Source organism: Ichthyophthirius multifiliis, assembly GCF_000220395.1.
Source record: "Ichthyophthirius multifiliis unplaced genomic scaffold scaff_1120509250870, whole genome shotgun sequence".
Lineage (NCBI taxonomy): Eukaryota > Ciliophora > Oligohymenophorea > Hymenostomatida > Ichthyophthirius > Ichthyophthirius multifiliis.
In genome coordinates this window covers 10,443-82,531 of record NW_004086420.1, presented here as the reverse complement: position 1 = coordinate 82,531, position 72,089 = coordinate 10,443, and the positions used below count along the sequence as shown (strand labels likewise).

The following is a 72,089-nucleotide window of genomic DNA, read 5'->3' as shown; positions in this document are numbered from 1 at the left end:
TAGTTTTTCTTTTATTTTAATTTTACTTTTTATTTACTTAAAATTAATTTTTGTTTTTGTTTGTTTGTATAAATTAATTGAATTTCTTTATCCTTTATTTTTTTTTTTTTTTTTTTATTTAATATATTTATTTATTAGTAATTTTTTTTTTTTCTTCTTTTTATATTTTATTTTAATTTTTTTTGAATATTTTAATTAAAAATGATATTTAAATAAATATTATTTTATTTTTTTACTATTTATATAATATATATATTTATAATATAATTTTTTTATTTTATTTAATATTTATTTTTGATATATATATTTCATATATATATATATATATATAGTTTATAAATCTATTTATTAATTTTTTTTTCATTAAGAAATATTTTCTAATAAATAACTTCTTATAAACTTATTAATTGATCTTACATTTGAATCACTTTTCCCATATTATTCTTCCATTTAATTAATAAGTTTTATAAGGAAATCTATATTAAGTTAATTAATTTATTTAAATTTACTATTTTCTTCACTTAATTTCTATATTATTTCCTTTAATTTTTCAGTATTATTTTCATTATTATTGATTAAAAAATTATTTTTATTTTTTTAAAAAGCTCCATTTTTTTTAAAAAATAATCCATTTTTATCTCTAAGTTCTACAATTTATTAAAGTACATTTTTTTCTTCATTTAATTTTTAGTTTTAATTTTCCAAAAACTCCTTTTCTTTACACAAACTACTATTTTAATTTTTTAAATTTTCGACTATTTTTTAAAGTTCAAAGCAATTATTTAATAATTCATCATTTTTTGACAAAACAGATATATTTTCTTTCTAAATTTAATCCATTTTTACTTTATTAAATGAATTAATTATTTTTTTATTTTCGAAATTCCTTATATGTCTTTTTAATTAAGAAATCTCCTTTTCTTTATCTAAAAAATCACAATTTAAGGTATTTATCATTTCTTTAAATTTATTACTATTTTCTTTATTTTAAGTTAAAAAATGTATTTATTTTCTCAAATTTTCTTAATTTAAAATATATTTTTAAATTTCATTTTCGTATTCTTCAACGATATTTTCTACAAGAAACTCCTTTGAAAAAATTTACAGTTTTTTTTTCAAATTTTCAATTATTTATTATTTTTGCTCGTTTTCTATTATATGTTTCTATGTATTTTCATATAATTAATTAGTTAAATCTTTTATTTTATCTTAATATGTATTATTGAGACTTATTTTAGCATTTTCGAATTCATTTTCATCTTAGATTTTCCTTTTTTCACCCAAAAGAATAGTACTTTCTTCTTTTTTAAGTGTTTTTTTTGGATTTATTTAAGAAATATATTAAATAGAAGAATTTTTTTATTATTTTAATGGAAATTTGTTACATAAAAAGCTTTTTTTTTCATAAAATTTTTCAAAATGTTAACAAAAAATATTTATTTTTTCCAATTTTTCTAAATTTTCTAAATTCAAATTTGACAAATCCAAAGCGAATAAATTTTTGTGATTTTCGTTTATTTTTTCAATAAAAGTGGATAATTTCTAACTTTTATTTAATTTTTTTTTTAATATCTAATCCTCTTAAACACTTAATAAATTCCATTCACAATATTTATTCCCAAAACTATTTATTACTCTACACAAATAAGATTCTCCATGCATTTTTTACACATAATTTAGAGAATTTAATATCTCTATTCCTCCAAAAGAGCATTCTTCGATTTTTTATACTTCCTTTCGGGTTATTAAATCAACTATTTTTTCTTAATATGGTCCTTCTTGATTTTTAGGAGAAAACTAAGCACATTATATACTTAAATTTTGTATATTTTCTAGATTTTTTTCTATAATATTGTTACAAAATTTGAAAATATTTACTTAAGTTTATAAATAAAATAGATTTAAATTAAATCCATTTAAAAACCAATCATTATATAATTTTTATATTTACTAAAAATAATTTTATTAATTTATTATATTATCAAATTTATATTATTTTTTTTAATTTTCCTTTAAATGAATATTAATATAGTTAAAACCTTATTCATCTACAGCTTTTTATAAATGTGAAGAATTTTATTAATTCGGAAGTATTAATATAGTTTCAGAATTCGAAATTTTCACATTTATCGTGCCTCCTAAATTATCTATATCTTGTAAAATTTCGTTTATATTTTTTTATGTATATGATTATTATTAACTCATTTTTTTAAATGTATATATATATAAATGTATTTATTTATTTTTTTAAAAAAATTACATATTGAATTTAATTTATTTAAAATATATATATTTTTTTTTTAAAATAAATAAAAATAAATATTGAGTTTAGTTTTTGTTTAAAAAAAAAGCTTTTAAATATAATAATATAATTAATGATTTTAACTAAATAAGGTCAAAATATCAATTAAAAAATATTCATTCATACATTATTTATTATAATTTTATTTTTTTTATTATAAATATTCTATATTAGGTTTTATAATATCTAACTAATAAAACTTATTTAAAATTTAAGTTATTTAGATGCACTTTTAGTTATCTAATAATATCCATAAGTCAAAAAAGATATCCTGATAATAAATGAATTTATTATATATAAAAATTTTTTTTAATTAATTTTAAAAACTTTTCTCCTCACCCTCCCCACTCTTCCCACCTTTTGTTGTTCAATAATTTCTTTTTTTATAATTATTTTCCACTAAAAATCTGAATTCCTTCCTTTTTTTGTTTTGCAATGAGTAAATAAATATTCATATAAAGCTTGAGCCCTTTTATGAAAATCAAAATGCACATATTCTATTCCTTTAAATACCATTTAAATTAATTTTGAATTTTTCTGACAATATTTAGTCTTCTTTTTTCACTAACAGCATCAAATTTATTACCAAAACCTTATTTTAATAATTAAATATTTTTTTACATACTTCGGTGTTTAATTCTTGACCTCGAATTATTTTAAGTTTAAAACCCTTTTTATTTAAAAAATAAAGAAACATTTCCTCTAATAGATAAATAACTTATTATTTAATTTTTATATTCAAGTAATAATTGGCTACAAATCCATTTAAATTTATACCTATATGTAAGAATCTTATACCAAAATATTTAAAAGAATATTTTTATATTAATATTATTATATAAGTTTTTTCTTTTATTATTATTATTTTTAATAATATAATTATATTAATTATAAAATAAATAAAGATTTTTTTATTTATTTCAGACAATAAATAAATACTATTTTTTTATATATTAAAAAGTGTTTTATAAAAACTATAATCTTTTTGAATTCTAAAAATTTAAACATATTTTTTTTTAAAAATAATATAAAGAAAATTCTAAGTATTTTTTTATTTTTTTAAGATCAATAAATTAAATAACAATATAAAAAAAAAAACATTATTAAAAAAATGTTATAAAAAAGCATATTTGATATAATTTCATAAAACAAAGATATAATAATAAAAAAAGAATAAGAGGCTTTTTAAAAAAAACATAAAATATATTAAAACAACTAATTAAAATAAACTTTTTATAAAAAAAATAAAGTAATTAACTAAAATGAGTAAAAATAAAAAAATACATTAAAAATTAAATAATTTTTTCTTTTTTTAAAAAAAAAAAAACTAAAAAAAAATAAGATTAAATGAATAATCTTTAAACATTTCAAATAATTATTTAAATAAATAAATAGATGATAATTTAGACTTTTTATTATAAAATAAATTAAATTCTACTCAAATAGTTTAAAAAAAAGATTTTTTGAATAAATCCTTTACTTCTCCCCCTAAAAATAATAAAAGTAATGAGAAAATTTAAAAATAAAGAAATTAAACAAACGAAAAAAATTCATAAAAATTCGAAAATTGTAATTGTATTAAATTTAAAGAAATAAAAAAAACATTAATAAAAAATATTAACTAAAGTCTATTTAATTCTACATAAAAAACTCATAATGATATACCTATAAAGGAAATAAAAATTTCAATTTAAAATTTTGTTAATACATAGCCAGAAAATAATTATTTTTAAAGCTTTTTAATTTATCTATTTAATATTATAATAGATTACGATAAATAAATTGAAAAAATTAGACAAGATATAACTTTTGATAAAGATTTTACTATAGAATAAGCTTTATATATATTAGGTATTTAAAAAAATGATATAATTATAAATTTCGAGAAATTCAAGTTTATTTTTGATTAATTAAATATAGTAAATACTTAGGATAATTTAAAACTTTTATATAATTATTTAAATTAATAGGATTAATAAATATTTATAACGTATAATTATATATATATATATATATATATATATATATATATATATATAAATATAAATATATATATAAATTTACAATAAAAAAAGTAAAGAAAATTTTATAAAAATTTTTATTCCAAAAAACAAAGAATATGAGAATATTTTAATTGAAAAATAAAAAAATTAAATTAAATAAAACTATGAAAAAGTATAAAAACTTACAGTCTTTTTATTTTAGAAAATGCTTTTTTTCGAAACAAAAATAGATAATTTAAAACTAGATTTTTTCTTTGAAAAAAAGAAAAGGAATCTTTAAAATTCTTAGTTCTTGTAAATTTTTGGAAAAACGAAATTATTTCTATGTCCTTTAGATTTTAGTTTGGCTTTTCCTCACTTTCAAATGCAAGATATTTAAAATATTTTTAAAAGATTTGATAAAAAAAATTTAAATAAAATTACAATTAATTAGTTTATATAAGAAATAACACCTTTTTAATATTAATGAATATTTATAAAAAAAAAATATAAAATATATATATAAACATTAAATCATATAAAATAACATATTTATTAATATATATATATATATATATATATATAAATTTCTTTTATATTTTTTTTATTCGAAAATATAAATTAAGTATTTTTTTTATTTTATTTTTTTTAAAAAAATTAAAAATATATTCATTTTTTTTAATAAAATTTAAACATATAATAAAAAAATTATATATATGTAATAAAATATCGATTAATTAATTAGCATAAGACCTCTTTCATCAGTTAAACCATAACAATAAAAAAGGATAAATTATCGTTTAAGTTCTTCATAAACATAACGTTTAAATTTAATAGGTTAGTAATAGAGACCCTAAACAAGTAACATAGATTCAAACTTATTACAAAATATTTATTATTCAAGTGTTGTTAAATAAAATGATGATTAATTAAAAGGCTCTTTTGGTTCTTTTAAACCTTTTAGATTAGAAAGTGCATCAACATCATACCAAACGAAATTTTTGAGTCGACCAATGACCCATTTAATTAATTTAAATTAAGAAAACCAATAAAATAATAACATTGAAAAAAGATCATTTTTTATAGATTTGAAATTTGATAGCAATAATAGTAGTTGTTTTTAAAATTAATAAAATATAATTATAAATAGTAATAATATTTAATTTAACGAGAATTAATCTATAAATGATAGACTTGTGTTAGTTTCTTAATAAAAATAATATTCTTTTGTTGATTTTTGGAATATAAATAAAAAAAAGGAAGGGAGATTTTATCAAAACACAAATGAAGATGAGGAAGAAACAAGAAACGAAGAAGATGAAAATGAAGAAATTTCAAAATAATTTATTAAAACTATTCCTGATTATGATTAACTTTAAGAATATAAGACAGTTCATTTATTTTTAAAATAAAAAACTTAGTAATGGGGTAAAAAAAAAAAAAAATAGAAAGAAATTTTTCAGAAGGCAGGACATTTTTGTAAAAACGCAGTTTTAATAAAACCTAAAGAAATTAACAAAAAATAAGTATATTTATAAAAAATTTCTTCTTAAATAAGAAAATTTAATAAATATGATGGCGAAGAAGACCGTTTTTATTAAAAATATATAAGTTTATTAAATGAATATGAAAAAAATTAAAAAAAAAACGAAGATTAGGATATAGAATTAAGAAAAAAAAATATTTCAGAAAAAAGTAAGTTAAAAGCTAAAAAATTAGATGTAGGTTAATAAAATTAAAAAGTTGATATAAAAGATTATGTGAATGAAATTTATACTAAATTATAAAATGTAAAAGAAATTAAAATTACTGATTTAGATGGAAATGTTAATAATGACTAAAAAATTGGTTTATTACATAAATAGGAAGAAACAATAAAAAATATATACAATATAATAAATTAAATGAATAATGTTTTAATATAATATAATTCTGATAAAGATAATTACATTTAATCAAAATAAGAAATCCATGATTATTTAAAAGTGAATGATACTAAATTAACTTTACAGGAATTAAATTTAGTAGTGAAAGAATACAGTAAAGAAAATCGAAAGGATATTGATTTTTAAAAACTAGACGATATTCTTTCCAAGCTTAAATTTTTTTCGGGATTCAATCAATAAACTCGAAAATAATTAATGAGATTTGGAGTTTTATAAAAAAAGAAAAAAGACGTAACCGTTTTCAAATAAGGAGATTACGGAGATTAAATGTACTTAATTATTTTCGGAAGTTGCAGTGTAAGAATCAAATATATAATAGAAGAGGGCAAGGAAACATCTAGAGTTGTTAATACTTTATATGACGGATTTTAATTTGGTGAATTAGCTATGATGAAGACTAGTAGTAAGAAAAGTTATGAAAATAAAATAGTAGAAGAAAATTTAAAGGAGAAAGATTTAAAGTCTATTAAATAAAAAATTTTAAAAAATGAAGAAATGACCAAATTGGAAAAATAGTATATTAAAAAAGGAAAATTTAAGTGTAGAAGTTAAATAGAAAATATATACGAAAAAATCTAATAAGAATAAAATAATGAAAATTAAGAAATTGTAGACGAATAAGATGAAGAAAACCAAACTAAAAAATAATAAAACTAAATACTAGAAAGAACTAAAAGAGCAGCTACAATATAAACTATAGAAGATACATATTTACTTTCAATATCTAAAAATGATTTTTAATAAGTTTTAATGACACTTATTTAAGATGAATTAGATAATAAAATAAGACTTTTAAGTTAAATGCATTTATTTGAGGTGAAAATATAAAATATATAAATATATAGATATATATATATATATATTTATATATATAATTTTATATATATCTCAATTAAATTATTTATTTTTAGATGTTTTAGCCTTTTGCACTTATTCCATTAGCAAATTTATTAAAAATTTAAAAATATACTTTAAATGATATTATAATAGAATAAGATAGTTCTATTGATAAATTTTTTATTGTTTGTAAAGGAAGGTTGAAGTCAGTTAGAATATAAAAAGTTCATAGAGATAAGAGAAATTAATGTTAGTAAAAATATTTTGTATTTAATAATAATTTTAGAGCAATAAAAAATAAAAAAACATCTAAATTTAAAATTTAAACTTAATTATAATAAAAATAAAATAAAAATAATTTAATCAGAAAAATAAATTCTTCCGGAATTAAAAGAAGATTTAGAATAAACCTTAAGAAAAAATTTATATTAAGCTAAAAGTGCATTTAATTTCCATGAAATAAAAGGAAAAATGAAAACTAGATATATTATTAATATTTTATAGAATATAACAGTTTTACATAAGGTAATTATTTTGGAGGAAGAGCTCTAACAGGAAAAATAAATGATTTTTAATAATAAGAAGCTAAACTTACTGTCGTATAATTTTTTAATATAATTTTATAAATATGTATATATATATATATATATATATATATATATATATATATATTAATATTAGATTGCTGATTGTAATGATGTAGAATTATATACTTTAGATAAAAATTAACTATAATTTTTGCCTTAGTTTTTCAAAGTTTTTTTAAATTAATAAAATAATTACTTTTTAATATATTTTTTTAGGATCTGTTTTTATAAGAACTTTCTATTTGTAAAGAATTTGATGAAATTGACAAGGAAATAGAAATTGAAAAAATTAAAATATGGGAAGTATTTAAAGAAAAAATATTCTATTAATAATATTAATAATGATATATTAATATAATATAATACAAAATACACTATATATAAAAAATTAAAAATGACATATGCATATAAATTTATGTATCCATGTTTATTATTATCTATATTTACTTAAATATATAATTTTTTTATAAAAGATATAAAAAAATTTATTTTAAAAAAAACTAATATTTTTTCCTTTTACAATTATATATAAAAATAATTCTTTTTTTATACTTCCCTTTAAATATATTATTAATTTTTTCCAAGAAAACCTTTTAAAATTATTATTTTAATCCATATTCACAAGCAAATGTTTCTAAATACGATATTATTTAATCTATAAAATAATAAAATTTTTAAACTATTTTGTTTTTAAATTATATTTTCCAATATCTCTATTCATTCCTAAAATACTTCTTAATATTGAATCAACGCCAATTAGCAATTAGAATATATCAAAATTATCCTTTAAAACTTTAAAATAATCATTTTATTATTTATATAACTAGTTAATACAATAGATGTGGCATGTCTAAATTAATAATAAATCTTATCTATAATTTAAATAATCATGTGTATATTTAGTTAATATACATTTAAAAACGAAATCGTAAAAAGTACATAATTAAGTCAAGAATCACGGAAAATCACAAATTTTAAGAAATTTTTCAATTTTTTAAAAGTTGATTTTATTTGTATATTTATATATAATTACTGAATTTCATATATATTAAAAAATAATAAAATTTTGAAATATAAGAATACTAATAATGCCTATTAATAGATAATAAAATTGATATTAAAGAAAAATAATATTCATAATATTAGATTAATAATCTTTTAAAATATTATATATACCACTAAATAAAAAGGCAATTAATTACATTTAAAATAAAGGAAATATTAATAACTTGTTTCGGGACTACAACATTAATATTCTTATAGGAATCATAAATACTGTTACTAAAGTTATATATATCTCTTATAATTAATCAGACAAATATTCCTTCAGCAAAAAAATTAGACTAAAATAATCTCATCCTAAAACAACTTTTTTCATCATATTATCTTAGTTATTTGAAAAACTCATATATTAATAAGAATCATATCATTCTAAAAGCATAAAAAGAGATATTATATGATTTATAAAATTAGTATTTTAAATTAAAACTTCATTTGAATGTTTGAATGGATTTTAAATCAATGTAATTTAAATATTTAATATTATTATTGATTAGAGATATTCTAAAGATTTTTAATAGCTTATGCTATAAATTTTAAATGAATTTGATATTTATTAAAATAAAGATACATATATTTATTAATCATTTATATAAATAAAAATGTTTATAAATATTGACAATATTGTTTAAAAATCATATATTTATATTATAATAAAATATAGGCAATATTGTTTAAAAATAAAATATTTATATTAAAATAAATGATATATCTTTATACATTTATTTTAAAATAAAATAAAACTAATAATAAAATATTTAATATTTTTTTTTAAAATAAAAATTATATATGAAAAATTGATATTATTAAAAATAAACTTTAATAATCATATAAACGAAATTTAAATAATATATATATATATATATATATATATATATATATATATATATATATATTTACTTAGAAAGTTTTTAATTTAATTAACTATTTTTTTATAAATATTCTTATTTAATTTAAATATGTATCGTTAAAATTATCAATTATAATATTCATCATATAATTAATTATATAAAAATTATTAATAAAAAATATTTTTTAATAAATATATAAATTTTATAAAAATTGTATTATATTATAATTCAAATTGATATATTTTCATTAAAATATAATTGTTTTCAAAATAAATATAAAATGGATTTATAAAATTATGATATAATTACAACTTCATAAAATGGATATATAATTTAAAATAAAGAAAATTACAAATATTTTATGTATAAAGTAATAATATTTTTATATAAATAAACTAATATATTTTTAAAACAAAAAAAGAAAGTTAATGTATATCTTTATCCTTAAGAAATAAAAAATCTTTTTTAAATAAGAAAAAATTATTTAAAAAACGTAATAAATTTGCCCTAAATAATTAATTATTCATACGAATAATTTAAAAATTAAGGCTTAATATAAATCATATATTAATAATCAAAATTAGCATTCGACATGGAAATAGAAGAAAGAAAAAAAAAAAAAGACTATTGGACTTTATAAGAACTTCTTAACACTTTAGAAAGTGTAGTATAAGGTTTAGATTTATTACATTCGGTAAATTTAATTCATGGAAATATTAAACTAAGTTCTGTGGCATGTAATTGTGATGGTTAGGTTGTACTTTTAGATTAATTTTGTACTTCAGATTATTTATTTGAATCTTAATCTAGAATTTTAGATGATTATAATTCTTTTCCTTCTCCTGAATTTCTTTAAAATAATATTTAAGGATAAAAAAATGACATTTTTAGTTTAGGAATAGTTTTTTTAGAAGCCTGTACATTAAAAAAAAGCATTAATTTATATTAATTAAAAGATTAAAAAAGAAGTTTGAATATTTAAAAATTAGAAAAAAGATTTTCATAAATTAATAAATTATATAGTAAAGAATTATCTTACTTATTAAAATAAATGATTAATTTGTGTGAAAATGATAGACCTGATACTAAAAAAATAAAAGTGTATATCGAAAATATAAAAAAAGAATTAGAAAATTTAAATAATGTTTAATAAAATAAAAAAGTTAGTTTAAATTATTCAGTTTAAAATAAAAATAATAATAATTATTTATAAGGTTTAAAAAATATTGAAAAAAGTAAAAATAATACGCCTAATAATCTAAATTTAAAAAATAATAACTTTAATGAAACTTTTATGGAAAAAGATAGCGTTTTTTAAATTGTAGAAGATGAAGAAAGTATAAATAAGAAATAAATAAAAGAAGTTAAAATAAATAATAGAGTTTCAAAAGCTTATCTAGAAAAATAAAATAAAGATAAAATAAAAGATGTACAAAATGAAAATATAAATATATATAATTATTTGACTAAAGAATATGAATAAATTATAGAAAATGATTAAAGGTCATATGAATAAACAAGTATAAGTCTATTTAATACATATTAAATTTAAAAAAATATAATTTAATAAACAGAAAAATATAAAAAAAATAAGATATATTTTAAAGTGAAAAAAATTAAAATTAAAATAATAATAGTAATAATAATGATAATAATAATAATAATAATAATTTTATTAAGATAAAAAATATAAAAGGATTAAATAAATCATTAGAATTAAATAATGGATTTTAAAATTTAAAAAATAATTATGTTTTTTAAGAAAATAATTATTAAAATTAAAATGAATAGTAGAAATATATTTAAATTAAATAAGAATATATATTTCTTGAAAAATAAAAGTTATTATTTTTAGATTAGTAATAATAATTCAATTAAAAAGAAGAAATTGAAAATTTATTTTGTACTAATTAATTTTAATTTTCAAAAGACACATTTTAAACTATTAATAGTTTAGAGAAATCTCCTTAAAATAAAAATAATTATGATTGTAGTATATAAATTCATGATTTTAGTAAATATTATAATATTTCATGTGATTCTCCTTTAAATAAAAATTATTTAATGAAATTAAAAAATGAAATAAACGAATGTAACTATATTTAAATTAATCAAAATTAATAATAATAATAATAATAATAATAATAATAATAATAATAATAATAATAATAATAATCAAAAGAAACTTAAGATTTTTAAAAAAAAATAATAACAAATAGGATGAATGGTTATATTCAAACAAACCCATTTCTCAAATAATTTATAATTGAATTTTTTCTATTATGTATTTAATTTTATATATTTATACTAATTATTATTTGTAATATAAATTATGACTCTATTTTATATATATAATAATTTTTTATATATATATATTTAATTTTAAATTAAGATTAGAATTTTTTTTATTTATAAATAATTCATATTTATTTTGTTATAATTAATAAAAAATATTAAAAAAATGTAATTAAATGCAAATGTTATTCCAATGTCTATCCCTTGTCAAAATAAATATTAAAGTAATGTTTAATAAACACAATAATTTGGTTAAGGATAATTTTATGGATAAGGATAATAATTTTACTAGTAAAATTCTAATTAAGGGCCATAGATATATCCTAACTAATAAATTTAATAACCATCAGAAGTTTAAAATAACTATAATTAATCTCAATAAGTAAATTAATTACTAAATAATTTATAAATAACAAATTAAACGTAAACTATAATTAAAAAATATAATAAAATAATTTTTTAATTTTTAGACATATGAAGCATATAGATGAAATTAAAAAAAGATTTAAAATTTTTCCATGTGATTAATTTTATAAGTAAGAATTTTAAAAAAATTGGACTTTTTTTAATGTAGATTTATTTACATCTTCTAATATTTAAATATTAATTAGAATGTAAAAATAATAAAATATATATATTTTTAAAAAATTAAAAATTAATAGAGAATTACCTGCGAATTTCCCTTAAGAATCTCCTTAAATTTTTATGAGAAATAAAATTTTATAATAAAACGTTAATTAAAGAACTTGGGAGCTTTTATATAAATCATTTTTTATATGGGATTAATCAAAATAATTAATTGATTTAGTTCTTTAAATTATAAATGTATTTTAAAAAAGTCCGCCTTAATAAGAGTAAATTTAATAAAAATTAAATATAATTCATAATTAAAAATTATATTTACTTTTAATTTTAAAAATAAAAAAAAGTTAAAATCTAATAAAAAATAATAAATTTATAGAAGCTATATAAGAATAAGTTATTTTATAAAATTTATAAAAATTATAACCACATCAAATTTTTGTTGGGAAAAAGTATTTTATTAATAAAAAAAATTATATATATCATTATATATTTAATATATATATTTTTAAAATTTATATATTTTATATATATATTTATGTTTCTTTTTATTTATTATTTATCACAGTTAAAATGAAATTCAAACATTAATTACTAATAGTAGTAATTTACAATAATATATAGATAAATTACCAGATATATAATTATTAAGATCTAATATAGTTGAATTATCTGAATATAATTACATTTAATCTTAAATATTAGAATAATAATTTAATAACCTTATTGTTAAAAAAATTTAATTGTAAGAATAAAAATAAACATATGATTAATTATTTTAATAATTTAATGTTTTATTAACCAAATCAAATTCTTTAAAAGAAGTAAATAATAATATATAAAAATAAATTATTTATTTTACTTTATTTCGTTTTTGAACAAAAAATAAAAATATAGAGATTTAGTCAAATAAATATTTTATTAAGTATAGAAGAAAGAATAAGAGAATTGGGTGAAATTAATATTAATGGAATTTCTTAAGATGAATTTTAAAAATACAAATAAGCAAGGCTTGAATACCATTTGTTAAGCTTAAAAAAATAAAAACTACAATAAAGTTAATAATAGTGAATTTAATTTTTTCATATATTTATTTATTTAAAATTATTTCCATAATTAATATAAATTTGGATTTTTATTATATTAGTTTTATTATTTATATATAATTTTAGATATATATATATATATTTAAATTTAGATTATTTCTAATAAATATGTTTTATAAAAAATAAAATATATGAAAAATATAAAAAAAATATTATTTATAATAATGATTAATAAATATAATATATTATAAGAAACAATGTTACGTAATATAAAAATTATATTAAAATAAGATTGAAAAACATTATAAATAGACAAAAATAATAAATTAAAAAATTATTATTTAGATTATTAATAATATAGTTAGTAACATAAATATTTAAAAAAATAAAATATTATGAAATAAAATATAAAAGTATAAAAATATATTAATTTTCTAAAAATAAAATATATTATAAATATATATATTTATATATAATAAATATATATATATATATTATTTTTTAAATAATTTTTACTTTAATTTTATAATTTTTCATTATAAATAAAAATGCTAAATTATAAATATTTTTTTTTTTTTTTCTTGATTTATTTTTATGTTTTTAAATTATTTATGTCTTTTATTTAAAATATAACATATTTACCCTGTTTAATTTAATAAAAAAAATTTTAAATTTAATATATATATTTTTTTTAAAATATATATTGGGAATAAAAATGTGATCAAAAAATTTATTGTAATAAATTAATATTTTGAATATATATATTTAAATCCTATTTATGTATTATATTTAATTTTTTATATATATTTTAATTATTAATAAAATATATTTATATTTATTATATTTTATAATAATTTCATTAATTTAATTTTTTTTTCTCTTGTTAACTATTTTTAATTATTTTAGTTATTTTTTAATTTTTATACTTGTATTATAGGTCGTTAATCTAATATATTTTATGTTAATTACTATTATTTATACCAAAATTATATATCTAAAATTTACTAGATTATAATTATTTTAATTATTAATCTAAAATTTTATCTTTATTTATTCCATTTCTTCCTTTATTTATATAAAAAAATACTATTTATTTATAAATATAATTTATATTTTAACTAATTAATCATTTATTAAAATTTTATTTTAATTTTTTTTTGAATATAATTATTTTATAAATTTTATTGTTAAATACATTTGTTTAAAAGTAATTAAATTTAATTTTAATATGTAATTTCAGCCTTAACTTTTTTAAAATATTTAGTTTTATAATTTTAATATTATTTAATCACTTTTTATTTAATTTTTATTTTCTAATTAACTAATAACTTTTTTTATATTTATTTATCATTTAGTTTAGAATAAATTAATTAAAATAAATACTAAAAAAAAATATTATCTTTATATTAATATATATATATATTAATTAACCCAAATTATACAGGAGATACATATAGTAATGTTTTTTTTTTTTTCGAAAGTGTTTATTTTTGAGATTATTTATTAAAATATTTAAATCTCGCATTGTTTAATGAAAAAATTTTGTTATTAGATTGATTAATTTTTAAACTTATTAATTTATTAGAATTATATTTGCAAATAAAAGTGTTTTTTAATTTTTATTATTCAAATTTTGTTTATAATTCAATTTTATAAGTTTAATTTTAACTATTGTGCATTTATAATAAATATTGTCGAGTATATAATTTAAAAAATTTTATGAAAATATTAAAGATAAAAATTATCTAAAAACAATATTATTAATATTATAGTAAAAAAATAAAAATACTAATTATTATAAAAAGATATAATAAGTAATATTTATTCATAAATATAAAATAAAAAAATTAAGTAAATATTTTTGAATTTTATAAATTAAAAAAAAAAAAAAAATTTGTGATTTTTTTTTTAACATATTATAATTTATTATTATTTCATAATGCAATAGGAACTAAGATAAGTCTATATTTTTATAAAAATAAGAAAAAATTATAATAAAAAATATTATACATTATTAATAATTAATTTGAAAAAAAAACAATAAAAAAAGTATTAAATTTGAAATATAAATAAAATATATATATATATATATATATATATATATATATTATATATATATATATATATTATTTTTTTTTTTCTTTTTATATATATAAAATTATATCTAATTATATTTACTTTAATATTAATTCCTTTTTAAATTTATATTTCTTACATATTATTACATTATTTTTTTTTTATTACAATAATAATATAAAATACTAATATATAATATTTTAATATCATTCATATATATTTAAAAATGCATTTTCGCCATGAGTTATTGTTATAAGAATATTTTTGAAATGCTGAATATCACATATATTTTATTCATTTAATCTTATAACTGATTTTTCATGTGAATATAATACATCAAATACATCTAATTTTTAATCATCCCAAATAACATAATGTGTTTTATCAATTTTTTTTTTATTGCTATTTTTATAAATTATGTCTTAATAAATATTCATATGTCCATTAATAATATTCAATAAAATCATTTTTTCCTAACAAAAAATAATAATTTAATTAGATTATTAAAAAACAAGTAAAGAATCAATAATATAAGGTACTGAATATTTTTTAATCAATTTTAGAGAATTATTAACTAAAAGTATTTAATTAAAACGTTATAAAATAATTAATGTTTAATTAGTTAATTTATATATTTCTTAAATATTTTAAAATTTATTATTTTTAGGAAGTCTTAATGGATTTTTTAATATTTAATTTCCTTGTCTAGTTATTTTATATTTTTTTTAATAATAATTAGTGTTTTTTTTATGTTCATTATAATAAAAAAGAATTTTTTATTTAAAAAATTTCAAATTAAAATTATGAGATTCGTTTTATTCGCAAAAAATTTAAATATTGTTTTTTTTTTTTTATAAAATACTTTTTTTTCTACAAACAAAAAATGGAAAAAAAATTTAAGTTTTTTCAATATTTTTATATTCAAATTAATTAAAATAATCCTATTTCTTTTATATTTTTGTTTGATATTCATTTAATTTTTTTATTCCATATTCGATTTATTATAAAGGAATCTTAATAAAATAATTTTAAATCATTTCTTATTTATATATAAAACTTAAAAAATCTTTAATTGATTAATCTATATTATTAATCTATATACACTTTTGTAATTAGAATTCTATTTTGGTAAATTTAAAAAATATTTTTTCTAATTTCCTTTAAGAAGTTTTGCATTTTTTTATTATTTTGATTATACAATTCGATTAATAATTTTTTTTAAGTTTTTTAATTCCTAAAGATTTTATTAAAACTAGTATAAACTTTAAGTTAGATACGCTTTTTGAGCTTTTGCAAAAGCTTTAAGCTTTTTAAGAGAAAAAATAGTATGAGAAACATGCCCAGTGTTATTATTTTTACATTTAATACATAAAAAATGGCTTTCTTCGCAACAAAATTTTTAAGTACATATATAGAGTAGAGATTTTTTATGTATTTTACATTTATAGACACTCATAAAAATATATATTTATTATTTTAATATATTAATTTTATTAATTTATTTATTTATTTTTAAACAAAAAAAAAATAATATTAATTAAATTAAATAAATATAAGAAAAAATAAAAAAACAATAAAATTTAATTTAATTAATAAAATAAAAAAATGAAACCTCTAAGTATTAACTTTTAAGTATCTTATAAAATTAAAAAAGACTATATGCAAATAGTTAAAATAACAAGTATTTTGGGAATATTTTTCTCAATACCTTTATGTATAGTTCCATACATTTTTAAAAATGATTTAATGAATTTACATTTTCTATATTTATTAATACTTTGCGGATTTGGAAATTTTTTGTATTTCATTTTTTCATTTTTATGGTACAAATCCCCCGAAATATTAGATAAATAAAATTAAATACAATAAGAAGAATAACATGATGAAGATATAACAGTTTATTATAATTATTTAGGAGATTAGACTTTTGGATGGGGTTGTTTATAAATTTTAATTAATTTTTTAGGAATAGTGTAGTTTTGGATGTTTAATATAAATGAAAAAAAATTAAATTTAATGGAAAATTAAAGAGTCTTTAATTTATAATAATATGAAATTATAATGTTTTTAAGTGTTTTTATTTTATCTATTTTAAGTATTTTAATATTTTTTAATGTATTTGCTTCATTTTATTGCTCAGTTTCTTAAAAAACTATAATAAATACAGCTCATATTTATAACGTAAATTATATAAAGAATTATATATAAATAAATATAAATATATATAAATAAATATATATATATATATATAATATTATAATAATAAATATATATATTTATAATTTATAATATTTTTAATATAAAATTGATATATAAAATATTTATTTTATATATCTAAAATATAATTTATTTATATATTAATAAAAATTCATATAATTTCTTATTCTTATATTTTATCTTTTTTTTAAAAAAAAGATTATCTTTGCTTTTATATGTATTTTATGTGGATATTTTACCTATATAATAACGAGTAAAAATTCATTTTATTCAAATACATTTAGTTATTAATTTTTAATCTCATTTTTTTGGATTTTTATTGGTTTATTTGTACTTAGTTTAGTCATTTTCTTTATACTTTATTTCTCTAAAAAAATGCATGTAAACCTATTCGCTTTTGGTACTTTTCTTTTGCTTTTAATTATAATTCTTACTGGTTTTTCCCATTCTTTTTATCGTAGAACACACTCTGTAACCCTTAATGTAGGTTAATATTTCCCTGAAGTATATAAGATTCACAAAGATATACTATAAAATACATGTAAATGTTAAAAATATCTATCTAAAGAAACAGAAGAATGCAAAAAAGATATTAATATTCACAAATTTGAATGGGAATCTAAATTTATTTCTTTTTAAAACACTAATGATAAACCAAATTAATGCTTAAACAATGAATGTTTGATGTGCTTTATATTACAAGAATCGATAAGCCTTACTTATATTTCTTTTGGTTTAATTTTTATTACCGGAATAGCTTTTTTAATAGTCTTTTTGGCTTTTTCTTTATCTAATAAGGTTTTATAATTTGAATCTAAGAAAAAAATAACAAATATAGAAATTATGATTTTAGCTACACTTATAATAATAGGAGTTGCAGGTTTAATATGTGGTTTTTGTTTAAAAAAGTAATATTTAAATAGTGAATAAAATTAAAAGACTTTAATTTTAAATAAATAAATTTTATAATAAGTAGAAAATATATAATAATAGGATAAATAATATTGTTTTTTACTCAATAATTTAATAAATGAATTTACTTCCTTTAATTTTTAACCTAAAAATATTCAAAATTTAATCAGAGTTAGTTTTTTAGCACCAAGTGGTTCTTTTTTTTTAGAAAACGAAAATTCTTAGGAACTTTTCATAGTTAAAAATAATGAAATAAAGTCTAAAATTTTCCCTTTTTTAAACAAAAATAATAATTTTTAAAAAATTCCTTTTTTTTCCATTTCTGGAAAAGCCTAAAATGTTAATTAATTTTTGAATTAAAAATTATACTATTGTGGTGTAAATCCTAAAAATTAACCGCATTTTTTAATTTAGCATTATGAATTATAATAATAATAATAATAGAATACTGCTGGTAAATTCATAATTACAGAAAAAAAAGCTAATAATAATGAAAAAATAGAAAAATATTGTAATTATTAATTCGGAGACACTACTAATTTCAAGGGAAATTTTTCTTTAATCACAACTCCCAAAAAAAATCAATAACAAAACTCAAATATATAAGAAATATAAGGAAGAATACTTTATTTTAACTCTTAAAAAAAATAAGATGAACCTATTTGTAATTAGAAAATTTCTTTATTTGTAAAAAACGAAATTGGATAAAAGACAGAATTACTTAGTACTTTTTCTGATGAAAAGAAGGGATATTTTTCATTAAAAATACCTCTTTTTAATTATGAATATGAAGCCGAAATGATAATTTAGGGAAAAAATAAAGAAGAAACTTAGATTCCTTTAAATTTAGGAAATTCTTAAAATAAAAAAATATCATTAGGAAATCTATATTTAGTTTCCATTTTCGGAAAAACCGAAATTCCATTAGATAACTAATGTTAATAAAAAAAATAAACTATATAAAAAAATTCTAAGAAACATTTTAAATTCAGACAATTTTTTTAATAAAAACCTATTTATTGTCCTTTTGATTTATTATGGAATAACTCTAAACAAGAAATACTTCCTCTTAAAAATAATTTATAATAATAATAAAAATTTTTACTTTAAAATATTTCTTAAATACCTTTCAGAAGTATAAAAATATAACTTGTCGATTTTTTAGAAAATAAGCCTTTTATCAAAAAATAAATTGTGAAATTATATAAATCAAAAATTTCATGTGATATAGATAGTAAGTAAAATAATGAAAATTATATTTTGATATAAACTAAATAAGGAGAAGCTATTTTTTTCAATTAATCTCTAGGAGATTATACATTAGTAATAAACGAAATTGATGGTTTTTATCCCTATTGTTAATAATTTAATGTTTCTTATGATGAAAAATATTCTATTTATAAATTTAATGTTAATTTAGTTAAAGAAGACAAAAGTTAGTTTGCTATTGTTTTGGAGCATTTTAATTAAAAAAATGATGGGCCTAAATTTTCATTAGGAACAAGTTTTATTTTAAGTGATAAAAAAGAATGCTTAATAAGTCATTTTTATAAATAATGTGAATAATATTAACTTATAGAAAGATAAAAGATTTAAGGTATTTTTATAGAAAATGGAAAATTAGTTGAAAAATTAAAACATATTTTCTTTGTTTCAAAGATTCCTAAAAATTCATAAGAAATAGAAGCTATAGAGAATTTAAAATATAAAAAAAATGGAGGATAAGTTAATAATAATGATTTTATTAAAGAAAATATAATAATCAAGGTCTATGGAAACGGAAATAAAAAATAATATAAAGAAATATTTACACCTAATTTAGAATAAGAAGATTTAGAAGAAAAAGTTAATTTGGTTTGGAACATATTCTGCTTTAATGGAGAAAATAATAGCTTTAAAGAATTAAATGAATATTATTATAATAAAGAAGATTAAAGATAAGCCATTCCTCATGTAAGTTTATGTGAATGAAAATATATATTATTTTATTATAAACATTTATTTTTACATTTATATGTTTTTAATGAAAAATAAATTTTATATATTTTAAAAATAATAAATTAAAATTTATAAATATATATAGATATATATATATATATATATAATTTATAATTTATAATTTATAATTTATAATTTATAATTTATAATTTATAATTTATAATTTATAATTTATAATTTTTTTTTTATTTTTTATAAATTTAATTCTTTTTATTTTTTTTAATATTATAATATTTTTGATATTTTTTATAATTATATTATATAATTATTAATTCAGATAGAATATTTTATTATTATATTTATTCGTATATATAATAGTATAATTTTATTACAAATTTTATACTTAATATATATTATAAATATATTTAATTTTTTTTTTCATATATATTTATTTTACTAATTTTTTTATAATTAGTCATTCATTGGCTTGTATTTTTATAATCATATACACTATTAATTTTTTTTAAAAAATTATTATTTAAATTAATTAATACAAAACAATATATTTAATTTTATATAGTAAATGAAATAAAAAAAAGAAACTATAACAGAGGATTATAAATAAATTATTTCATCTTCTTCAAGTATTGAAGGAGAATAAATAATTTACAAATCTAAAGCTCGTTTGCATTAAATAAATTAAGAAATTTATTCATAATATTTAAAAAAAATTATTTATCCTAATGTAAAAAAATAGACTCTAATCTACGTTTTTTAAATATATATATATATAATATTTTAGGAATTAAATTTACCAATACTAGGTCCCTTAATACACCATAAAGTAAAATAAAATTAAAAAAAATAAAAATAAAAAAAAATTGAAAAAAAGAATAATTTTAGTGCAGATTATAACATTTAAACACTATAATAAAAAAATAATTAATATATACCTAATTTTAATTAAAATATATCTCCTATTTACTAATAATATTATTAATAACAACAAAATAAATATCCTAATTCACCTTATTTAAACAATATGTAAAATTAATTAAAAATGCATAGGTATAATAACTCATATCAATTTTAATAATAAAATAATATTAATAATTTTTAATATTAATAAATAAAATAAAGTGCAATAAATCCTTAATTGTAAAAAATGTAAAATTTATTACAAAATTAATAATCATAATAATTTTAAATCTAATAATAATAATCGTAATTATAAAAATAATAAAAAATATAATAATATCAGTAATAATTTTTGAATCCATAATAAAAATAATTATATTATAGTAATCATAATAATAAACATAATTATAATCTTAAAATTAATAATAAAATTAATAATAATAGTAATAAAATTAAAAAAAATAGTAATAGTAATAATAATAGTAATAGCAATATTAATAATAGTAATATTAATAGCAACATTAATAATAGTAATATTAATAATAATAATAATAATAATAATATTAATAATAATAATAATAATAGTAATAGAATTAACCATTTTTGAAATAAAATTAAAATACAAATGTTTCTTTACCTTAAATATAAAATGATTAAATAATAAGTCCTAATTAAATAATTATAAAAAATACTAAAATAAAATAAAATGAAAATTTTTAAATTGATAACAGTCCAATAGTTTCTAATGAATAATAATAAATAGATTTAAAAAAAAAAAGCAAATTTATTAATCCTTAATTGCAAAACGATAACCTAAATTAAGATTAAGACTAAGATAATGAAAACGAGCAGAATCAATCACGAAATAACAATTTGAGAAAAAAATCTTACAAATAAAAAACACAAATTAAATAAAAACATAAAAAAAATATACATAACTCTTCATCTTCTTCAAACTCTTAATAATCTTTTAAATCTTCCTCTTAAGATGAAGAAAAGAATTAAAAGTAAATACGGTTAACAAATATAAGAAAACAAACAAAAAAAATGACCTAATCAAAATAATAATAATAATAAGAATAAGAGAAAGAATAAGAAAAAGAAAAAGAATAAGATTAAGAAGTTATTTAATAAACAAAAAAAACAACAGTATTAATAAAGCCGCCAGATTAAAGAAAAAAAACAAAAATTCGTTAATTAACAAGAAAAATAAGTAATTAATCTGAAGAATCGGATGATTTAGATGAATATAAACCTAAATAGGAAAAAAAAAAAACCTATATAAATGAAAATTATAACTAAAACATGCAAGCATAGAGAAATAGAAGTAGAAAATAAACTAGAAATTAAAACAATACCATTATTAATGAAAACGACTCTTAAATAAGAAATAGAAGCAAAAAATAAACAAAAGTATAAAATAATAATACTATAATAGTTTAAAAAGTTAAATAAGATGATGATGTTGACGATAATATTGATGAAGAACTTGAACTAAATTAAAAAAGAAATAATAAATAAAAAACTATGATAGCTTAAAAAAATTAAAAGAAAACTACATTTTATAATAATTCTTAATTAGAAGAATAAAATGAACCAAACAATATATAAAATTAATAAAGAAAAAATATAGGTTAAAAAAAATCAAAGTTTTATGAATGAATAATAATGAAAATAATGTATTTTAATGTATATTAATGCTATATATTTGTATTGTATTGTATTGTATTGTTTTATTTTTTTTTATTTTTACTAAAATTTCTAATAATTTAATATAATTTTTTTTTTATTGAATTTATTAATAGAAATTTCTTATTTACATATATTTATTTTTTATATTTTATCTAATATAATTAAACATTTAATCATTTTAAATTGTAAATTTTATAACATATATAGCAATTATTTCTTATTAATTATTATTATCTTTATGTATTTTATAATCATAAACTTTTTTGATCATCATTTAATTCTAAAAATATTAAAATAGTCTTAAAGTTTATTAATATTTTTTATTAAATTCTAATTAATTAAAATAATAAAATAGTATTTTTAATTGATTCTATTAAAAAAAAATATAATTATATTTTATTTACGAAAACTTTCCTTTTAGCGGGAAATATTTTGAATTTATTATTCCTTGTAGTTAATTTTTTGAAATAAAAAGACTCATATTTTTAATATTATAAAAGATAAAGAAATTAATTTTTTTTTTTTTTTTCTAAAAAAACGATTAATACATGAAATAATCATCCTTAAACATATTTTTATCCCAAAGTCAGAAAAAAACTTCCAAAAGTATAATCGAAAATTTACCAGTTCAAAAACTAATTTAAGAAAACAGAATTAAAACTGCTTCAAAGCCCAAAAAAGAAAAAGAAAATATAAAAAATCATACCAAAACCACAGAAAAAGAAGAATAAGGAAATTAAATTTCCAAAAAGAAGATTATTAAAGAAGATATTCCTGAAAATAGTCCCGAGAAAAGTTCAAAATAAGTACAAGAAGAATCTTAAAACCCAAAAAAAGGATAAAAAAAATTAAAAACAAAAAGGCAATTATAATAAGAATAAGCATAAAAAATATTAAAAAAACGAACTTTAATTTAACAAAAAAAATACTTAAATTCTTCAGAATCTTCCTCTTAGGAAAGTGAAGAAGAAAAATAATTAGAATCCGAATCTGAATTCCAAGAAATTAAAGGAGAAGTTAAATACATAGATGACCGAAAAGACTTTCAAACACAAAATTTAAGAATAGATACTTTATTTTAAAAAATTTAATAGGATTAATCTTAAAACAATAATATTCCAAAAAAAGTTAACAAAGAAAATGGAAAACTAACTGAAGAAAAATTAAAAGCTTTTTTTATTTCAACTTAACCATCAAATAATATTACTAATAGTAACTAAGAATAGTTGATTTCAGAAAACGGAGATAATGAAAGCATTAATTCAGCTTTGGAAGCACTTATGAAAATCGAAGAAAGACAACAAAACAATTTTTAAATGGATATCGAAAAAAATATAGAAAATGACGAATACTTATAGAACAAATAGAAAGAACAAGAGGAAATTTTAAAATAAAAACAAGAATAAGAAATTTTACTTTAAAAATAAAAATAAGAATAAGAAATTTAATACTTAAAATAAAAATAAGAGTAAGAAATTTTATTATAGTAAAAAGCATAAGAATAATATTTTATTTAATAATAATAACAATAATATGAAAATCTAAAACAATAATAAAATAATTAAAAAATCTTCCAAGAAGATGAATAGATTAAGCCCGATTTTATCTAAAACGCCAATTTTTTTATTCATTCGCCTTATAATTCAATAAAAAGTGAACTTCTTGAAAAAATAATTACATTAAATAAAGGAAAAATATATACAGCTTTAAATCAAAATGCTACTTATATATTAATAGGTGACCAAAATCAAAGGCCTATAATGATTGAAAGATCTAAATAATTATAAATAAAACCTCTAACAGAACAAGATTTTAAAATTTTATTTGAAAAAGTCCTCCAAAAACCATTCTCTTAAATCCAATAAGAAACCGAAAATTTCATTTAAAAATAAAAAGAAGTTCCAAAAGTCTCTTAATAATAGCCATTTTCTCAACCCCAACCTTAAAAAACAGTATAATAAATACCTCAAAAATAATCCTTTTAAAGCCTATAAAATACTACCTAAAACTAAAACACATAAAAAAAAAATACTGAAAAACACCTCTGGACACACAAATACTCACCCTAATATCTCGATAGTTGTGTAGGAAATTTCCAACAAATAAAAAAGATTGAACTATGGTTACAAAACTGGCATTCAGTCGTTATAAAAAAAGAAACTAAAGGCCAATCTAAAAACTGGAAAGAAAATACAAGTGCAAAAGCCTGTTTAATATCCGGACCTCCGGGTATTGGTAAGACTTCAACAGTACGACTTTTGGCCAAAAAATACGAATATCAAATAATAGAATGGAATGCATCAGATGTCAGAAGTAAAAATTAACTAGAATAATTAGTAAAGCCCTTAAGTTCTAATTGCGTATTAGGATAATCCAATAGAAATAATAAAGCGATTATTTTAATGGACGAGATTGATGGAATGTCCTCTGGAGATATAGGAGGAAGCTAATAATTACTCAAAATAATAAAAGAAACTTAAATTCCTATTTTTTGTGTATGTAATGATAGATATAATTAAAAATTAAAATCTATTGCTAACTACTGTTATGATATTAGATTTTTCAAACCGCAAAAACAATAAGTAGCAGCACTTTTAAGTAAAATTTGTGTTTAGGAAAAAATTAAAGCAGATAATCTTGGGCTTGAACTTTTGGCCGAAAACGCTAATTGTGATATTAGATAGGCTATTAATTATTTATAAATGGAATCTTAAAATAAAAATAATAATATTTTTTCAATTAAAAGCTTAAAATTAGCTTCTAAAGATGATATGGTTTCTCTTAATATTTTCGAGGTATTTTTAATTTTTAAATTATATTATATTTATTAAAAATATTATAAAATAGGCTTGTAAATTATTATGTACTCGTTAAAATTTTCAACATATGAACAATAAATAATTAATGGATATGTTTTACTTAGATTATTAAATAATGCCTTTATTAGTCCATGAGAACTATATATCAGCTACAGCATAAAAATCTAACTTTTCAATAGAAGAGCTGGAACAATTAACAAGAGCTACAGAAGTATTTGGATAGGCAGATATAATTTAAAGTTCCATCCTAAAAAATCAAAACTGGTCTCTTTTACAAAATTTGGGATTTTTATCATGTATTTATGTTCCTAATTGCTTTTGTGAAAGACCAAACTAAAATGTATAAATGACTTAACTTTATGGAAAAATGTCATCAATGAAAAAAACATATAGATAAATTAAAGAAATTCGAAATTGTATAGGTTAATATATTTCTGGAAATAGATATAGTGTTTAATTTTAATATTCAGGTGCTCTTTTTGAAATTATTATGAAAGTTTTGGAAAAGGATGGAAAAAACGGAATTAATTAAATTTTATAAATTCTAGAAAATTATAACCTTTCATTAGATTTCTTAAAAGAAAATTTAGTCGATGTATAATTTGGTAAATTTGCAGAAGAAAGAATGAAAAAAATTCCAGCAGCTGTAAAAACTGGATTAAGTAAAAGTTTCAAAAAAAAATATAAAGAAAATTAGAAAGATAGTGATGTAAATGATAAAAATAAATAAAATTATGTCGAAGAGTAGGAAGATATTTATGATTTAGGATAAAATGAAAATGAAAATCTTTTAGAAATAAATATTCTTTGATTATTATTATATATATATATATATATATATATACATATGTATATTTATGCTGTTAATTTTCTTGAATAATTAATATTAAATTATTATAAAAAAATAAAATATATAAATATATATATATATATATATATATATATTTATTTATATAAATATAAATATTAATCATATTAAATTAAAAAATAAAAGATATTATTACGATATTTATAAAATATAAAAATAACTTTTAATTTTAATTAAATAAAAATGATCTTAGTTAGAAATTCCAAATTTTTTAAAAGCACCATTATTTAATCTTAAAAGCAAAAAATTTCAACTATAAAAATTCCTGAAAATTTAAAATATGATAGGCCTTATTGTATGAAAATCAAAATATAATAAAATAAAACAAAAATTAAATAAAAAATAAAGAGGAAACAACTTTAGAAAACGGAATAAGAATATGTAGTGAAAGTTGGCCATCACCAATATGCACGTAAATAATAAAATATATTAATTATACTATAGAACAGTTTAAATAATAAATTAAAGAGTTGCAGCATTTATAAAATGTGGAAGTCGAAGTGAAACATTAGAAACATCAGGAAGTGCTCATTTTTTGGAACATTTGCATTTTAAAGTGATTAAAAAATAAAATGAAAAATTTCAATAAAAAATAAACTAAAATAAAAAAAGGGAACTTAAAAACGTTCTCGTATATAATTAGAATTAGAAATAGAAAATAAAGGAGGATAATTAAATGCATATACATCTCGAGAAAACACTTGTTATACAATGAATGTATTCAAAAACGATTTAGACTGGAGTTTAGAATTATTATCAGATATTTTATAAAATTCCAAATATGAAACCAGTGCTGTAGAAGACGAAAAAAATACAATATATACTGAATTAATAGAAACCTAAAAAAACTTAATGGAAACCACAATAGAAATTTCTCATAAAGGAGTATATAAATAATATTTATATTATATATATAGACAAATAAATATATAAAAAAGGCTTACAAAGGTCATTAAATGGCGCTACCTATATTAGGAGAAATAAATAATATATTCTCTGTAACCAGAGATATGGTACTAGAATATCACAATAGAAATTATTTTGGTGAAAACCTAATAATAATAGGTGCAGGAGATCATGACCATTAAAAATTAGTTGAAAGTGTGCAAACTCACTTCGCAAAAATGCCCAAAAAATCTCCAATTTAAACTTTGCTATAAAATTAGGACATACCAAAGTTTAACAGTGAAGTAAGCTTATTTAAAAAAGATGATGATAGTAAAAATTTAAATTATTCTTTTATGCAAGAAGCTCCTTCTTGGAGAGATCCTGATTATTATTCGTTTTTAATTGTATAAAGAATTTTAGGTGATAAACCATAATCTTTATTAGACATAGAATTATTAAATAGTATGTATATTTATATATGTGTATAATTATTTATATTAACAAAAAAGACTCTGATGTTAATATTTATTAAAAAATGTTGAATTAAATTGAAGGTGTAGAACTTTAGAATGGAGTGTATACACCATATAATGATACTGCTCTTTTTGGAAATTATTATAATGGAAGCCCTGAATCGTTAGGTTAAATTTTGTAGTTATAACAAACTATTTGGTAGAAAATTAGAAACTTTATTACTGATAAGGAAATTTAAAGAGCTAAAAAAAAACTTTATATTGAATTATTTTAACATGAAACCGGAAATGATATTTCTTAAGCAATTGGAAATCATATCCTATATTTAAATAGAAGAATTTTTAGATCTGAAATAGCATATAGAATTGCTGCTTTGAATAAGGATGATATTGTTTAAGCTATTGATTAATGGTGTGTTGATAAAGTAATAATTTTATATTATTTATTTATTTAATTTTTATTATAAATAAGCCTTATTCTATTACAATATGGGGAAAAGTAGATGATTTAATTAATTAAGCATCAAATATTTAATAATAATGATTTATTATATATAAATTATATTTTTGAAATAAATTATTTAATAATATAATTAATTTTTTAAAAAAAAAATAAATAAATAATATATAAAAAATTATAAGATTATTTAATAAAAGATATAAATATTAAATATATATAAATATAAAAAATATATATATAAATTTATATATTTTTATATATATAGATATATTTTTATTTAAAAAGTATAAATATAATTATAATTATTAATATAAATTAATTAAAAATATTCATTATTTGCAAATATTAATATAATTTATATTTTTTAAAATGATATTTTAAATTAATAAACTTAATATTTTATATTAAGTTTATTAATGAAAATCATAATATTATTATGTTTTTGAATAATAATCTTTTATTTTATATAATTCTTTATGAAATTAATTTTAAATTGAAATTCATATTATCTATAATAAAATATAATATTACTAATACTCTATAATGTTTAAATTATATATTTTATTTTTTTAATCTTTACTTTTAAAAAAATAACATATTTAAATCTAAAAGCTTTTAAAATCTTATTATGTTAAGTTTAGAAAACTAAAGTAAAATAATTACATAAAATATTTTATATTAATTAAAAAAATATAGTTGATGAATCTTTGTTATTTGAAAGTGTAAACCTAAACATAAAATAAAATGCTCAAAATAATAATCAAATAGAAGATAAGAATCAAAACCAAAAATAAATAAATTATTAATAATTATATAATTCCTTTTTAAATGAACACAATAATTATAATCCTTTCAAAAAACCTCCAAATTTTTAATTTTCCGAACAACACGAAAAAGCAAATTCGATTGGATAATTACCTAATTTAAAAGAATGGAAAAAAAGAGGTTTTTATTGTATATGTTGTAATTTGCCTTATAATAAAGAATATTTTAAATTATGTTGTGATATTAATAAATTTTCTAAATTAGGAACTGCCTTTACTTTATTTTTTTACTATATAAAATAAATGATTTTTTTATTATTTTTAATGTTCCTTTTATTAGGTTTTGAGTATATTTTTTTGACTAAAATAAATTAAAATATATTTTTTTATAAAAAGTAATTTTATTCTTAGTTTTTATAAATGCAATAAAGAATTAAAAAACTGTGAGTATTTACTTGGGATAGTTTATTTAATTAAAGATTAAAAGATTTAAAAAATCAATTAATATATGAACTTTGCTGTTTTTTGGATTTTATTTATTCTGGTGATTTTATTCAAAATATCATAAGATATAAAAGACAAAGAATGTAACAAAAACTCTTTAAGAAACAGTCATTTTTCTATTCTATTAAAAGGAGTAAAAAAACAAATTGCGAGGAAGAATTAAAAGAATATTTAACAAAAAACTTAATTTATGGAAAAAATATAAATATAATTAATATAAACAGAGTCTTTAAAATAAGAGAATATATAGAATTATAATCTTAAAAAATAAAAATTTTAAATGAAAAGAAAACAGATGAATAAAAAAGAATATTTAAGTTGCAAAAAATAAACCAAAAAATAAAAGATTATGAATAGAAATATTAAAATATAAATTCAGAAAACATCAGAACTTCCTTTGTTTTTGTTACTTTCGAAAAACAAGATGAATGTTAAGAAATAATCCAAAAATATATAAAATATTGGTATTCTATTTAAAACTTTAACTTTTAAAATTAAAAAATTAAGCTTTTAAGAGCTCCTGAGCCTTTAGACATCATATGGGAAAACTTAGAAATCGGAATAAAAGAAAAAATTAAAAGAAGGATAATTAGTTTTTTATTAATAGTAAATATATTTTATTTTTTTTATAAAAAAACATAATAATTTAAAATAAATATTTATTAATAACAAAAAAAAATAGCTTTTCTTTACAACAGCTACTTTATTTTTATTATCAATTATAAGTAAATATTAAAAAATACTCTTAGAAGATATAACTGATGAAGAAACAAATATCACATATATAGTTAATAATTTGAATTTATATTTATTATCAGTAACATTTTCTTGTATAGTTTTAGTAATAAATGTTATTATGTTAATAATTGTAAAAAAATTCGCTGCTTTTGAAAAATACTCAACTTTTACATTATAAAATATTTCCGTAGCAACCCGTTTGACATGGTATTAATTCATAAACACATCTATAGTACCTATAGTAACTTTCATGCTTTTTTTGAAAGGGAAAAGTAATTAAACATATGTAAAATACTTAGCTTAAAACTAATTTTTTATATATATTGGTAATTTTATTTTCTCGCCTTTTTTTACTGTTTGGGAAATCGAATACATATACAAACGTATCAAAAGATATTTATATATAAAAAAAGGAGAATAAAAATGCCAAAAAACATAACAAGAAATGAACTAAATATTCGAAAAACCAGAATTTTTAATATAAGAGTATTACGCAATCGTAAATAATATAATTTTAGGAGGAATTTTTTACAGTTCTTTGTTCAGTATAGGTCTTATTATTAAAGTTTTAACTCTTTTTGTTCTTTATTGGGCTTTTAAATTTTGCTTTTTAAGACATTCTGGGTTTCCAAAATGTATAGGAAATGGACTTAATTATGCAATGTAGGAAGTAATGTTTACATTCCCAGGAATTTTTTTTGCAGGGAATTTTGTTTTCCAAAGCCTTTTTTTAGATACTGATGAGAAAGTAACCATTAGTTCGCCTTTAAATTTAGTTTAGCTGGTTTTTTCAGTACTTTTGGTTATTTTTTCTCAGATTTTCATTAAATTATTTAAGTCTTTAGTATCCAAAAAAAAATATTCTAATAAAAATAATAATTATTTGGATGAAAAAGATATTTTAGGCATACATTATTAATAAATTAATCCAGTCACAAAAAAATTTAAAGAAAATTTATTAACGCCTTTAAAAACTGATTAAATAATTACTAATGAAAATTAATAGTAAGTTTCTTTAAGAATTATTGGATTAGAAAATTATGCAATTGAATAAATATTTTTTTAATAAATGAGATCTTAATAATAAATTTTAGAAGCAATTATAGAAAAAGAGGAAAATATAATAAATAAGAATAAAAAAAAGATTATATATGAGTAGAAAATTAAAAATAATTAAATAATTTATAAATAAATAATATGAATATAATGATTGAAAAAAAAAAAAAAACATACATATATTATAATATTAAATATATATTTATAAATATAATAAGTAAAAAACTTAAATTAAATAAAATATATATATTATTTAAATGTGTAAAAAAAAGAAAAAAATTATTGAAAAAAGGCAAAAATATTACAATTTATAAATAAGGCATTTTAAAATTAATATATTTTAAAAATAAAATCAGTATTGCAAATACTTAAATTTGTATAATAATATATTTTACTAATTCAAATACTAATTAATTAAGTAGATTCTTCATCAATATAATAATCATCATCCTAAAGAAAAATATATATATATATATATATATATATATATATATATATATTTATTATATTTTTAAAAATTTATTTTTTATTTCTTTTATATAATTTAGTTATACTTAAATATTATTATTTAAAAATATTAATATATTTTTTTTTTATGATTATATTAAGTATTAATTATAATGTTAAAATTATGCAAAATGCTTTTATAAACTTATATTAATTTTAAATGTACTTCAATTTAAGATTTTCTATCTTTAAATAACCCAAATATAAAAAATAATAATTTAAGTCCTAAAAACGCAACATTACTAAAGAAGAAAGTCATAGCGAAGAATGGTAAACTTAAGCTCATTCTTTATAAAAAATAATATAAAAAGCTAGTATATATTAATATTACTTATTATAAAATATAGATATGTTTGACATAATGCAAATATATTTGGATTAAAAACTAACATTTCTTAACATACATTATTCACCTGCTAAATTTTTTTATGCTCCAAAAGTTGTATATTAAGGAGACATATACATAATCTAAGATGTCATTACCATAATACAGATAGTCGCAAAAAATGAAAAAATAATCAAAGCTTATGGTTAGCTGCTATATTTTCTTATTTCAAAATATTTGATTCCAAATTTTATTAAACCATATAATAATGAAATATACATATTACCTGCAATTATAAAGAAAATTAAATAATCCATGGGATAATAATTGCTCATATATACCAATAATTAATCTAAAGGATTAAATGTATTTTTAGAATCATATATATATCCACAACTTAATCCACATTAAGAACCTTTTATCTAAAATATATAATATATAATGTATATATATATATATATATATATATATATATATATTTTCTTATATATATATTATATTTATATTTTATTTATGAATTTTTTTACTCTATCATAAGTTGATAAAGCAAGAGAATAAAAAATTAGTACTGATATAGTTAACGAACATATGCCTAGAAGTATTCTAAATGGCGCTAAAACCTTAAAAAGAGTTTACAAGTTATCATTTGAACTATCTTCTAATTCATTAAGACGCGAATTCTTTATATTTAAAATTCTATTTAAATTTATTAAAATAAAATTAAAAAGAAAATCTACCTTTCTTTTTTTTTAATTTGTTTAAATTCATTTTATCACTATTAGATAGTTTAGAATTATTTTTAGCATATTTTCCTTATATAGATTTATATTGTAATCTAACAGAATTTAAATCACTATTAAGTTCATTTTTTTCTTATTTTAATGATTTAGTTCCTTTAATTAAATATAAAGGTAAATTTATTAAACCATAACTTCCATAAATCACCCATAAAATACTACCTAAACAAATAAAGACTGCAAAACAAAAAGATATTGATTATTCTCCAACTTATTTTTTATTTTAAAATAAGCTTTTTTTTTTTTTACCATGCTCTACATCAAATATTTATTTAATCCATTATACTTCGTTTCCTTTTTCGATTGAAGTTCTATTTTTTTATTTAATTATTAGTCCGCTTAGTAATAATATTACAATTATTAAGATAAATACAAACTTTTTTATAAAAATAATTTTAATTATATTATATATATTACAGTATTTTTTAAAGATTTATATATCTTCTAAAAATTAGAGGTTGTATCTAAATAAAATTCATAATCGAAGTCTTTTTGCCTTTATTCGCAATAAAAATAAGAAAAAGGAAGTAAAATAAAAGAACATAATATCAAAAGACCATAACATTCTACACATAAAAATAAAAAACAAAAAATATTTTAAATATAAGTTGATAAAATTAGTTTAAGTTAAAAAAATTATAATAAAATAAAAATTACAGAAAGCAAGTTTTTGCATAAAACTTTAATTAACAACTAAATCTAATGTTTTAAAGCTATTTTCCTTTTTTTTTTTTTTTAGTTTTTATTTTGTAATAAAAAAATTAAAAATATTCTTGATATTATAATATATATATATATAGCATTATTTTTACTTTGTTTTATGTTACTAAAATATCAATAGGAATTATTAATAAACAAATCATACTTACGACTAAACTTAATTAAATTAATAACTTATGATTAAATAAATTAAAAAATTATATAAAATTACCTTAAAATAATAGAAAATTTCACAATAAGATAACATTCAGAAGAATCAATATAATATTTATAAATCATTCTGGCAAACACGAAAAGAATCTATTTAATATATATATGTATATAATTTAAACAAATTGTTTTATTTTATAATTAGATTATACTAAAAATAAAAATCCTAATAAAATCCATGTTAAATACATTCTATATGAAAATTATGAATTTTTGTTAATTTTTATTTTTTGATAATATTAATTTTTTTTATAATTTAATAATAAAATATTAAGCAAATATATAATAATCTTATTTTAAAATAAGCGTTTTTAAAAAATATAAATATTAACAAAGATATATATATATATATATAAATAAAAATATATATTTTTATATATATATAAATATATATATATATATATATTTATATATATAATATTAATATAAATAATATTAAATTATTTTGTAAATTTTAAAATATAATCATATTAATTTAATTTTATAAATAATAAATAGAAAATAAATAAACTACATAATAAAATTATTTAATACAAATTTATTTATTTTAACTTTAAAATAAAATCATTTTATTGGTGGAATAAAAGAAGGAGGTGCATCAAATTATTAAAATTTATGTTTATAAACATCTAATAAGAACCTATAATCTACTAAACCATTTTTTTTATCTGCAAATTCAATAATAACATTATACTAATAAGGTTTTAAATTAATACCTTGTTATTTAAATAATTTATCTAAAATATCAATGACTATATGAACAGGTAATCCTTATTATCCTTATATTGACAAATCTCTAGAACTTTCAGCCTAAATAAATTATTCTAATAATAACTTTCTATTTTTAGCAATAATAATTTAAGTTTTATCATATTCAGAAGATTATTCCCATTTGCTAGGATTATTTTCAATTTCTTAATAAAATTAAAATAAATTTTAAATACCATTTTATTATTAACTATTTATAGAACTTCCAACAGTTTTTCTTAAATCATTATTTTTAATTGATTTTTAAAAATCTAATAAACTCTGATTTATTTTTATAGGATATTTTTTTTAATATTAAGCTTTATTTTATTTATTATATCTATCCTATTTATTTTAATTTTTTTTATTATATATATATATAAATATATATTTTTAACATCATTATTAATAAAAACTGAAGTCCATTCTTATAAATCAATTTTATTATCTTACTTTTAATCTATAAAATCGAACATATCTTTCGAAATTGAATAACTAATTTATTCTTAACCAGTTAATTATTGTATTTATTACATAAATCTTGTAAAGTCTTAAAAATCCATATATCCTTTTTTTTAAGTATCATACTATTTATTAATATTAATAAATATATTTAAAATTTAAAATAAAAAGTACTTCTCTAAAAGCATCTTTTGGAGAAATCATATATTCATATAAAGCTTATTTTAATTAATTAATTCTTTATGAAGATCTTTCTTTAATAGCAATTTCGTTAGGAGAAATTTTCAATAAAGTTAATAAATTTAAATACTTACAATATTAATGTTATGTAGGATCTGCAAATTAAATAATTTATCCTATTTCTTAAGAGGAAAGCCCTAAATTCAATTTCAAAAGAATATTTTTTAATTAAATATTATTAATAATTCCAGTATTTTGAGGATCATATAGTCTAAAATAGTCATGAATATTCTTTTTATTTGCAATTAGAAGTTACTTAAGCTTATTCATTATTTAATATTAATTTGTAATAATATTATTGGGGTAAAGAGTTCTATTTTCAATGCTGAAAATACTATTAAATTATTCAAAATTTAAACATGAATTATCTTATTCAATAGTACTATCGTAATTCGAATAATTATATTAAGAATTATTTGAATGATATTTTTTAAGTTTACTATTCAATAAATTCCATATACTTCTTTTAAGTTTATTTAATTATTTTATATCTGGAAAAAAACTATCCATAGCTTTCGAAAAATTCTCAAAATATAAATTTGGTTAATTTTAGGTAAAAAAATTAAAACCTTCTTTTAAAGAAGAAAAACCATTTATTAATTGTTGTCTTATTTATTCAATATATATATCGTTTTTATCTATTTTTATATAAATATAATTAAAAAAATAATAATAAATAATTATAAAAATATATATATATATATATATATATATATATATTTATATATTTATTTATATATATATATACTCATATAATTTTTAGTTGCATTTTTCCAATCATTAAAAGTTATAAATCCTTTTTTATGAGGATCGAAAAAAGTAAATAATTATTATTCTAGTTTACTTGTTAAATTAAATCCTTCTAAAACCTGAGTAGAATTAATCCATTAAATAAACCTTTTATAAAAAAATTAATTTTTATAATTAGAAACTATATTAAATTATTCTTATAGATCCATATTTTATTTTGAAAAATATACGACTATTTGTTAAATACAATTATTAAGCCAATTTTTTTATGTCTTATTTCCATTTATTTACTATTATAAAAAATTCATAAAATCATTCTTGTCTATACTATTTTTTTTATATTAATCTATAATTTTATACAATCTATCTATATTTTAACTATGTAAGTATTTATTTTCTATATTTATATTTATTTATAGAAATTTTTTCAAATCTTCTTTACTTATAAAACCATCAAAATCCTTATCTACTATTCTAAATGCTTCTTCATATCCAACATCTTTTTTTTTAAATAAAATTATATAATAAAATATTATAACTTTAAGTTTATAGCCATTTAATAATATTTTCTATTGCCTCTTCCTAGAATTTAAAATTATCTAAAAGTACATTTGATGTTTCCAAATTTATCCTTGTAAAAACTGCATTCCATCTCTAAAAATCAAACATTCCGATTTTCAGATAATCTAAATAAGAGAAAATACCGTTTTTAGCGATTTAACTCAATTAAATATTTAGTTTGCTCGTTAGATTTTCCGTAAACTCATTTATAGTAACAAAAGCATCTTAATTTTAATCTAAAAGTTTAAATGCTTCCCATAATGTAATATTTTTTAAACTAAACTATTATTTTAAATCTCTAATTATAGAATATAATTATTTAAAATCTAGTTAAGTATTCGGGAATAATCTAATCAATATATATATATATATATATATATATATATATATATATATATATATATATATATATATATATATTAAATATATTAATTAAATTATAATAAAGAATTATAGTATTAAAATATATATATATTAATTGAAAAAAAAAAGTTACTTATTTTCATCAATATAAGTATATCTTTTTAAAAAAGTTTCCAGATCATATTTATCAATAAATCCATCCTTATCAATATCAATAACTTCTGCATATATTTAAATTTAATCAGGATTTTTATAGAATATACTATTCTATGTATTTTTAATAAAATTACTAATAGATATTTATTTTTTATTAGCATTAATTTAATTTATGAATTTCTACACATCATTCTAACAATAAAGCTTGATATAAGAAATAAGAGACTCAGCAATATACTATAATCCTTAATGAGCATTAGAAATTTTCAAAGAACTATCGATTTTTTAAATAAAAGCAGAATAGTCAATATTCTAAGTGCCTTCAATTTTATCAATAAACCTTCCAATTTTATCAATTTCTTTTAAACTTAAATTTAATCCACATTACAATAGACAAGTCTTGAAATTCGCAATATCCAAACATCCTTTATTTTATTAATCCATTTAATAAAATTTATTTAATAAAGATTAAGGGTCATCGCTATTCATTAATTATTTTTTTATTTTTTTGTACATTTAAATCAACCATTCATCTGGCACGTCTTCTTGTTATGAAGACTAAATTATCCCATTATTTGTTGATTTTATTAATAAATTTATAAATTTATTTAATTATATGGATTTTTAATCATCAGGTAATATATATTTTTTACAAATTCTCTCTGCTTCATATTTACTAGAACAAAGGAGCTTTTTTAAACCATTTACAACTTGATTTTCGGTTAATTCTTAGTCTTAACGTGATAGCTCCATTCTTTTAAATATATCATCTAATGTAAGGTTATTTTTTTCTATTGAATTTCTTATATATTAGATCGGATTATCTATTTATTTTATTTTTTATTTTCATTTAAAAAAAAAAAAAATACTAGAAAATTAAAAATGATTTTTCCATTCATCAAAATCAATAATATTGTCCTTTTTATCGTCTATTTTTTTAAATAATATTTCTACTTCAGAATTTTGGAATTCATAGTCTATTTTTTTTAATGCTTCATGAAATTATGTTATGTCTATTTTACTATTTTTATTTCCTTTTTTACCAAATATTGCTATTATAAGCTTATTAAAACTCTATAATTTTATAATTTTGTTTGTTTTTTTTTTTATATTTTTTTTTTATTTTTACATCATCTGAATTAAGAAGTGTATTTCTAATAAATTTTTAGAATTTTTTAAAAATTTAATTTTCTTGAAATTCAATTTTCTGATTTTCATCTTTTAATTAATTTTCGTTTTCTTTTTTATCTTCTTCCACTTATACTTATTTCTTAGATCTAAAAAAAAGAAAAAAATAAATATATATATATAAAATATAATATAATAATAAAAATACTTATAAGCTTTCTATGTTACATTATCTTTTAGTAATGTATTTGAATAAGTTTTATAAAATTATGATTATTAATCAATTTTAGACATAGCATCAGGGGTTTTCGAATATATAGTTTTTTATTACCAATCTTTTTATATATCAATATTAAGATTTTTAGCAAGCCATTCTTTTGCATTTTCATCAATTTTCGTATAATTTTTTTTCTTTTTATTATATTTTTTTTTTTTGATATATATTTTTTAATTTTATTGTTTTACATTAAATTCATTCAATTTTTCTTCTGTCAAATTTTCTTGATTTTCTAATTTATTTTTTCTTTATTCTATAGTTTATTTAAAAATTCCCTATTTTTTTATTTTTTTTAAACAAAAATATATTACGATAATTAAAAATATTATTTATTATATAATAATACTAATAATTGATTGCATAAAAAATCATTAAAATAAACTGCACATAACCCATTTCTTATAATTAAAGTTCCTAAACAAGGTATTTCTAAAGTAAGGCTTTAATTTTCTTATAACTAAACAAAACAAAAAAGAATATTTTAAAAATAAAAAAAACATACTTATTTTGCTGTTTATTCAATTCTCTATTTTATTCTTTATATAGATAATTAAACAATATCTCTTTCTATTTTCGCAATGTTCGCAATTTCACTAAAAGAACAAATAATCGTTTAAATTTTTCCCGATGTACTGCTTAATACTAACGGTCTTAAACCTGTTTCTCTATATACTGCGCTTTTTAGATTTAATCCCTAAGCGAATTCTTTAGATATAGCAAAAACAGGTTCACGATTTTAAGGATTTCTAACGTTTTCGTTGGTTGTACACTTTTTGTTAATTTAGTTTAATTTAATTTTTCCTTTTTTATATTTTTTACCTGAAGATTCACATCTGGAAATGAAAATGTGAATAAACCGAATTTGGGAAGAATTACTGATCTTCCAACTTATAATTATCTTTAAATATATTTTCCTATTATTATTTTTTTTAAATATATATATTTTAGATTTTAATTTGTATAAATACCTAATGAAAACCATACATTATGTAATATCTCTGGATCTATTACTCCTTATAATTGAAATAATCTAATTTTTTTTTGAGGTTTTATTGAAGTCAATATTATATTTTATTACTTAGAATTATTCATTAATGATACTTCGTTAATTATTTATTATGTTCTTTCAGATGCTTTTGATATTTCTGATTGAATAGATTTGGCCATATTTTTTTATTTTTTTTTATATTGTTAAAAAATTTTATTTATTTTTTTATTTTTGGTTTAGATAGTTAAATTATATAATTAAAAATATTTTATGTAAATAATATTTTTTTTTTATATAAAATATTTGTATTAAAAGACAAATATTGTTAACTTTTTTTATTTTTTTATAGAAAGATTATAATAAAAATAATAGTAATATTTTTAAAGTAATAAAAAAAACTTATAGTTTAAATTAAATAAATATAAAAATAATACTAAGGAAATTTCAACATTTTATAAAAAAAAGATAATATAATTAAAATAAAGATTTAATAATAAAATATTAAATATATAATATAATATTAAATTACTTATTTTATTAAAAAATATTTATTAAAAAAAATTAAATATATATAAATTATAATTATTTCATTAAAATTATTGATAAATACAAAAAATCTAAATAATAATCAAAATATTTATTTAAAACGATATATAATAAAACATTTATTTATTTTTTAAATTTTTTTTTTTTATAAAATTAAAACTAAAATTAGCGTTTTATATATAAAAAAAATATATATGCTAAAATACAATAAAATAGCCTGTACATTAAATAATTCAGCCGCAATAGACAAAAACGGTGAATTATATATATGGGGGTTAGCTAAATCAGGACTATTTGGGACTTAGACAAAAATAAATTAATATCAACCGTATTGTATGAAAATAAAAGAAATGAACAAACAATACAAGGCAATTCATATATCAATGGGGCTAAATCATATAGCAGTTTTAATAAATGATTCAATTTTAGATTTAGTTGATTCTACAGCATCACCATCAGCAAATATATAAGTATATAACAAATTATAATACAATTATATAATTTGTTTGTTTTTTTTGTTTTTTTGTTTTTTTTAAATAAAGAATATATTAAAAGGACATTTAAAATAATTTTTAGAATTATAATAAAATAATACAATGGATATTTTAAGCCATTTTGAGAGTAAAATTATAAATCATAGATACGTCAAAACAGATTTAATCTAATAATTTTTTGATTTACATGATTTTCCTTTTCATGGAATTCCTCCTCCTGAGGATACACCTTAATCTAGAATTAATGAAGATGATTATAAAATGAAATTATAATAATTTAATTTTTAAGTAAAATAAATTTAAGAATAATAAATAGAAGATAATAAATAAGAATTTTTTGATTATTTTTGTTTTAAAAATCCAAACTAATTTAATATTATTTAATATTTTTATTCAACTAATAAAAAACTTAAAAAATCAAAAGTTCTAATTTGGGGATTTATGGAATCTGGAAGATTAGGAATAGATGAAAATTAAATAAAATGTATATATAAATAAATATATATATATATATATATATATATTTATATATATTTATATATTTATATAAACTTGATTAATAAAAAGTACTTAATTAAAGAAGTTATAGTTATAGTGGAAGTTTATCAGATTAAAGTTTTAGTTCAAATTAAAATTATTCATAAGAATCAAATGATGAATAAGGAAGTGATGAAGATGTATTTTTTATTATATTTATTTTAAATATAATACTTTATAATATTTATTTTTAATATAAAATAAGAATAAAAATCAAATTTATGATATATAAGAACTTGAGCTTTAAGATAAAGAAATAATTTATATTGCTTGTGGACATCACCATACATTAATTATTGACGAAAACAATTAATTATATTCTTTTGGTATGGGAAAAACAGGTAAATTATAATAAATAATATATATTAATATAAGCATAATTCTAATATAATAATATAAAATATATTTATAAAAAAAAAATATATAAATATGTTCATATATTATATTTTTTATATATATAGGTTTATTAGGAAATGAGCATTTAGAAGATGTTAAAATTCCTTAATAATTAAATTTAAAATAAAAATTTGTTTAAGTAGCGTGTGGTGCCACACATTCATTAGCTCTAACAATTTCAGGAATAATATTTAGTTGGGGAAAAAACTTAAGAGGTTAATTAGGGCATGGAAATCAAAACGACTGTTTAAAACCAAAAGAAGTTATTTAAAATGATATTATTGCAGAATATATAGATTGTGGTGATTAGCATTCAGCTTTTGTTTCTAAAAATAAAGAACTTTATAGTAAAATTAATAATAAAAAAAACATATATTTAATATAAATTAGCCTGGGGAAATGGTTAATATTATAGATTAGGCCATGGTGTAACAACAGACGAACTAATTCCTAAAAAAGTTGTTGTTTTAGAAGATTATTACGTAACTCATGTAAGTTGTGGTATGAATCATACATTAATAGTTACTGGAGAAGGGTAATAATAAAATAAATAAATAAATAAATATATATATATATATATATATATATATAATAGGTTTGTATATGCTTGGGGTGATGGAATGTATGGAAAACTGGGTGTTTCCGAAGATTGTAAAACACAAACATTGCCCACTAGAGTGGGAATGATATGTAAAAAATTTCGAAAAAATAAAATGTATTACTAGGTAGCAGCAGGCAGTATGCATTCACTTGCCTTGAGTACAAATGGTTAAATTTTTACATGGGGAAGCTCTAAAAGTGGTAATTTGGGAATAGGCTATAATAAGGATATATAAGATTATTATACTTAACCATAGAAAATAAGTATTAAATTAAATAAAGATAAGAATTTGTAATTTTTTAGTTTGCAATATTATTAGGCAGAACTTAATAATAAATTAACAAAAGCCAAAAATAATAATAAAAATTAAATTAATTTAAATGATTCGTTAGATAATATTGAAGTAATTCAATTCAAAATAGATATGTACCCTTTATATATTATAGACAAATAATTAATCTAAAGAGGACCTCCTTCAAATATCATTTTTTGCTAAGCTAGCTAAAATAATTCCTTTTTTTTGGCAAATAATGGATAGATTTTCGCATGTGGAAGTGTAAAAAAGGGGATGTTAATAATAGACCCAAAAAACATTCAAATTATACAAAAAAAGAAAGAATAATTAATTATGAAAGAAAACGAAATTAACCAAAATAATAACAATTTAAATGACGAAAATATGTCTTTACACAATAAATCAATTAGAAATACTAATAGTAAACTAAATTAAAATAGTATAGTGAGTAAAAAATTGAAATAATAAGCCAAAACTAAAAACACGAATGAAATAGATACTGACTTAAATGATTTTAATAGGCCATTTTAAATTTAATATTTCAAAAATAATATAATTAGATATATTTCATGTTCATATTTACATGCAATAGCTATTTCATAAAAGTAATAAAAATTTTAAAAATAAATATATAAATAAAAAAAACTATATGTAATTATATATATATATATATATTTATATTTTAATATTTAAATATATATATATATATTTATCTTAATAACTAAAATGTATAACATTTCATTTTTTTTGATTAAGATTTTTAAAAAAATTAATAAAAATATTATATTAATAATAAAAAAATAGAGGATAAGCGTATGTTTGGGGTAAAAATATATATTATTAATTAGGTGTTGGATATAGTTGTAATTATAATTACATTCCTTAAAAACTTTAAGGTATATTAGAAACTAAGACTATAATAATGAGTGCTTGTAGTGATAAATTTTCAGCTTTATTAACAGACAAAGGTGAAGTTTGGACTTTCGGAACTAGTGATTGTGGTGTATTAGGACATTAAGAGAAGAATTATTATGTTGTCCCTGAACCTAAGATGGTAAACGATATTCCTTAAATGATATATATTGCGTGCGGGCCATAGGGGATGGTAAGTATTTCAGCACACAAGAGATAATTATATGCATGGGGGAATAATATTTATGGATAATTAGGTATTAAAATTTATAGAACAGAAATGAATGTTAATGAATATGATGAAGATAAAAATGGGAAATAGTAAAATAATGAATAAATTAAACCTGAAGAAGTAAATAAAAAAATTGCTAAAAATTAAATAATTTATATACCGAAAAAAGTATTAATTGAATAAGAAAAAGAAGTATTTAAAATATAATATTATATATATATATATATATATATATTATTATAATGTAAAAGGTATAAATAAAATCTGTTGATATGGGAATGTTTCATAGTGTAGCTATAGATAATAATGGTAAAATTTATTCATGTGGATTAAGAATATATTCAGGATAAGCAAATGTTTTTAATGTAGAAGACGCTAAAGGAATCGATGATTAGTTTATTTTAATAAGAACTAATGAATTATAAAATTAATAATTTATTTAAGTATCGTGTTCCGAATATCATACTTTGGCCTTGTCAATATAAGAATAAGGTGAAGAATAGGCAGTAAAAAAAAAAAATATAAATGCATATATATATATATATATATATACTATATATATATATATATATATTATATATATATTTATCCATTTTTATATATTTTTCATTTTTTAATAAAAAGTAATAATATGTATATGCATGGGGATTATGTAATCTAGGAAATTTAATATTTGAAAATTCTTAAGATATTGTTAAATATTATTAACAATTAAAATAAAAACCCTAAAAAAGCTAAGACTTAAACAAATACATAAGCTAAAAATAAATACTATTACCACCAACTAATATTTCTTTAATCTAAAAATTTATACTAACTAATCCTGATAGAGAAATAATAAATGAATTTTACAAAAAATCAATAAAATATGTATCAGCTGGTATTTTTCATAATATAGCTATCGGATCTGACGGTAAATGCTTTGTTTGGGGTTCTTTTTAAAACGGGAAATTAGGTTTAGTTGTAAATAAATAAAACTCTAAAACATAAAATTGTCCTACATATGTGCCTATTATTTAATAATCGGATAATATATATGATGATGATAACTTACTTAATTCCTAATAACATATTAGTGATTAAAGTTTTTCTATGAAGGCTAGTAAGGCAAGATCTTAAAGGAAGAACTTTGACAATTTAAGTAAACAAAAAGACCAAACTTAGAAAGATAATAATAATGAAAATGAAGATGAAGAATATGAAAATGAACTTTTAAATTAAAAGGATATAGAAATTGATATTATTGAGTAATCTTCATATGATTCGGATATTACTACTGATAATTTTTCATCTTTTAAGTCTTAGAGTGATGAATAAATTGTAGAAGATGATGACGAATAGGTTTAAAGTGATAATTAGTAAAAAATTTAAAGTTTAGGTAAAAATATAGTATTTTCTTTTATTTATTCTTTAAAAAAAAAGAAAATATAAATGATATTGAAAATAATTCAGTCAAAATAAATTTAGCTTCATCTTATTTTAATATATAAAAAAAATAAGATTATGTAATATAAATATTTAGTTTTAATATAAAATAAATAAAGGTATAAAAAAATATCCAAAATGAAGAAGATTAATAAAAAGAGGAATATTTAATCAAACAAGACACTATTTTAGAAGAATACTGTAATAATATCTTCTAAGAAAGTTTAGTTTAAGTAGCCGAATTCGAGCGTAGATTTTCCATGTTAGAAAGTAAAATAGACAGTATGCTATCTCAAAAAATAATCGAGAAATGCAAAGATAATTCAGTGGAATTGCTTGAAAATGTTTAATTTAATATACCCGCTTTTATAATAAAAAATATTTAATTATATGAAACTATGTTTAGTTTACTATATCATCACCCTTGTTATATAATAAATTTAGTAAAATTAAAAAAGTTAAACCATTTTTAGTTAAAAATTTTGATTAATTTATTATATTAAAATACTATACATAATGGATGTTCAAATTTTACATTGATAACACTTACTTTATAAATATTTAAATATGAATTTGAAAATTAAATAATTTAGGTTATTTTTTTTTAATTATATATTATATATTATATTTATATATATATATATTAAATAGTTAAGTGATATAAAAAATATTTAAAATTAAAGTCTATTTTGGCATTGTTATACTTTACTTTTTAAAAAATAAAAAATAACAGTGGATTATTTCAAAAAAATGGCTGTTAAAATTATTAATGATATCAATTCAAAAGTATACTCTAAAAGTATTGAATTAAAAAAAAGTGATTAAGTTAAATATTTGTCGAATTCTTTAGATTACTAATAAGGAAATAAAGAGGAAATTTAAAAAAAAGCTACTCTATTATTTGAAATAATTAAAAGTATATAAATAAATGTATATATATAAATATATATTTTTATTTATATATTTTTATTATTATTAATATTATATTTATTTTATTAGGTTTAGCAAAAACTATTGTTTCTGATTTTTAAGATAATTAAAATAATAGAAATTAAATTTTTTCAGATGAACTTATTTTTGTTCATAATAAATTTGTTAAAATTATAAAAAAAACTTTAATTACTAAAGAATTAGATTTAGAATAAGATTAATAATAAAATTCTAACGTAAAATAAATAAAACATTTATATAATTTTTTTTTTACAAAAATTAAATAATAAATAAATATAAAAAACAGAAAAAAAATTAATAAAAATTATAATATATGGAACATAGTTTAGAATAAAAAATAAATAATTTCATTTTTTTAATTTCATATGGATTCTTATTATATATTATTGAAAATTTCGATTATTTTAAATTATAAATAGAATAAACATGCATACCAATAATAAAATCCTAAGTAAACTTAAAAGTACTTGCAGAGTTGTTAGAAAAGTTTATATGCAAAGGTAATATTTATATATAATATTACTAAAAGCGTATATATAAATGTATTTATATATATAAAAAGATACATTTAATAATTGTGATTAATCTTTTAATGACTTAAACTATTTTATTCTTGAAAGAAAATTTAATGATAACAAATCTAAATCTAAAAATAATAATTATGATGACTAATCAAATTAAGATTAATAATTACCTTAAGAAAAACAAAGCATAGATACTTAATTAATTTAAGTTTAAAAAAGTCTTTATTCTTAAAGTGATTTTAGCTTAGCAATAAGTTAAATATAGCATTTAATTAATAATTTTTCTAATATGTAAGAGGAATTTATATAAGTTCCTTTACATATGATTTTTTTGATTTAAAATTTATACGTTAATAATGAAAGTGATAGATAAACTGATAAAAGTTTATTTATTAGAGGTTCTATTATTAAATATAAATAAAAAATATATAATAATTAAAAAAGGAAATAAAGATCCCATTTATATTATAATAAAATATTTATAATTTAAATATATTGATTTAGGTTTATTTTCTACTGAAATATAATAAAGATGTGTAAATATGAAATTATAATAAAATTTTGTTTATTTAAATTATGTTAATAACAAAAACTTAGATGAAAATAACGAAGAAAAACAAATTCCTAAAGAAAAATTATTTAGTATATAAAAGTAGATTTTATATAATAAACACATATTTATTTATTTTCTATAAAAAAAAAGATGCCAAGATTGTCATACTATCATTCCTATATAATATATTAATTTAGAATAAGAAAAACTAATAAATGAATTATAAACGTAAGGTTGGACATGTTCTAAAGTAAAACAAAAACAAAAAAATTAAAAATTATAACAAAAAATAGAATCATTTAAATTAAATTAATACATATAAATGTATAGAATATTCTTGTGGTGAATATATATCAGAAAAAGCTATAAAAAATATAAAAATATTGAAATTTTTTAACTTGAATAAGGTTCTTAAGTAAGTATATTCCATATATTAGAAATCTATAAGCGAAAAGAAAAAATACTTCTTTTAATTTAATAAATATTATATAATTCAACCCCTATATTAAGCGGAATTCGTATGTATGATTAACTTGAAGAAATAAAAAAAAACCAAAACTAAAAGACATTCCAGAACTAAAAGAAAATATTGATAAATTGTTCGAAGTTTTATTAAAACCTTACTATGAATAAATTGAATAAAAAGTAAATGAATCTAAAATTAATTTAAGTGCAAATAAATAATAAACAATGAATAATTTAATGGATTAAAATTCAGATATAGATTAATCGATTGATCCAGAAGAATATAAAAAGAAAGAATTTTTCGATTAATAATTTAATATGTATAAAGAATAACTTAATATTGTAAAAAATATTTAATTTTTTTTTTTTTTAAATAAAAAAAATCGTAGATTTTAATGAAAAGAAAATATCATAGTAAATAATAATAATAATACAAAAAATAATTAGATTATACAAACTCTATTTTAATATAAAACTTAACATTAATTAAAAATAAGTTAATATTATTATTTATTGAACTATATAAATATATATATATATATATATATATATATTATTAATAATTATTCAATTAAAAAAAACAGATTAGATTAAAAAACATAAACTTTTGAATAACTAAAAAAGAATCTTTTAAATGAAAAACAAAAAGAAATTTCTATTGTGCAAAAATTCCTAAATACTGAATAATAAAATAATGAAGTTGAAAAAACTAATTCATAATCATAAAAAAATTTATAATATATTCCTAAAAAACCAGATGCTTTTGCTTATTATACTACATAGAAATTACTTAAAGAAAAAATTTTAGTTTCTATTTTATTTAAAGGAATGAGTATTAATGAAATGTAAAATATAAAACTATATTATTTTTTTTATTAAAAATAAATAAAATAAAAAGTGAATAATCTATAAAATTATATATATTTTGTAATAATACTGGAGGTTTTGAAATATAAATTGTTTATGCAAAAGAAAGTTTTCTAGATTATCTTGCTAAATATATTCCTTAAGTATATCCTACAAGAATTTTATTACATAAAATATATATACCTGCAGTAAATTATTAAGAGTTAAAAAGATTATCTTTGAATAAAACTAAGTATAATTAATATTTATTTTTTTATTTATTTATAATTATATTTATTTAAGTATTTCTTTTTAATCTGATACTATGTAAATAACTTTTAATCTATCTTTTTTTACAAAAATGTTATAAAGATTAGAAAGATAGATAATAGATGTGATTTGAGTTTATTATTTTTAAAAAATAGATTGTTAAATTATATATTTTTTATGTGTTTATTTTAAAAGAAATTATTTATAAAAAAAAATATATTAAATAAATAGATAATAATAATTTATTTACTAAATAGATAATAATAATTTATATATATATATTATTTTTATATTTTAAATTAAACATTTTTTATGGAAATAAAAAAAAATCTTTAATTAATACTATACTTTAAATTATTAAAAATAAAAAATAAATGTAAGATTTTTCAAGTAAATTTAAAAATTTAGTTGATTGTTTAAATAGCACTGGTAAATCACATTTTTCTTTTAAATATAAAAAAAAAACCTAAATTTAAAATAATAATATTTAAATAAAAAAATAAACAATATTCACAAAATAAACTTTTATTAATAATATAGAATTCAGAGATAGATTATTAAAAGTCTTATAATATTTTTATCTTGCTAAATCTTGGTACAAATATGATAACTAATCTCAATACAATCATAATTTTTAAATATATTGTATTTTATAAATAAAAATAATATATATTTATTTTTAAAAAGAAATAAAAAACTAAAAATACCATTTAATAATATAAAAATAGAAACAATATATGACTCCAGAAGATTAATAAGACTAATTAAAGGAATAAATTGTATCCCTAATATAGAAGATTTATTAAGAAATTTAAAAAAATAAAACAGAATATAATAATCATGCTTATTAATTACAAATATATTTTATTTTCTTTTCTATATAGTTGATAATGTTGCAATTTTATCCAAAATAAACTTCCTCAAACTCAATTATAGGGAGATTAAAAAGTATGGTTATTCTTTATGGTTTATAGGTCTGATTTCAGCTTTAGCTTATTATATAATAAAACTTAAATAATCATTTAAAAAAGAATCAGAATTAAAAACTTTAATGCTTAATAATATGACTCCAAAGGAATTTTGTCAAATTGTAATTTATATTACTGATGAAAGGAAAAATTACTCATTGAATATTGCTAGGATTTTAGGAGATATTATTGTTTGTTTATAAAGAAATAATCTACCAGAATATATTCTTCATACAAGATTTAATAGAGGTTTAGTAGCATTTGGAGGACTTTCTTCTAGTTTTATTGCTTTTTATTAATTTTATAGTAAGAATAAAATGTAAATTTCATAACAATAGTAATAGTAATAAGAATAATATTTAAAAAAATAAAATTGAAAGAGATAAAAAAAAAAGATTTTTATTTTTATAAATTTTAAAATAATAAAAAAATTAAATTAATTAATATAAATATTGCATTATTTTATATATAACTTTTTTATATATTTTTTATTATTTCTCCATAAAAAAAAATTTTTTCTTAAAATTTTAATAAAATACAAAACAAAAAAAAGGTCTTTTATTATTTTTTTGCATTCGTATTTATATTTAATTGTATGTTTTATAAAAAATAAAATAAAAATAAATAAAAGTAGGTTATATTTGAAAAGATATTTTTTTTTTATTATTTCATTATTATTTAATTTAATTATTTATTTTAATAATAATAATATTATTAAACATCTTTATTTAAAAAAATATCAAAGTGAATTCATTTTTATTTATATTTTGTAAAAAAAAAAAAAACTTATAAACAATACTTTTTTATATTAATTTTATTATTATTATTTATTAAAAATGCATATTTTATTATTTATATATTTATATATATATATATATATATATATATATTATTTATTATTATTATTTCTATTATATTAATTATTTTATTATAGCATTTTTATATTATAATTAAAAATATATATTTATAAAATAATGAATTTTTTTTAATATATTTCATTAAATATATATTATTTGAAATAAATATTTTATTTAAAATAATTAAATATAAAATTAATTAATATTTAATTATTTCATTTCCTTATATTTTTATAAATTATTAAATTTTTTAGTTAAAAATTTTATATTTGAACCTTTAATAATTATGAGATTTATTTTATATATAAAATGAAAAATTAATATCTAAAATTTTTATAATAAAAAAAAAACAATAAAAATCATTCAAAAATATTATAAATAATATTTCCTTCATTACCAAACTTCAATTAAACTTTACTATCATTACAATCCCATAAAATCGATATTTAAAAATTACTCTACAATAATAATTCGCTAATTTTCTTATTAACGTTTATAGTTTTTGTACATTTGCAATTCATATTCTAACTAGACCCAAAAAAGTTAATCGAGCCCACTTTCCAGATTTTCAAACTAGAATCTTCAATACTAAAAGAAGCCAAATTTTTGCCATAATTATCAAAATTAATACTCATAATTTACTTTTCATGCCCTTCCAAAACTCTCCATTTTTAAGATGTTCTCAAATCGTAAATAATAATATTATTTTAAGGTGAACAAACAGCTATTTTTTAAGAATTTAAATGAACTGAAACGCTTGTATATAGTTTGCTGATTCTATTTAATGTATTTGCAACTTAAAAATAACAAATTTTTCTAAAAGATTAATTATTAGGATCAATTTATTTTAGTAAAATTTCAATGTAATAAATTAAATTTTCTTGCATTTTTTTGTGGTTAAATTTAAATAATTTATCTATAATATCTATTAAAGAACTTATATATAAAGGATGTCTATCTAATTTATTTATTTCTTCCTATATTAAAAGAGAAAATTATTTCTAAAATTAAATATCAACTAAATGAATAATAGATCTAATATATATATAAATAATAAATATATATATATATATATATATATATTATTATTATTTTTTATTGTTGAATATATATATATATATTATTATATTTACTTTATACAAACTTTTTTCATTGTTTTTTTAGTTTATTTATTTGATATTTAACATTCATTAATTAAAATATTTTTTTTTTTTTAGTTTTAAGATTATTATTTTGTAAATTTAAATTAAAGTTATTCATTTTCGACATTAAAATTGAAATATATTAACATTAAATTAATAATTAATTAATTAATATCTGTTATTTAATTTTTCCATATATTCATTCCTATTTATAGAATTTCTAAACAACAATAAACTTAATCAATATTTTTTTCAAGGTTATTTAAATTAATATTATTTATAATTATTTTAATAAATTGACTTTCATCAATTAATTTTGGAATTTAAGGTTATTTATTATAAATTAATAAATATGCATATATTAAAAATAATTATTAGTCTATTATTTATTGTTAATTATATAAATTTAATAAATTTCCGTAATTCTTTATTAATAATTAATATTATTATACTGTCTTTTTTTATTTATTAAATATTTATATAAATATATATGTTTATTACTTTATTATTTTTCAAAAGATTAGTTAATAATTTACTCGCAGCTTCTTTTATTTATATTTATTCGCTTAAAATAAATCCAGAGATTGTTTATATACACAAATCAACTAGTTTTCCTTTAAACTTAAATTAGTTTAATGTAAATAAATTACAAATTTCCGTTAATATATTATTAATAAACTATTATTATTAAAAATTTATTAAAAAAAAATAAACAAAATTATATTATATAAAGTATATATTTTATATAAAAAAATATATTAAATATATTTATATAAAATCAAAGAATATACTAATTTATTTTTAATTAAACTTATATACTCTAAATTAAAAATAATACTTAAAGCATACACTGTAGATTAATAACTAGACACTCCATAATTTAAATCATCAACTAACCCTAATGAAAAAGATTACCCATATCCTTAATTGCCTAAAAAATAATTTAAAACTGGTTTCTTATATTAGCATATTTTAGATATTTTATTATCTAAATATTTATCTATATTCCAAGGAAAAACAAAGCATAAATATTAAAAAATCTAAAAATATATTTAAAATGATAAAAAATTATATAAATACATAATCATTATTATTAATAGTTTTTTCAAAAAAATTTATTATATTTTAATTATGTTTCTTACAATCAAAATAAAGAATTTCCATTTAATTATTTCTTAAAATGCACGCACCTGAATTTTCATTAAATTATTAACAAAATCCTTTATTGAAATTCTTTAAAATACCCCCATTTATCTCCACACTGTATTTTTCGCAAAAACTATTCAAAAACTTCTTCCCAAAATCACATGTTTCATCTTCTTTTTCTTCTTCTTATACCTCTATATCTTCTGTTTCTAGTAAACTTTGTATTTATTTAACTTTAGTAATCCTTTCGAATCTCAAATTACCAAAAGACCATATATATACGTTATCTTTTTAGTCAAAAACATATAAAAAATCACTCAATGGATTTACAAATATAGCTTAAATATCCTCATTTATATCATTTATATTAAATATTATCTAATTTTATAACTTATTATATATCAAAACATTATTATTTTCCAAAATAATACAAAATAAATTTTTTAAAAAATACTTAGAATCTTTAACAATTTAATAAAAAGAATTTTTTTCTTTTAAAATTTTTGGGAAAATTTTAATTTTTTATAAATTTTTAATTTTATTTTTCAACAAAATTTCTAAAATCAAATTTTTTTCAAAATCGAAAATTTTCAATTTATTTTTTGTTTTTTCTTAAAGCAATTTTTAGTCCAATTTATATATTTTTAAATAAAAACTTGAATTTTAAGCAATTAAAAATCCTCTAAAAAACCTCAAAAAAACAATTTCCTTTTTTTCAATTAAAAACTTTCCTAAAAAACCTTACCAAATTTCAAAAAAATCCATATTTTCATTATAAATAATCGAAAAACCTATTATTTTACCACTATAAGTCCCAAAAAACATAAAAGGATCCATTTAAAAATCTAAAAAAGATAAACTTTATACACAAATTTATTCATTTTCTAATATTTCTTGTAAAAAACCTCCAAATCTTTCAAAAAATTATGCTTCAAATAATTATGGATTCATAAAATTTTATTTTTTATTATTTTAAACATAAAAATAAACTTTATTTATTAATAAATGTTCTTTAAGTTACCCTTTTATTATATATATTATCTTATATACTTCTTTCATTAAAAATAATACTAACATTATTATATTAAATACTATTTTCAATTAAATTTCCTTATTTTTCATTTAAATTTCCTTAATTTTTATCTATATTTTCTTAATTAATTTTATTTTCATTTAAAATTTAATCATTTTCCTCTAAATTTATACGAAAGCCTTTAATTTATCTTACTTCGTGTTTAATATTTTAAATATGCTCATATAAAAAATAAAGTCCTAATTTATTATTAAGTTTATCATATTCATATAAATAACCATTTTACTAATCAAAAAAAAACTCATTTTATTAATTTTAATTATTATTCATTATTTAAACCATTTAAAAATTAAGAATTCCTTAAAAGCTATTTTACTCTTTAAAATAAGAAAAAGACTAAAATAAAAACATTAAATCATTTTAAAAAATTTTTAAGTTTAAATAAAAAAGCTCTTAAACGTCTTAAATGTTAAAAATTTTTATATTTCCGTTTTCCATATATAGTAGTAAAAAATATTACTTTTCTAAAAAAACAAATCCATTTTTTTAAAAACTTCATTATCCTCAATTATTATTTATTTCATAAATTCTACTTTTTCATATGTTTCAGACTTTTTTATAACCTCATTTATTATTTTACTCTATGAATACTATGGTATTTATTAAACTCTGCTTGAAAATCGTTATGATTTATTAATTAAATCAACTTATTATATAGGCTTTGAAAATTATTTTTTTTCTAAAATTAAATCCTTTTTTTCTGATTATTAAGAAGAATTATTATTATTTTAAATTTAAAGTATTTTTTAGTTAAAAATGTTTTAGAATTCATAATAATCTTAGCAAATCAATTTTGTCTAATATAAAAAATATACCATATTCTCACTTATAATAAATTATAGTAAATTTTCGTTATTGATATGAATGTTGTTAATTAAAATTTTATTAATAAATCTACATTATAGATTTTAAATTTAATTTTTTTATAATTTTTCTAACAAAATAAAATTATAATATAAATCAAAACTATTATTAAAAAAATCAGAAATATCATAACAATAAAGGATATTCTATTTTTTATAATAAGAAATATGTAAATATACAAATTTATATATATATATTTTTTTTATTTACTTTATCATCTATTATATACAATAATTATTTTGAATACATAATTTATAAAGATTATATATTTTTGCTTTTCTCATTTAATTTTATTTAACATATATTTTAAAGAGTCCATATATCTATTATTTCTATCCATTGTTATTCACCTTTTTTTTTAAAAAAAAAATTATAAATTTAATATATATATATATTTTTTTTTTTTTTTTCTATATTTTAACTATTTGCGCAGATGAAAAATCTATTATTATTTTCTGTTAAACTTTAGCATATATTTACTTTTTTTATTTATTTACAAATATCTTTTTTTGATGCATTTAAGCATCTTCCATCTTCTATATCATATATTCGTAAAATATTATCTTCATGGAAACTTAATATACATTAATTATTCTAAATATAATTTTTTATTTTATTTTATTTTATTTAATTTTTTTTTTTTTTTTTACGTATAATTGTTCTTATAATGAATTTTTTATTATTTGTAAGCATGTAGTTTTTCCTATTGTGTTTGTAAACGATGGATTTATATATAATAAAGGATATTGATATTCTTTAGTTATTTTCCATATTATAATGTCACTGTTTTAACCTCCTGTAATAAGTTTATTTTAGTTTGGTACTGAAAGAAAACATTCTATTTTTTATGAATTTATGAACTATTTATTAAAAAAAATTGATAAGAAAAGTTATGGCATTAATTATTTATTTATTTTAAAAAAAATTATTTAAAATAAAATAAATTATATATTTTTTTATTAAATAATTTTTTTTTAATATAGATATATCATTTTTAATAATTAATATATAGTTTATTTTAAACAAAAGTTAAAAAAAAATATTGTTTTATATTATTATAAATTCTATTAAATAATAATTTTAATTATATTTTTTTTTAATTAATATATTACAATTATCTATATATATATAAAAAAAAATATGTTAATTTAATTTTCAATAAATATAAATATTATATACTTAAATATAATTCCATATAATATTTAGAATGTTATCTTTCTTTAAAAAAAAAATTGAATTTAACGAAATCATAAATTAATATTTAATAAATTCAATATTTGTTTGAAATAATTTAAAAAATATAACTAATAAATTATTTAAAATAACAAAAATCAATTTAAATTTTTTATATTTAATATTTAAAACTTAAAATTTAGTTATTATAATTAAATAAAAATGAAATGAACAATATTTATTTAAGAAAATAATAATAAAAAAGTATAATTAATTAAAAGAATAAATAAATAAATATTAAAATAAAACGTATGTAATTTAAAAAAATACTTATTTAATTTATAATTAAATCAATCTCATTTAAAGTTTCGATAAAGTTTATTTTTTTTGTTAATTATTTAAAATATATAAACTAAACTTATATTTTTAAAAAACTAATAATAATATAACATAACATTTAGAAATATAATTTAAAAATATAATTATATATTTAAATTTCATTTATATAATTTATTATTACAATCCAATAAACAAACAAAAACAATAATTACTCAATAAAAAATAAAAAAATAAAAATTAAATTAAAACAATAAAATAAAATATGAAAACACTAAAATAGTGCTAATATTAAATAAATAATGTAACTACATAAAACCGTATATCTCCTGAAAAAAATTCCAAAATAAAATTGTTCAACTTATCATAACCCTCTTAGAAATCAACTGAAAAGAATCCCTAAATTTTTAATCAACATGAAAAAACGAAATATGAAGGAAAAAGCAAACAACTAGAATTAAAAAAATTAATAAGTCTAACTAAAAAACTAGGCGGCGATAAATTACAAGAAAAGGCATATAGACATTTTAAAGATGGAGTTTTATATAGGACTGTGCGATATGATCTAGATGAGCAAGATACTAATAAAAAATTTGATTTATTTATATATAAATTATAGAATTCCTAAATGTGGAACGATTTTTTATTATTTTTAAGTTGGATTTATATATTAATAAGTTTTTTTGAACCAACAAATAGACTTGACAAAAACTTAGACGAAAAAAATTTTTATATTATGTTAGGTATAGAGAGTTTTATTATAACACTATAAGCATTCGATTTTTTAATGGAAATTATTTAAAGAAAATCAGAGGCGAGTAATAAAAAAGGAATATTAAGAATTATTTTTAAAAAAAAGACTTTTTTTAGAATTATGTTTTTCTTAATTATATTAGCGGATGTAATATATTATGCAGTAAGTTTTCCTGATAATACAATACGATTTGGAAGAGTTATAAGACCACTTTAAATTATTATATACTCGAAAAGTATAAGGAGGAGTTTTTAAGGAATTGTTAATTCAGCAGTTAATTTATTAGTTATTTTTATTTTTTATTTCATTGTTATAATATTATGGGCTTATTTAGGGCATAATATAATAGGTAAATTTTTTTTTAAAAAAAAATATATAAAGAAACAAATAAAAAGAAAAATAAATGAAAATAAATATAAATATATATATAAATATATATAATATATATATATAAATATAATTATATATATACATACATATAATTTTTTATTTTTTAAAATAAGATTTTGATCCTGATTTCTAAAATATTTGGATTGTTCTTAATAATTTATATATTGTTACTACTTTTGATTTTTGGCCAGATATAATGTTAAATATAATTGATATTTCTTAATATTATTTACTATATTTTATACCTTTTATTTGTAAAAAAAAACAACAACTACATTAATATTTATTTCCTTATAAAATTTAAAAAAGTAATTTTTCTATTGCTTTTTTTACCTATTCCTGTAGCTGTTGTATATGAAGGTTTTCGAAAACATCGTTAGAATTTATTTTTAGGTTTAAAAATAATTTTTATATTTTTTTATTTATATTTATTTAATTAAAAAGCCGATAGAATAAAAAGAAGAACTGCTTTATTCAATTGTTTTTAATGTTTAATAAACCAAAAAGATAATGAATAATTTATACAAAAAAAAAAATTTATATAATTTTTCACTTACGTATATTCTCAAGTCGACTTAGAAGAGGAGGCTTTAAAAACTTCTTAAGATCTATTTAATTTTATAGACGATTAATAGAACTAAAGAATAACTATCGATTAGTTTTTCAATATAATCGATTTAACGGAATAAAATAGACATTTTCGTTTAGATAAAATAAAGCCTTGGAGAAAATGGGTTAATTTCCGTGAATATGTTAACACTAAATTGAATTTAAATAAAATAATATAAAGTAAATACTTTGAATTTACTGTCATATTTTTTACAGTTATTAGCTGTTCAGTAATCATCGCCTAAATTTTTATTTATGACGAGGAAAGTTTAGCAATATTAGATAATACAGATAATGCTTTTTTATTTATTTTTTCTATAGAATGTATACTTAAAATTATAGCTTTTGGTATAGAAGGATATTTCTAAGATTCCTGGAATGTTTTTGATTTTTTTCTAATTGTATCATAAGTAAAAAAATCAAATAGAATTAATTATATAAATAATATATATATATATATATACATATATATATATATATATATATATATTATATAATATATATATTAAAATTAATAATAATAATAAAATTATTTATTTATACATATATATTTATCTAATAAAAAGATTGCATATGAAGTATCTTTTTATTCAGTATTATAAAATCCAATATTTAAATCTTTTTCCGCTAGTCGATTTATTAAAATAGCAAAAATATAGAAAATATTTAGAATATTTCGAGCTTTTCGGACTGTAAAAATTATGAGTATTTTTTTCGAAGGGCTCAATATAGTAAATAAAGTTCATTAAATGTTTTATAAAATAGTTATTTGTATTCCTATAATAATAAAATTATCTGTTATATGTGTAATAGTATTTTATATATATTCTGTAATTGGTTTAGAATTATTTACTACGATACCTCCTGTTTAATATAAATAAACATAATATGGAAATTCTATGTGTGCCATTAAATATTAATAAATTGAAAAATTTAATAATAATGATTGCAGTTATGCAAATTTTAATAGTCTTTTGGGAGCTTTTTTAGTACTTTTATAAGTTACTTTAGGAGCAGGGTGGAGTAATATAGTATACGATTATGGTTATAAATTTGATAACTTATTTCTATCAGTTGTATATTTTAATAGCTTTTATTTCATTAGTGTATTTATTTTAGCATTAATTGGAGGGATTATTTGGGAAATTTTCATAGTGATAGAAAATGCAATTGATAATTTGTAAATATAGGAAGAAGAAGAAGAATTAAATAAACAAATCAATGAATAAAAGTATATTTTATTAAGAAAATTAAGTAATGGAAAAAATAAGTAAATTAATTTAACTAAAGAGCTTTTTAATCTAGCAAATTTAGAAAATAAAAAAAAAAATGATAGAAACGATACAAATTAAAATAATATAAAGCAAAATAATAATAATAATAATAATAATAATAATAATAATAATAATAATAATAATAATGATAATAATGATAATAATGATAATTATGATAATTATGATAAATATCTAAGAAAAAATATTGTTATATAGGAAAAATGTTTTAAAAAAAGAGTTTCTAGCATTTTAGATAAATTTTAACTTGAATAACTAATATAGAATAAATAATTTGATTATAACCATTTAAAAAAAGCAATTTCTTTGTGTTAACAAATTTAGTTAAATTCAAAAGAAATATCTTAGATATTATTAAAAAGCAATATATAATTCAAAAATAAAGATGATTATTTATTTTTTTATGATATTTAATAAAGAAATACTTAAAAATATAATTATTATAAATTTAAATAAACAAATAAATGTATTTTTAGTATATTTAAATATATATTAATTTATATTTAATATATAAAAAAAAAATTAATAGAATTAAGTTAATAAAACTAAATTAATACTAATATTAATAAAAATGTTAATACATATGATAGTTTTGAATTAAATTTACAATCCGATGAAAATGCAAAATATAATACTATATAAAATTAAAAATATAATAATATTAAAAATAAGTTAATTTAGATGATTAAGAATAAAAATTTTTATAATCATAACGAATAGAAAATCCGAAATAATAATAATAATAAATATAATCATTATTAAACATAAATATAAATAACAATAAAAATGCTTTTACTAATTTAATAAAAACAAAGTTATAAAATAAATTTAAAATTAAACAATAACAAATTATGAATAAGATTAAAGTATTAACAAAAATATGTACATATAAAATAACTATATTACAATAATTAAAAATAGTAATAATGATTATAAATAAACAGTTTAAAATATTAATAATAAATTTATTAAATATTCAAGAAAAAAGCAAAAATTTACGCCTTATCATAAAATTAGAAAAATATATAATAAGTTATTTAAATTTTAATATTTAAATAATAAAAATACTTATGAACCGTCTTAAACGATTTCTGATAACGTTGGTTTATAAGAATCATTATAAATAAATAAGACTTAAGTGTCTTAAGTATAAAATTTTATTTCAATTAATTAATAAAAAATTAAGAACGCATATTTAAAATGGAAACAAAAAATTTAAGAATTGTAAGAATAATAAAATTCTTAAATTAAACTTTCTATTTAGACTAAAAGTTAAGAAGAAATTGATTAATATTTAGATATTTAATTAAAAAATCTTAATAAAAAAAATGAAATAAACATATGCTAAAAAAAATAAGAATAAGAAAATAATAATATAATATTATTAATATAATATTATAAGGAAAGTTTATTAGATTTGAACTAAATATTATCTTAATCTAATGAATTAAATATTTTATGTGTAGATGATTTCTATAATTAAAAATATATAATAAACTAGGGAATCAAAATAAAATAAGACCTAATAATTAAATAATAAAAACCAAAATAGGTAGAATTAAAAAACATAAATTCTATTATAAATATGTCTATTTTATAATCTGTAGATATAAAAAGTATTGAAAATATGGAATATAATTATTTTAATAGTGCATATGGATAAAATTTTAAATAATTTTATGATAGATGTTAGAATCATTTATGGAATTATTAAGCAAAAATTTTATATCATTTTGATAATATTTATAAGTAAATAATTTGTATATATTTATTTATATATTAGTATATTTAATTCATTTATTATTTAATTTTATTTATTTACAGGTTTGATTACATGCCTGTTGAATTATTTACTTAATTATATTGTAGTATAGAATTATAGATTTCTTCTTTAATGATTAATAAATTTTCTACATTTAAAATAATTTATTAATGTGAAAATTCTAAATGGTTCACAATAAATTACATTAATAGCAGTTTTGTATTATAGAATATTTCGTCTGGAATTTGGGATCATTTCGATGAATTATTTTAAAAAGATGAAAATATTTATTTACAATAAAATTTATTTTCGAAATAATCAAACAATTAATATATATAAAATTAATTATTTGAATTTTATAATAATTTGTAAGAATGTTCAAATAACTATAATTTTTAATAACTAGAATTCGGCAAAAATTAATCAACAACCATATATATTCCATTTTTAAATAATAAAATAAATTAAATATAAGAAGAAGTTAAAAAAATAATATTCAATTCTGAATAGCATTCATATATATATGAAGATATAATTTAATAATAAATTTAAAATATAACTAAAGGCATGTGCATTATTTAACTATTTGAAAATTAAAATAGTGAAAAGGAAACTTTAAATTTCAATTAACTTTTTAATATTCATTAAGTTATTATTGAAAACAGGATTTTTTAATAATAATAAGATAATGCTACTCTTGATTTTAATGATACTATTGAGTTTTTGAAAGATATTAAAAATCATATTAGGATGAACAAAGATAATATTTTTAAGAAAATTATGTAAATTGTTTTTTATAAAAAGTTTTTTACTTCTTAATTAAAAAAATGAGCTTTTTTTTATAAAGCCAATTATTTTTTTATAACTATTATAATTTCTTATAATTATTTTTTCATTTAATTATATTTTTTATTGATTATTTTTGTTTTAATAATTTATATATATATATTTATAAATTGTGTATAAAAAATTTACTATGTTTAAAAAATTTATTAATGACGAAAAAAAAAAAAAAAAAAAAAAAAACTTTTTTTATTTAAAAAAAAAATTATCATTAATTTTTTTTATTATTTATTTCAAAATTTTCATTTTTTTAATTATTTTCATCTTTAAATAATTTTTATTAACAAAAAATTTAATTATCCTCTTATAAATTATTTTCTCCTTCTTCCAAGTTATTATTATATATTTAATTATTTCCAAAGCTTGCTACACAACTTAAAATTATATCAAGTTTTGTTCCCTAATCTAAGAAAACATTTGTAACATATCCTTTTTTTTAAATAATAAAATCTGGTTCAATTTCATTATTTTTTTAAATATTAAAGACTGACTTTAACAATTTAGAAACATCACTTTCTTATTAAATTTGATTTTCCTCATTCTCCTCCCCATTAATATTCTAAAACAAATTTTATGGCTCTTCATATTCATCCGAAACAATTTTTTTATTAACAATCTTAACATTTCTCAAAAGTAAAATTTTAAACGCGCCTTCTAAAAACTCTTTATTCTAAACAAAACCTTTAGAAATTTTATCCAGCCTTTATTTAGAAAACTGAATGTAAATTTAAGCTGCTTATATATGGTTTTTTATCAATGCATATATATATACTTATTTTAAATATAAAACCATTAAAAGACAATTTTTATCTTCTTCATTTAAATAAGAAATAGCTTATAAATCGCTATTTTAGAAGAAATTTTACTTGAATTTTTTAATTTCGTAAGATTTTAAAAAATTAAAATTACTTCCAAAAATAGAATTCATATATTCCCTTAAATTAACATTTATTTCAGTTTTAAAATTATCAAAGTCTTTTGCTTCATCAAAATCTTATAAACAATTCACATTTCTATTATTATCAAAATAAACTCCTAATAATTTCAGTATTGAAAAAATTATTTTTTTCTCTTTTAAATTTAATTAATCTTATAAAAATTTACTCTCAATTTCTTCCCAATTAATATTTCCGAGAATCCCTTTCAAAAGTATAAAAATTCTTTATAGAAATATACTCCTGAATTAAACTATATTAAACTATTATTCAATATCTTTTATTATATCACTTACCATTAATTATTCCTACATATCTCTTTTGAATGTATTATGCCATACTTCCCTTACCATTATTCTCCATTCATTACAGACAGCTCTCATTTTAAATAATTCATAAGAACTTAAAAACGGGAATATATGATCCTAAAATACAAAATGGGGTATTTTTGAACATAAAGACTCTGTACTATAGTTTATATGTTCATTACTTTTTAATATAACTGTATATGAATTACTCATTTCAAATGTTATAGAGTTTTCTATTGGATCATATTTTTTAAATAATTACATATCTACAAACTTCATTTATAAAATTTAATTGATTTATCTAACCGACATTAAAAAGTTATTTTATTAAGAATCTTTTTGTAGTTCTTCTTCCTTGTATTCTTCATATTCTCTAGTATCTGTTTGAATTTTTTTATCGGATTATACGACATTATTTTAATTTTAATTTATGATTTAGGAAAATTATTTTTATTGGTTTATTATTTCAGTGTTATTTTAGTTAATTATTTACTAACATTCTATTATTTTTTATTTATTTTCGTATATTTATTGATTATAATTATTTATTTTTTTATTATTTTGATCAATCTCTTAATTAAAATCTTATATTTTTTAAAACTTTCCGTTTAATTTTTATTATTATTAACAAATATTATTATCAAAAACTTATTATAAATCATCCTAATTTTATTTGATATCACTATGTTCTTATAATAAATCGTTTTATTATTATTCTATTTATATATTTTCATTTATATCTTACTAGCATATATATTAATTATCTACATATTAATCTTTTTTTTCTTATATAAAAATTAATTAATTATCATTAACATCTTATATATCTTAAATTTGTGTATTTTAATTAGGCTTTTTCTCATGACATTAACATGATGTACAAAATTAAATCTAAGGAGAACTATTTTTTTTAATATAAATTTCTTTATATTTACTTTTCAAAATTCCCATTATTTTCTCTAAATTATTCATTTGTTCTCCAGGCATTTAAGTTTAGTAAATTTATAAAATAAAATTAATTATTATTTATTGCTTTTCTTGGCTTTTCTTTATTATTTTCTCTATTTCTAAATTAATGTTTCCGTCTTAATTATTATTTCTAAAATCTATATTATCAAATTATATATCTTCTTCTAATTTCATTATATTTATAACTTATTGGAAGCTTTCTTCTTATAAAAATATATTATAATTTATATTATTTATTTAGTTCATTATCAAATAAAGTGGCTCATTTGAGTTATTTTATTGCGGATTATTTTCATTTTAATTATCTTAATTTTCATTTTATTCATTGTTAATTTCATTTTGATTTTCTTATTAAAAGCCTTATACATTTTCTTAAGTCTGATTGTTTTATTAATTTTAAATGTCATTTTATTAATCTATATTTTCCATATTTGATTTGATTTGATTTGTTTTATTTAAATATATTTTATAATTATTTATATTTAAATTTATTTTATAATTATTATTTTTTTTTAAAAAAAACAAATTTTAATTATTTTAATATTATTTAAAATAAGGTTTAAATATAATAATGATTATTTTTTTGAAAATAATATATGAATTATTAAAATATATATATAAAAAATATATTTAAATATTATTAAATATAAATAGAAAATAATTTAATAAAAAATATAAATATTAATAATATTTATAATACTACATTACTTAAAATTATTTTTAAAAATTAATCAAACTATAAAAATTATTGCAGATATATCAGATTATTAAAATTTAAATTCTAATGTTTAAAATTATATAAAAAGTAAAAATAAAAATATTAATAAATTTAAACAAATTTTCAAAAATTTTTTAAAAAATGAATAAAAAAATAATAAAAATATTTGTAATATTTATAGTTTTATAATATTTTATAAAATAAATATATGAAGAGAATTAATTTAATATAAAAAATATATATAATATAATATTTATTGAAAATTATATTAAATGCATATTAATAAAATAATATATATTTTTTTTCAAAAAATAAGAATTAAAAAAAATAAAATATCAAAATAAATTAAGAAATTATTAAATTAAGACTTTAAAATAAAAATATATTTAAAAAAAATATAATAAATAAAAATAAAATATAAAATTAAAAAAATAAAATATAAAAATAAAAATAGATATAATATGATATAAAATATTACAAATAATTATTGAAAAAATTAAAAAAAATATTAATGAATATATATAAATATTTAAAAATTTTTATATAATTTATAAAAAAATATATTTCTTTATATATTTATATAATATTTATATATATAAATATCTTTATTATTATACTATATTTAAACTTATTTTTATTTATTATTTTTTTATATTATTAATGTATATTTTTTTTATTATCATTCTATATTTAATAAATGTATTTTTTCTAAATAAAACCTAATTTTAATTATGTCGCGTATACTTAACTTTTTTATTATATATTTTTATCATTTTTCTATTCAAAATTTCATTTATAACCAATAATTTTCTTATTAATATATAAATAAAGATTAAGAATAAAAATTATGTTAAATACTCAATTTCATTTTCAATAATATAAATATCTTTATTACTTATTAAAATTTATTAGTATTTATATAAAAACAAAGTTTATGGATATTAATATTACCAAATGCTTAAAAAACAAAATTATGTGCTTTATATTATGTCTATTAATTTTAATATGATTGTGTTATTTTTAAATAATTTTACTTAAGTGCAATTGAGTTGTTAAATAGTATAATGGATGTCTGGATTAAACATTTTATGTTTAAAATAAAAATGTATTGGAAATAAAAAGATTTTTGAACTGAAAAAAACTAGAAAATTATATTGTTTATTTTTAAAAGTTTTTTATATAAATTCTATTTGGGACATTTTATATTTATAAAATAACAAGGACTGAAAATTATTTTTAGTTATTAAGTGGATTAATAAACAAATATATACGAGTTTGAGATGATAAAAAATTTAGTTTAATATTTATATAAAAAGGAAATTTAAAATAAAGAAAATTAAGGAAAATTTTAGAGTTTATATAGCTTATAGCAAAGTTTTAAATTTAGAACCTAGATTATTTTTAATTATTTTGAAGATATAAAGTTATGCCTTAGGCTATATATAAGTTAATATATGTTATATATTATTGTTTTTTATTTTATATAATATCATTATTTTATTTATTTTTATAAAAAAAATATATTATAACTAATATTTTTTAAATATTATATTTATTTTTTAATTGTGGTATAAAACATAACAAAAATTAATTTTTTATTAAAAGCTTTTTTTTTATTGTCTTTATATTTTTAGCTTTATTTTTATTAGTTCTAATATAATAAAGCTTATATCAAATATTTCAATATTTATTTTTAATAAAAATGAATTATAATAATTTATAAAAAAAAATTAAAATATATTTTTATTTTGGAAAAAATAAAATAAATAAAAAATATAAATAAGTTTATTTATTAAATATATTATTTTAGAAACACATATAATTAATTTTAAAAAAAAAACACTATTAAATAATTCTTAAAATAATAAAAAATAATGTTTATGTTTTATATATAAAAAAATAAAATTTAAAATAAAAAAGTATATTTGTCAATTTACTAATCACATTATTTTATAATGTATTAAAATTCCAAATATCCTAAAATCTTATAAAACTTTATAAATATTAAAAAAATAAAAATAAAATAATTTAAATAAAAAATTAAATATATACCAAAGAAAAATAAAAAAACTAAACAAAAAAATGATCTAAAAATAACTCTAAAAAGTCCTCTAAAGAAATTTCTCAGAAATACCATCTTGGGCCACATGTAATCCATATAAACTTAATAAATCTAACCCATACAAGCTCTAGAATTTCGTCAAAGGTGAATGGCGTTTCACCCGTGAATATACAACAATAGTCGACCCATTAAACGGTGAAAAAATACTCCAAGTCCCCGAGACTAAAGACGATGAATTAACCGATTTTATAAACAACGTAAAATAAGTTCCCTTATCCGGCCTCCATAATCCTTTAAAAAACCCCCAAAGATATTAATAATATGGTTAACTATTACTAAAATTATCCGAAGAATTAAGAAAACCCGAAATAGAGAAATTCTTTACTGTCTTAACTTAAAGGGTAGAAATAAATTATGTATATAAATATAAATATATAAAATATAGGTAATGCCAAAAAGTTACATATAAGCATAAGGTGAAGTAGTAGTAACTCGCCGCTTTTTAGAAAATTTTACAGGTGATAATCCTCGTTTTTTATCTAAATCGTTCTCCGTACCCGGCGATCATTAAGGACAATAATCAACCGGCTATCGCTGGCCTTATGGTCCTGTGAGTATAATTTGTCCATTTAATTTCCCAATAGAGATTCCTGTTTTGTAATTATTCGGTGCATTAATAACTGGGAATCGTCCTACACTAAGAGTAGACTCTAAAGTAGCTTTAGTGATGGAACAATTTTAAGATTTGCCTTACATAATGGTCTTCCTGCTCATGATTTAGATTTTTTGAACTGTTAGCCTTAGGATATGGAGAGGGTAATCTTAGAGAGCAAATATAGATTAATCTAATTCACTGGGTCATCTAAAGTTGCAGAAAAATTAAGTAAATTGACACATGGAAAAGTTAAAATCGAAGACGCGGGTTTTGACTGGAAATTATAAGGTCCTGATGTCTCAAATATAGACTATGTAGCCTGGCAATGTGATTAAGATGCATATGCTGCTACTGGTTAAAAATGTTCGGCTTAAAGTATCCTATATTGCCATTAAAATTGGATAAAAAACGGTTTTTTGGATAAACTAAAGGCTCTACAAAGCCGAAGAAAGCTTTCAGATTTAACCATAGGACCTGTTTTGACTTGGAATAACCAATAAATATAACATCATGTTGATTAATTATTAAAACTAGAAGGCGCAAAGTTACTTTTTGGAGGTAAAGTATTAAAAAATCACTAAATCCCAGAAATATATGGCTCATATGAGCCTACGGCGATATTTTTGCCTTTAAAACAATCTCTAAAAATTTTGAATTTGGCAACAAAGGAACTTTCGGACCTTTCTAAATCATAACAGAATATAAAGATGACAACGAACTAAACGAAGTACTCTAACATTTCAATTAAATGGAAAATCATCTTACTGCAGCCGTAGTTTCTAATGATATGGTTTTTATTAATAAAATTGCCTCAAATACTATCAATGGAGTCACTTATACGGGAATTAGGGCTAGGACTACTGGAGCACCCTAAAATCATTGGTTCGGACCTTGTGGAGATCCGAGAGGGGCTGGTATTGGAACTAAAGAAGCCATTTTGCATGTTTGGACTACTCACAGGGAAGTTATTTAAGATATTGCTATTGAAGATGGATGGAAAACGCCTGATTGTTCGTGATTTGTTTTTATTGGCATTTATATATTATATAAAAATGTTTGTTTTGGGAAATTTTATTTTATTTTTTAAATAATTTTATATAAGATTATAATTGATTTTATTTACTTTTTATTTTATTAAGATTTTAATTTATATATATATATATATATATATTTAATCTAATTATTTCTTGATGTTTAATTAATTAAATTATTGAACAGAATAATAATAATTAAATAAATGAATAGCTTAATAATTATAAATTACTAATATATAAAACTTATAAATAAGAAAAATAATTCATTATATTATAAAAATTGATAAAGAATAATTTTTTTATAAATAATATTACAAATAACTATAATATTTTTTACTATTTTTTGTTTATAAGAAACATTAATTATTTATATATTTAATAATTAGTATTAAAAACTTACATTTGTACATTTGAGAACAATTTATGATTTATTATACTAATAAATTTTATAATTTATTGTTTTTAAATTTATATATTACATTTTTTTTTATGTTTTTATTGACTCAAAAATAGTAAAGATTTTTATTTTTTTAAACTTTATTAAAATGCTAATATACTATATATTATAATTATATTAATTATGTCATTTATTTGTTTAATTTTTAAACTAAATTCTTTTTTATTTCTAGTTATAAATATTCTATATTTTATAAAAAATTATAACATTTCTGTCAATAATTTTTATATTTGTAAACTAGTTTATAAATAAAATAATTATACTAAAATAATATATCTTAATATTTTTTTTTATAGATATTGATATTAAATTAAATATTAATTATATATTATTTTCTTAAAAAATAGTTGTATGATTACTGGAAAATATACCTAAATTATAATTTTTTAAAATAAATTTTATTATAGTTATGAAACAAAAATATAATTTATTATATTAATGAAATCATGTATTTTAAAAAGAATTCTTATAAATTTTATTTATAAAAATTATGAAGCTACAAATATTTACATTCATACTTATTATATGTATTTAATTTTATTATTAAATAAATTTTAAATAGTTTTTTATTAAAATAATTTAAAAGTTAAAACTTACTTTATGTTTAAAAACTTTTTTTCTAAATTTTAAAAGGTTTTAAATAATCAGAATTATTATTTTTTAAAATTTTAATATTTTTGAAATAATATAATTTTTTTATTTATAATATCTATTCCTTAACATATTTTAGAGAATATATAATAAGTATATGAATATATAAATATATATATATATATATATATATATATGTATATATATATAATTTTATTATTATTATTTATTTTTTATACATTTTTAAATATATATAATATTTTTTTTTATCTAATATAAATAACAAAAAGTAAATTAAATTAGGTTGAAAAATATAAAAATGCGAACTAGCCTAAACAAATAAATATACTAATTACTAAAATAAAATACATAAAAAAAAGATAATCTAATATCAATAAACGACCAAACAATATTATGTAATTTAATCCAAGAAAGTTTACAAATCACTTAATTTTACAAAAAGAATTACGATAATAACATATTCGATTTATGTTTATAATTATCATCAAATATGCCTGAGAAGTTTTCAGAAATATTAGACTTTATATCAACTTTAGTCGGGCAACCTTAATAAAGATACGATGCGTATTAAAAATCTAAAAAAATATCTCAAGACTTTGAATAAAATGTGAAACAGTTTTTAGGTTCTTTAACAAAATATTAATATAACTACGATTAAAGCCTATAAGAAAATAAAATAAATAATATAAAATTAAAAGCTTTTATTAAAAATCTTGAATTAATTATTATTTCATTCCTCAATAATTTTCTTGAAAACATTACTAATAACAAAACAATTAAATTAAATTTGTTTTCAAGAGCATGGATTAATACATTAATTTTATATGATTAAAATAATTATATAATTGATAAAATGAACATAAAACTAATAAATGAAAAATTAGTAAAAATAAAAATAAAAATATAAATAAAATATATATATATATATAATTATATTTAATTTTATATATATTTTTTCTATATTCTTACATATCTATTTTATTTTTTTAAAGGTTGATATAATTAACATTATAATAATAAATGAAAATTAAATCGATTATTCTAAAAATTCTATATAAATAATCAACAAAGACTAATAAAACAAAGAAAAATACATAAATTTATTCAATTAAAATTTCTACGAACTTTACTTAATAATAGGATTAGCAAACAAATTTTCGCAATAGCTAAGTTTTAGTTTTTCTTCTCCAGAAAAGTTAGTTTCTATATATGAATTATGTTTTAAATTTATCACAATATGTTTAAAATTTCAATAAATAGATAAATTACCTATAGCAATTATTTTTTATTTAAAGCTAGTAAGATAGAGGAGATAAAAAGCATTTGATTAAGTTGTAAAAGAATAATCAAGAAAAGTTTTCGAAAGTACATTTAATTTATTGGAAAAGCATATAGAGAAATTCAGTCTTTGCGAAATTCTCGATTTTTGTTTGAATTTTTCTAAAATATAATATTTGGGTTTCGATAATTTAGAAAACATAGACTTTTATGAAATTTTGAGAAAAGCCCACAAATCTATAACTGCTCTTTCTTATTCATATAAAAGCTAAAAAGAGCATTTTTTAGAAAAATAAAACCTCTAACTAAAACTAAAAAAAATTAACAAAAACATTGAAAAAGTAATTGTTAGGTCTTTTAATTATGAAGAAGTAAGTTCCTTAGTAATGAATTCTAAAAATGGCCTTGTAGATAAACGCAAAAGTCGAATATTGAAAATGCTAGTGCACTTTTAAGAACTAAGGAATGCCAATTAACATAAAGAATAAATCCTCGAAGACGATAAATATGAAATAATATCCTTCCAAAACATCATTACAGCTTTTTTTAAAACAAAAAACATGTACACAGAAGACCTAAACAACAACTGTATTGAAAACATCCAAAATGAAAATCAATAAACCGTTCTTTTTTAAGAGAATAAGGAATATTCATTCTAGATTTTAATCCTTTCTGACATAATTTTACCGAAATTCGACCTCATAGGTTTCCTATCATAAAAATTCCTAAAAAATCAACATATAA

General features: G+C 16.4%; 8 protein-coding genes across 8 annotated transcripts, besides 123 other annotated features; 6 read left to right on the top strand and 2 right to left on the bottom strand. All coding sequences in view use genetic code 6, as the record gives it.

Annotated features, from left to right (window-relative positions):
• Positions 1-36: part of a microsatellite that runs on past the window's edge.
• Positions 37-238: 202 nt separating this feature from the next.
• Positions 239-331: a microsatellite.
• Positions 298-331: a microsatellite.
• A 3,962-nt stretch (positions 332-4,293) lies between these two features.
• Positions 4,294-4,360: a microsatellite.
• Positions 4,300-4,359: a microsatellite.
• A 482-nt stretch (positions 4,361-4,842) lies between the features above and the next one.
• Positions 4,843-4,869: a microsatellite.
• Positions 4,870-4,925: 56 nt separating this feature from the next.
• Positions 4,926-4,983: a microsatellite.
• A 2,076-nt stretch (positions 4,984-7,059) lies between these two features.
• Positions 7,060-7,117: a microsatellite.
• A 571-nt stretch (positions 7,118-7,688) lies between these two features.
• Positions 7,689-7,739: a microsatellite.
• A 1,584-nt stretch (positions 7,740-9,323) lies between these two features.
• Positions 9,324-9,417: a microsatellite.
• Positions 9,418-9,561: 144 nt separating this feature from the next.
• Positions 9,562-9,609: a microsatellite.
• Positions 9,610-9,763: 154 nt separating this feature from the next.
• Positions 9,764-9,818: a microsatellite.
• Positions 9,819-11,190: 1,372 nt separating this feature from the next.
• Positions 11,191-11,235: a microsatellite.
• Positions 11,236-11,682: 447 nt separating this feature from the next.
• Positions 11,683-11,740: a microsatellite.
• A 1,186-nt stretch (positions 11,741-12,926) lies between these two features.
• Positions 12,927-12,979: a microsatellite.
• Positions 12,980-13,932: 953 nt separating this feature from the next.
• Positions 13,933-13,982: a microsatellite.
• Positions 13,933-13,985: a microsatellite.
• Positions 13,986-15,105: 1,120 nt separating this feature from the next.
• Positions 15,106-15,139: a microsatellite.
• A 422-nt stretch (positions 15,140-15,561) lies between these two features.
• Positions 15,562-15,614: a microsatellite.
• Positions 15,615-16,638: 1,024 nt separating this feature from the next.
• Positions 16,639-16,663: a microsatellite.
• A 362-nt stretch (positions 16,664-17,025) lies between these two features.
• Positions 17,026-17,076: a microsatellite.
• Positions 17,077-17,169: a microsatellite.
• Positions 17,082-17,169: a microsatellite.
• Positions 17,170-17,745: 576 nt separating this feature from the next.
• Positions 17,746-17,844: a microsatellite.
• Positions 17,763-17,844: a microsatellite.
• Positions 17,763-17,856: a microsatellite.
• Positions 17,788-17,867: a microsatellite.
• Positions 17,868-17,875: 8 nt separating this feature from the next.
• Positions 17,876-17,932: a microsatellite.
• Positions 17,933-20,760: 2,828 nt separating this feature from the next.
• Positions 20,761-20,796: a microsatellite.
• Positions 20,793-20,870: a microsatellite.
• Positions 20,798-20,944: a microsatellite.
• Positions 20,854-20,943: a microsatellite.
• Positions 20,854-20,947: a microsatellite.
• Positions 20,948-21,476: 529 nt separating this feature from the next.
• Positions 21,477-21,510: a microsatellite.
• A 398-nt stretch (positions 21,511-21,908) lies between these two features.
• Positions 21,909-22,138: a microsatellite.
• Positions 21,969-22,138: a microsatellite.
• Positions 21,972-22,138: a microsatellite.
• Positions 22,009-22,139: a microsatellite.
• Positions 22,140-22,608: 469 nt separating this feature from the next.
• Positions 22,609-22,670: a microsatellite.
• Positions 22,621-22,669: a microsatellite.
• A 1,135-nt stretch (positions 22,671-23,805) lies between the features above and the next one.
• IMG5_104900 (hypothetical protein) lies at positions 23,806-24,537 on the bottom strand. Its single transcript, XM_004035106.1, has one exon. The coding sequence runs from the start codon at positions 24,265-24,267 to the stop codon at positions 23,941-23,943; it is 327 nt and encodes a 108-aa protein (XP_004035154.1). The 5' UTR covers positions 24,268-24,537; the 3' UTR covers positions 23,806-23,940.
• An 82-nt stretch (positions 24,538-24,619) lies between these two features.
• Positions 24,620-24,708: a microsatellite.
• Positions 24,626-24,721: a microsatellite.
• Positions 24,722-25,000: 279 nt separating this feature from the next.
• IMG5_104890 (mitochondrial processing peptidase beta, putative) lies at positions 25,001-28,832 on the top strand (the record flags this gene model as incomplete). The annotated part of the gene is made up of 8 exons (XM_004035105.1): positions 25,001-26,035; positions 26,088-26,091; positions 27,276-27,339; positions 27,396-27,483; positions 27,540-27,812; positions 27,866-28,277; positions 28,325-28,713; positions 28,761-28,832. The coding sequence occupies 8 exons, from the start codon at positions 25,001-25,003 to the stop codon at positions 28,830-28,832; spliced, it is 2,337 nt and encodes a 778-aa protein (XP_004035153.1).
• Positions 26,878-26,914: a microsatellite.
• Positions 26,969-27,026: a microsatellite.
• Positions 28,833-28,902: 70 nt separating the features above from the next.
• Positions 28,903-28,988: a microsatellite.
• Positions 28,939-28,999: a microsatellite.
• Positions 28,983-29,030: a microsatellite.
• A 1,067-nt stretch (positions 29,031-30,097) lies between these two features.
• On the top strand, positions 30,098-31,955 carry IMG5_104880 (hypothetical protein; the record flags this gene model as incomplete). The annotated part of the gene is made up of 2 exons (XM_004035104.1): positions 30,098-30,608; positions 30,715-31,955. 2 exons carry the CDS (start codon positions 30,098-30,100, stop codon positions 31,953-31,955), a joined length of 1,752 nt encoding a protein of 583 aa, XP_004035152.1.
• Positions 30,490-30,530: a microsatellite.
• A 233-nt stretch (positions 31,956-32,188) lies between the features above and the next one.
• On the bottom strand, positions 32,189-40,220 carry IMG5_104870 (hypothetical protein; the record flags this gene model as incomplete). The annotated part of the gene is made up of 20 exons (XM_004035103.1): positions 32,189-32,260; positions 32,484-32,604; positions 32,649-33,064; positions 33,170-33,322; positions 33,857-34,005; positions 34,097-34,160; positions 34,252-34,315; positions 34,371-34,459; positions 35,515-35,703; positions 35,753-36,456; positions 36,567-37,067; positions 37,108-38,472; positions 38,518-38,722; positions 38,778-38,925; positions 38,985-39,187; positions 39,242-39,328; positions 39,400-39,822; positions 39,873-39,967; positions 40,022-40,083; positions 40,132-40,220. 20 exons carry the CDS (start codon positions 40,218-40,220, stop codon positions 32,210-32,212), a joined length of 5,178 nt encoding a protein of 1,725 aa, XP_004035151.1. The 3' UTR covers positions 32,189-32,209.
• Positions 32,271-32,319: a microsatellite.
• Positions 33,070-33,148: a microsatellite.
• Positions 33,087-33,157: a microsatellite.
• Positions 34,580-34,618: a microsatellite.
• Positions 34,596-34,630: a microsatellite.
• Positions 34,686-34,801: a microsatellite.
• Positions 34,706-34,790: a microsatellite.
• Positions 36,507-36,565: a microsatellite.
• Positions 37,486-37,558: a microsatellite.
• Positions 37,490-37,571: a microsatellite.
• Positions 38,729-38,775: a microsatellite.
• Positions 38,746-38,775: a microsatellite.
• Positions 38,939-38,983: a microsatellite.
• Positions 38,940-38,980: a microsatellite.
• Positions 39,169-39,225: a microsatellite.
• Positions 39,175-39,225: a microsatellite.
• Positions 40,221-41,092: 872 nt separating the features above from the next.
• Positions 41,093-41,121: a microsatellite.
• Positions 41,122-41,566: 445 nt separating this feature from the next.
• Positions 41,567-41,630: a microsatellite.
• Positions 41,580-41,623: a microsatellite.
• Positions 41,631-41,732: 102 nt separating the features above from the next.
• Positions 41,733-46,138, top strand: IMG5_104860 (hypothetical protein; the record flags this gene model as incomplete). The annotated part of the gene is made up of 11 exons (XM_004035102.1): positions 41,733-41,747; positions 41,824-41,959; positions 42,080-42,361; positions 42,405-42,549; positions 42,610-43,185; positions 43,333-43,515; positions 43,715-44,174; positions 44,306-44,560; positions 44,679-45,432; positions 45,507-46,072; positions 46,131-46,138. Coding segments are annotated over 11 exons (3,380 nt in total), but the record flags the coding sequence as incomplete, so codon positions are not given.
• Positions 41,964-42,044: a microsatellite.
• Positions 42,577-42,605: a microsatellite.
• Positions 43,567-43,619: a microsatellite.
• Positions 44,256-44,289: a microsatellite.
• Positions 44,584-44,639: a microsatellite.
• Positions 44,584-44,657: a microsatellite.
• Positions 44,587-44,639: a microsatellite.
• Positions 44,633-44,670: a microsatellite.
• Positions 45,220-45,263: a microsatellite.
• A 252-nt stretch (positions 46,139-46,390) lies between the features above and the next one.
• Positions 46,391-46,429: a microsatellite.
• Positions 46,423-46,450: a microsatellite.
• Positions 46,427-46,477: a microsatellite.
• Positions 46,478-48,491: 2,014 nt separating this feature from the next.
• Positions 48,492-48,526: a microsatellite.
• Positions 48,527-49,072: 546 nt separating this feature from the next.
• Positions 49,073-49,119: a microsatellite.
• Positions 49,120-49,726: 607 nt separating this feature from the next.
• Positions 49,727-49,781: a microsatellite.
• Positions 49,782-50,896: 1,115 nt separating this feature from the next.
• Positions 50,897-50,957: a microsatellite.
• Positions 50,898-50,988: a microsatellite.
• Positions 50,910-50,946: a microsatellite.
• Positions 50,954-50,989: a microsatellite.
• A 66-nt stretch (positions 50,990-51,055) lies between these two features.
• Positions 51,056-51,096: a microsatellite.
• Positions 51,097-51,951: 855 nt separating this feature from the next.
• Positions 51,952-51,996: a microsatellite.
• Positions 51,997-52,763: 767 nt separating this feature from the next.
• Positions 52,764-52,815: a microsatellite.
• Positions 52,816-54,294: 1,479 nt separating this feature from the next.
• Positions 54,295-54,360: a microsatellite.
• Positions 54,361-55,764: 1,404 nt separating this feature from the next.
• Positions 55,765-55,807: a microsatellite.
• Positions 55,808-56,064: 257 nt separating this feature from the next.
• Positions 56,065-56,113: a microsatellite.
• Positions 56,114-56,407: 294 nt separating this feature from the next.
• Positions 56,408-56,437: a microsatellite.
• Positions 56,438-56,628: 191 nt separating this feature from the next.
• Positions 56,629-56,673: a microsatellite.
• Positions 56,674-57,818: 1,145 nt separating this feature from the next.
• Positions 57,819-57,881: a microsatellite.
• Positions 57,835-57,902: a microsatellite.
• Positions 57,903-58,854: 952 nt separating this feature from the next.
• Positions 58,855-58,926: a microsatellite.
• Positions 58,901-58,952: a microsatellite.
• Positions 58,953-59,787: 835 nt separating this feature from the next.
• Positions 59,788-59,865: a microsatellite.
• Positions 59,789-59,882: a microsatellite.
• A 446-nt stretch (positions 59,883-60,328) lies between these two features.
• Positions 60,329-60,379: a microsatellite.
• Positions 60,380-61,083: 704 nt separating this feature from the next.
• Positions 61,084-61,111: a microsatellite.
• Positions 61,112-62,160: 1,049 nt separating this feature from the next.
• Positions 62,161-62,198: a microsatellite.
• Positions 62,199-62,341: 143 nt separating this feature from the next.
• Positions 62,342-62,387: a microsatellite.
• Positions 62,388-62,475: 88 nt separating this feature from the next.
• Positions 62,476-62,500: a microsatellite.
• A 1,764-nt stretch (positions 62,501-64,264) lies between these two features.
• Positions 64,265-64,300: a microsatellite.
• Positions 64,301-64,817: 517 nt separating this feature from the next.
• Positions 64,818-64,880: a microsatellite.
• A 101-nt stretch (positions 64,881-64,981) lies between these two features.
• Positions 64,982-65,033: a microsatellite.
• A 582-nt stretch (positions 65,034-65,615) lies between these two features.
• Positions 65,616-65,660: a microsatellite.
• Positions 65,619-65,719: a microsatellite.
• Positions 65,620-65,660: a microsatellite.
• Positions 65,627-65,688: a microsatellite.
• Positions 65,636-65,697: a microsatellite.
• Positions 65,636-65,698: a microsatellite.
• A 132-nt stretch (positions 65,720-65,851) lies between the features above and the next one.
• Positions 65,852-65,942: a microsatellite.
• Positions 65,876-65,939: a microsatellite.
• Positions 65,877-65,939: a microsatellite.
• Positions 65,943-66,706: 764 nt separating the features above from the next.
• Positions 66,707-66,760: a microsatellite.
• A 183-nt stretch (positions 66,761-66,943) lies between these two features.
• Positions 66,944-66,990: a microsatellite.
• A 326-nt stretch (positions 66,991-67,316) lies between these two features.
• IMG5_104850 (hypothetical protein) lies at positions 67,317-68,099 on the top strand (the record flags this gene model as incomplete). Its single annotated transcript, XM_004035101.1, has 2 exons — positions 67,317-67,710; positions 67,755-68,099. Exons 1-2 carry the CDS (start codon positions 67,330-67,332, stop codon positions 68,097-68,099), a joined length of 726 nt encoding a protein of 241 aa, XP_004035149.1. The 5' UTR covers positions 67,317-67,329.
• A 17-nt stretch (positions 68,100-68,116) lies between these two features.
• Positions 68,117-68,982, top strand: IMG5_104840 (hypothetical protein; the record flags this gene model as incomplete). Its single annotated transcript, XM_004035100.1, has 2 exons — positions 68,117-68,522; positions 68,663-68,982. The coding sequence occupies 2 exons, from the start codon at positions 68,117-68,119 to the stop codon at positions 68,980-68,982; spliced, it is 726 nt and encodes a 241-aa protein (XP_004035148.1).
• An 861-nt stretch (positions 68,983-69,843) lies between these two features.
• Positions 69,844-69,899: a microsatellite.
• Positions 69,900-70,188: 289 nt separating this feature from the next.
• Positions 70,189-70,258: a microsatellite.
• Positions 70,208-70,256: a microsatellite.
• Positions 70,259-70,939: 681 nt separating the features above from the next.
• IMG5_104830 (hypothetical protein) lies at positions 70,940-71,501 on the top strand (the record flags this gene model as incomplete). The annotated part of the gene is made up of 2 exons (XM_004035099.1): positions 70,940-70,950; positions 71,060-71,501. The coding sequence occupies 2 exons, from the start codon at positions 70,940-70,942 to the stop codon at positions 71,499-71,501; spliced, it is 453 nt and encodes a 150-aa protein (XP_004035147.1).
• Positions 70,952-70,986: a microsatellite.
• Positions 71,502-72,089: the final 588 nt, after the last annotated feature.